Raw genomic sequence first — 60133 nt, 5'->3', positions numbered from 1 at the left:
CAGAAGTATTTGCAGAGATGTGCAAGATCCTTGGAATTGAGAAAACCCGAACAGTGGCCTACAACCCGAAATCCGACGGGCTCGTGGAGCGATTTAATCGGACCTTACTAAACACTGTTTCAATGATGATAGACCCTACCAAGCACCAAAAGGATTGGGATAAACAGTTGGCGTTTCCTACATGTGCGTACCGGTCTGTTCCCCAGGAGTCCACAGGAGAGACTCCTAATATGCTCATGCTTGGAAGAGAAGTCAGGCTGCCAGTTGACCTTACCACGCAAACGATTGCAGTGGAGGGCAGGGGTCCCAATACGGACTATGGGGAAAACCTACGCAATCAAATGCAAACTGCCCACGACCGGGCGAGGCAGAAGCTTGGGACCAGTGCGAGACATCAGAAGAAGACATACGATAAGAGAACGGCAGGGACTGGTCTCGAGGAAGGCCAATTTGCATGGTTATACGTCCATGCTAAGAAGAAGGGAGTTTCCCCCAAGCTAACATCTCGTTGGGAAGGCCCATATCTGATACTCACGAAGTTGTCGGACGTTACTTACAGGATCCAGAAGAAGCCTAGGGGAAAGATGCAAGTAGTGCACTTTGATCGACTGAAACCCTACCAGGGTCCACAACTACAACCTTGGGAGCACCGCCCAAGGAAGGAGGTAGCACATGAAGGCGTGACCCATGAGGACCAGGCAGTACCGTTGCATGAGGCAAATAATCGAGATAAACCAGAGGTGACTCCAGTTCAGGATTCCATTGGGGGTGGAAACTTAGAAGGAAGCTCCGAAGCTTCCAACAACTTGGCCCCTGAACCACCAGTGATGGAGGAGAGTGACCAGAACAACGGCACAGCGCTTCCGAGACGTAACCCGGCTAGGATAAGGAAGTTACCTTGCCGTTTCCGATAGGATTGCCAAGAGAAAGAGAGAAAAAGAATACGGGGGAGAAAAAGAATAAGGACTGTAAATAGCTGCATGGAGAAAGCAGAACTATAATGTTTATAATTATTTGATTGCAACTTATTTTGTGTTTTGTGTGTTTTCCCCATTGCAGTCGAACAATGGAGAAGCCCAGACGGCAGGAGAAGAGAACCTTTGCCTGTGAGGAGTGTGAGGAGAAGTTCAACCAGAGGAGGAGCCTCTACCGACACATGCAGATAGCGCATGGTCCAAAGTTGTATTGCTGGTGTTTGCAATGCGACTTCTATTGCAACAGGAAAGATAACATGAGGAGGCACTACCGTCAGGAACATCCAAATCAACTTACTGAAGTGGAATCGATCTTGCTGGAGACGGAAACAGAAAGGAAGGACCGCAAACGCAAAGATACAACATCAGGAGGGACAACACATCACCGTAACCCACCAAAGAGGGTTAGCAGCGCACAGACCGAACGAGATCTTGGAGATGCCACCAGTTGGGAAGAGGTGGGAGAGGTGCTGCGAAATGAGAAACGGGCGAGAGCACCGGCGGCTTGCAGCAAGTGCCCAGAGGAGCAACCGCACACGGAGGTGAAGCGAAGGAGAGTGGCTGACACGCCAGTGGAATCTCCTTGCACCGTCGAGGACTTTAGGCACGTCCAGGAGGAACCCTTGAATCTGACATGCCCCCAATCGTCCAGTGCACCTGCTTCTTTGTCGCTGGTGATAGAGGAAACAGCGACTCCTCGTGGGCCACCTAGGACAAGTGGCAAACCCCTGGCATTGTTAGAGAGGATGCGCCAGGAAAAAGCAGAGGATGAAGCCAGCAGCCATCCCGAGGACTCGTCGGAAACCGAGTCACGCCCCAACGCGGAACCGAGGTCACGTCACCAGAGTTACAGAAATTAGCACTCAGACAACCTTCCAGGATGGGACCAAAGTCAGCGAAACCCGGGTAGAGCGAATCTACGAAGTCAACTTTGACCAGCTATTCGAGAAGAAATAGTCTTCAAGGCCAACCCTACCAGATGTTGCAGATCTCCGATTTCCACTTGTTTTGTTGAAGTTACTAGTTAAAAGAAAAGAAATGTTTTTGTAGAATAGATTGTTCCCTAAAATTTGTTAGTCAGAGACTTGCCTCGTTTATATAACGTTTTGATAAACTAAATTTATGAGGAAACAGTGTCCTAAGTTATGAGACACTATGAGGCGACATGGGGCACTTGATGTTAGTCCACTTAAATTATTGATGGCGGAAAAGTGAGATAATTTAGAGACGTCGCCATGTTGTAGTTAGAAGCCGATCATTTTGAATAAATAAGTTTTTAAGTGTTACTAATTTTGCCTGCTAATTTTCCTTGTGCATAATTAAGTAGCAATTGCTAATGTTTGTAGTGATTTGTGTCAGCTGATTCTGAACGGGACGTTCAGGCTTAGAAGGAAGCTGTGTAACATTTGAGCAATTGACATAATTTGTTTTGACTTGGCGCGCCATAGAAAGCGATAGACGCGCAATTAGTTTGTCGCCGCCAGCGGGCTAGTCAGTTGGTGAATGCTACTCGTGCGGGAAGGACCAACCAAGCTACCGCAGCGTCAATCCAAGGAGGCGAAAGGGCGTACTGCAGTAAGTATATGTGCCTACCTACCTTTAGCGTGGGGCATATAGCGGAGCCATAGGCGCGACTGTTGGCCGGACGCCTCGAGGGACGACGTACGCTAGCGAGCGTACATCTACTGAGGCGTCGGTCCGAGCACTGAGGCGCAGGGCTGCTGTAGGTAACGGTGGAGGCGTTAGGACTCATCGAGGAGTTACACGCTCCATATAAACCAGGCTCACGAGGAGCTTACCCCTTTGAGGCCCGAGGAGACGAGAGGCGTTGCCGAGGGAACAACTGTGCGCGACATTTAGAAGTGCATAAATGCGGCACTTGCGTGTTGGATAAGTGCAAACTAGTGGCGGGAGGCGCTATACACTCACTAGAGGCGCTATATAACACCCACTAGAGGCGCCATAACACTCCATTGAGGCGCTATTTAGGGCGTATTGAAGTAAATCACTCTAATCATAATAATTGATCTAATTAAATAAATCAGTGAAACCTTCGTCCTTTTGTCATTGCGTCACAGTCATTTTTACATGTTTGTCAGTCTGTATTGTCTGTCTGGAAGTCAGCGATCAGTGAGTAGACTGAGTATACGTGGTGGTATATTTCCAACCGAACGGACCTGCACCTCGGCGCTGTTAGGGTTACTCGCCTTACCCGCGAGTGTTCGCCGAGGACAACCGACCTGGCAATAGTAAAATCCGCCACAGTATTCTTTTTTCAATGGTGAACAGCTAATTGTCTGACATGCAGTGTGACCTATCAGATCTAAACTGAGCATGTACATGTATTACCGTGTTTTGCCTGTGAGAATGGTCCTTAGGATTGAAACATAAGACAGTCTAAGTTTGTTGATTTTCTTGTAAATTTCATTTCCTTTTATAGGGAAGTTATTATTTTGATATGTTTATGCCTAGTACATGTAATTCTAGAGTGGGCTTGGCAAGGGAGAATTAAAATGTAACCCTAAGTGATGGGAAGAGGTACTGTAACTCATCCCATCCATACAATGCCCAGTTGCCACCAAGATGCAAGTCAGTCAGTCTGGGCATGTTACCTACAGCCGAGGCAATGTGTGGAATGTCTGACCGTGCCAAATTGCAATAGCTCAGGTTCAGCTTATTTAAGTGCATCATATTGGGCAATTCCTTGGCCCACACTGCAGCACATTTACCCAATGACGTGTTGAAACGAAGATTCAAGTCAGTCAGTTTGGGCATGTTACCTACAGCCGAGGCAATGTGTGGAATGTCTGACTGTGTCAAATCACAATTGCCCAGGTCCAGCTTATTTAATTGCTTCATTTTGGGCAATTCCTTGGCCCACAAGTCATTGGATTCGCCCAATGTCTTGTTGCCATGAAGGCTCAAGCCAGTCAGTTTGGGCATGTCATGTACAGCTGAGGCAATGTGTGGAATGTCTGTTCTCTCAAGTTTGCACAAGCTTACTCGAAGTTTCTCAAGGCTTGTCAAGTGTTTGATATGAGGGGCCCATTCTACAGCTCTACCTCCCACTGTATTGCAATCATATATGTCAAGACTGGTCAAGAGATAGTTGCATTTCAGTGATGACAGGATTTTCTCAAGCTCACCCTTCACTAAAGGACAACTCCAGAGTATCAGATGACTGAGGTTTTCCATGTAACCCAGGGCAAAGGTTAAAACACTGACTGAAGACACATCAGAAACCCAAATGGTTTCAATGCGTGACAGTTGTAGTGTCTGGACTTCTGACCTACAGATGATTTCAAGAAGGTGTATGAGAATGCGGAAATCGTTATTGTTATCCACCTTGATATCTGATGGGATGAGTGAGTTGCTGGTGAGACACACTGGGACCTTTTGGCATTGGCTTTCAAAAAAACATTGTCTACTAATCGCTAGTGTAACAGCTTTTCGGTACATGTACCCGGGCTTATCTCGCTTCTTGAACTTACCAACAAGCAATTTTACGATGTCAGTCATACACTTTTCATTGTCACCACAACAAAAACGCAAAAGGAAATCATTTGAAACGACACCCTCAATTGTCTGACATAGTTGCCTTAAATTGTTTTGAAATTCTCCAAATGGAACAACTTTGTACACCGTACGCTTTACAAATCCTGGGTTTGACATATGTACACTTTGCAAGTATTTACCAGCACAGTATTCCTGAATAGTCTTGTGCCTGAATTGTATGTTGTTGTGGCATTTGAGGTTTTTGATGACTCTCTGCTGGGTTAGGATGCCTGCTTTCAGTGCCAGGTCCAGCTCATTTGGTTCAAACTCATCTTTTTGAAATGAGAAATTCTGTTCGGCACTTATGAATCCACTCAGTGCAGTTTTTCCTATAGCAATCACTGTTTTTGATGCATCTTCGGAGCTATATCCTTTTCTTATGAACATGTAATCAACTGCCTCAGTGAAGAGGCGTGAAGTTGTTTCTGGGAGTTGTTTATTCTCCTTCCACAACAAACACATGAGAAGGAGCATCATTGGACTTGTTGCATAATCACATAGTGTGTTGGACTTTGCAATCTTTTGGATCAGTGCATTGCTACTATCAGGATCTTCGTAATAGAATTTGCGGATGTATTCATCAACATCATCCTTGGTAAACCCCAGAACCTCTATGTGTGTGCAAGGATTTTGGACAAGTGATTTTGACATCAGTGTCTCAAGATGAGAGGGGCGCGTTGACACAATAATGAAACAATCCCTGTATTCTGTTCTACTAAGCGCTTTTAGGGTAGACCCGAATGAGGCTGCATCAAGTGTTTTGGTCCTCATTTCATCAAAACCATCCAAAAGAATCAAGACCTTATCCGAGTTGTCCTGAATAAATTGATCAAGTTCATCTTTGGCTACTCCTGACTTAGCGCCTAAAAGTTGATCAATTATGGAATCAACAAGATCAGATTCTTGAAACAAGGCATACATCTTTAAAAGAAAGACAAGTTTGAATCTTTTCAGGATTTCACATGCCTCATCGGCCCAGTCATAGGCAATCTTGTCAAAAATGGTTGACTTCCCGACACCACCAATGCCAAATAAAATAGCACGATTGAACTCAGTGTCAGGCCAATCTTTAAATATTTTCTCATACTCTGTGGAATATACAATTTCGTCAGAGTATTCTTTGTGTACAATTCCTTCCTTTGTTCTAACCCGCAATTTAGTGTAAATTCCAGCAATGTGTCTCTGATCATCACAAACCCCAGGGTTCAACTGAACGTAACTACCCGTTGTCTTGTAACATTTCCTCAAAATGTCCCTGGTCTTGTTACCGACTTCTTGGTTTAGATCCCCCACTCTTGGTTCTTGGTCTGGTCTCTGACTCTGGGGAGGTACTCCTATTGAGGTAAAAAATAACAACATGTACATGAACTAATAAGCAGAAGGTCATTGGTTCGAGTCCCACATGAGTGATATTTTCTCATTATCACTCGGGAAAATACTGGTGACTTGGGATTTACAGTTCGTGAGTAAGACAGTGTACAAAATAAATTTGCCCCCGCCCCCACACCCCCCCCCCCAAAAAAAAAAAGAATTAATCAAATGAATATTTGGCTTTTGTACTTCTGTCGGACACAAAGTTTTCAGATGTCGGTTAATAGTGTTTACACATTGTTTTTTACTCTTGACAACAATAAATTCAGACAAAAAACTGGTAACTGCATGTGCGGGCCTCCAAAACTTGATTCCATTTTTTCCCACTTTCTTTTTTTCCAAATGTGTCACGCAATACGGGGTGCCATTTGGTGTGGGTTGATAAAGAACACATTACAAGACTCCTAATGTCGTCACCATATCTTATTACAAACTGGTCTATATTGTAGCAACAAAAAATGTAGACTCTTTCGTGGAATTGGCAATCCGTCTTTTGTGTCCACGTTTGTGTAGTATATCATCTCCATCCCCCCTCCCCTACAAAATATACAATAATATCTGATCCAAGATATCAAGTAGTGTAACAAACAAGATCATATTTACCTGCTCCATCCGACTGCAAGTTGTAAGTGACACTAACTTCACCTGAACCAGTAATGATAGGATTGTTTCTACCGCTGACTGTGCCCATGTTTCCGGTGGCTCCAGTTCGTTGTGGGGAATCTAAAATCAGAAGAATTCAAACATCCTTTAAAGAATACCGACAAAATGATTCATGTACTTTAGTACATCTCCAGTTGTCCGTTTTTGGAAGGTAGAGTAGATCATTTGTCATATTTGCATTTATTTCTTTTGAAGCAACAAAAGTCCTCAAAATCTAAAGATGGGTGCTCAACAACTAACCTGCTGAACTTTCAGCTCAGTGAATGCTGTATATTCCGAGAAAATCATTTTCCAGGATCTTAATTTCAAATCACAGTTGCAGAGTCTTGTTTTGAATTGATTGCAGCCGATTGCAGTGACGCTACACATGTATGTCACGCACTGAATTTAAACAAATAATAGCAACCACGCACGCATGTGCATCGTGTCAATGCTCACACGCACCCATTCACGGATTCACCCAATTACAAACCAACTACTAATGGAAATTTCCAAAATTGTTCAATTCCCAGTCTTTGGTAATGACCTTCTTTTATTGTCTTCTTCAAAATGACAGCATGCCAGAAGGAATCATTTTACAGGGAGTTTAGTCCAATTACTATCTTTAAAGAGGTTGTGGAATGCTCGAAGACATTTCCGTCATTTTTCGGGTATATGTAGCCTAAGGTGTGATGAAATAAAAACCACTATTGTTTCTGTCACGAAATGAGTACAAAAGGTACTTTTGAGAGCTGTTTTTCAGGTCCAGTTTCGACCCGAACGTGCAACTGTGTAAAAGTCGTCGTTGCGGGCAGCAAACAAAACACAGTAAATCGTGACGTAATAAACAGGACTCCCGATGCACAGTAGCGTTTGCCCCCCCCCCAGATTTTCCCAAGTGCCCCTTTTGCGACCATAAATGTGCCCCCTCGAACATGAAAGTGTCCCCTCGAGATAAAACAAAAATGCCCTTAAAGTATCTTACTATTTCTTAGAAGTAACCATTTCCCAATAATGGTATAGATATTTTTGATATAAACGAGGAATATGAAAACCAAGTCCCTGTCTACCTTTAAAGAAGATATATAGAGAAATCTGATTGTCCAAAGTTGAAACCTGACGACTTTAATAAAAATCTTGGGGTGTGTGTGAGTGTGTGAGTTGAGTGGGCAGGGGGAGTTATTGCCCGTCCCTCCCTCATTGATCCCATGCAAATAGTCTAGCTACTAAATGTCCTCACCTGTTGCAGCTGAGGGGGTGGGTACCTGTGCCTCCTGTTGTATCGTGGTAGGGACATCAGTCTGGCAGGCTGCTTCAGATTGTGCATCCATGGTACTTTGGATCACCCAGCCACAAATGGAGGCACTGTTTGTCAATGAAAATGAAAAGCTGTAACACACTGGTCTTCATTCCAGCTTCAATCTCATTCTTCAGCATGAAAACTTGTACTTACAATGTCGTTTAACTTTGGAACAAAGACTAGACTTGTACGTAATTCAGCTTGCAAATGAATAAAGCCGTACGTAGATCTAAGTGGTACATTTTGTTGTGGTCTCAAAGGGTCTTGAGGGTACAACCAGGCCTGGATTATCCAATACAAATAGTCACAGTAGGCACTGTGCCCAGGTGCTATGAAAAATTGGTCTCAAAAAAAAAAGTGGTCTTGAGTCACTGGTAGAAACTGCGCGAGACTGCACAGTTGATCGTCAGTGAGTGAGATGTTGATTCAGAGACATCCAAGATGACACTAAAGCACTGCAGCTGCTACACCCACCGATCTCATGACCACTCGACGGAACTACATTATGCAAATTAATCTCGATAAATGTCCATATATGGCATTGACTCAAACTTTACAAGTTAATGATTCACAAATGACTTTGATATTCTGTCACATGCAAGCAGGTTGCACCCAATAAAACAAAACATGCACTTTCAATATTTATATCTTGTCCTAAGGAGTCTATTTTTGCACCTAATATATCTTAGTACAAAAATATAACTAGGCTGTTTTAAACCCTGGCAAATCACGTATCGATATTATATTAACCTACATTTGTCCCAGTAGGCCTACAGAAATACATCTGGGTTTTCCCAAATTGTTTTAAGTCAACACTGAAGTCCACGCTGAAGTGTTTTGTTTGGTCTGTTGTCATGGAAAGATCTACAAAGTTGACGAGTCAATGGGTGACTTTCCTTATCAAATGGCGTGATTTCATCATGTGTTCAGAAGTGTTATTCTAAGCTCAGCATCAATTCAATGCAAATTAATTCACCTTTGAGCCTTTAGTCAACACATGTATAGGCCTGCATAGCTTGGAATGATATGAACAATTAAACATACATGATACAGCAAATACATCTACTGACATATTGTAAAATTGGCATTAAGATAAATTATAATAAAAAATGCAACTAAAAACTGCTGGAATGATTATTTGGAAGTAGGCCTACATTTTAAAACTGGCACTAATGTCTGGACCAACTCTACAAAGGCTCTATCAAGCCTTTCACTTATTAGGAGCCATTTTATTTAATAGCCAATGTAACGGTCCAATAAAATTGTTACAAATACCAGTATGTTGAAAAAAGTACGTACCTGAAATTTAATCTTCAACCTGTCACTTCCCTGTACAAAGCCCTGATGCTTTCACCAACAAATCCAGCCGCAAATTAAAGAAAAAAACATTTTAAAACATAGATTTCAAAGCCTCAAGTTGGATAATCCAGCGGTTGAATAGCAGGAGGTCGTGGGTTCGAGTCCCACTCTAATAATCGTTCTTGTCAAAATAATTCCGGCGTTAACTGGTCAAATATCATTAGAGGGTGATTGCTGATGTCTATCAGCAAAGCTAAATTGCACGGCACCTAAACCGAGTACAATAATCGTAAACCGCGTACAAAAATAGTTATTACTACCCAAAGAAACTGTTCAAAATTACAAAAAAAGTATCATTAGAATTGAGAGAACTGAGAAGTCTGCTTGAGGTTGAAAATGTCATTTTTAAATGATAAAAAACACTCTTGACTCTAATTTGATCGTAACTAAAAGACAGGCCCGTACAGCGTCAGTACAAGATTGCCGCCGTAACGATCCACTGCAGTGAAAAAAGTGTCTACTCAGCATGGATGCTACAAGGGCACCATCGCTTCTCTTCTGGGGGGGGGGGGGGGGGGGGGGGGGAAGAGACATACGTTGATCTAAAGTAATGCGAGCGCAAAGGGCAAAGCCCTAAAGACGTGGGGTATGGGGCCCGATAATGGCCCAGGAACATTTAGGGGTTCTAGACGCTCTGTGGTCCCATCAGAGGCAATTTCTGACCACTTTTACCAATTTTTTTTGGAGCAAAATACTTTCAGTGCAACAGTTCCAGATGACTGTTTATATACCGCTTTACACCCGCCCATGTTTGGAGTTTCCGTGTCCAAGTGACATCATTGGTGGTACAATTCCTCCTCTTCAAGTTAAAACCAAATATTTTCACGCACACTCAACTTAAAGGGAAATCAATCATGGCTTTTGTACAGGACTGAACCCGACAGTTGCGGATCACTCTCGACAGCTCCGGATCACGCACGCTGCGCTACCTAGCTGGTACATGTACCGGTATAAAGTCATCATTCACAGCACACTCAGCGCGCGTCGTGTGTTACGCCTTCATCATCTAAACTGCACACAAAACTGCATCATGTGCATGGGTGATGCGCAACAGTCGCACGCGGGGATAACGGCAAAATAATTCAAATGTCAAAATCGTTATTACCCAGTGATACTTGAGATTATTTCCTTACAAGAAAACCTATTACTGAAAAGAAAACAGAAATGATGAATGTTGGCTACCTTCCAAAGGAGAACAGAATTGTGCCTTTATGCACCTCTTTTCACAGGCCAGTTACAAAACAAGCGGATATTTTGCCGAACTGGATCATGGGTAATGTTTTTTAAGAAGTTCCCCGCCAATTGCTAAATAAAAGACCTTCAAATTGGTAAAAAAAAATCTCCCAAAAAAAAGTTGGTTACAATTTAATAAATTTTTATTTAAAATCAAACGATCTGGAACTGTCGATGATCTTGAAGTGTACAGGGTGAGTCAGAATGATCTGGATCCAAGTTCACCATTTTTTGTAGCAAATAGAGTATATTGAGAAAAAAAAATGAGCGTGTTATAGAAAAGGTCATCACCTTGTCTTCCACAGGAATTTTTAATTTTTCATATTAGTGGCGCGGTGCGGAGTTTTCATTGAAGTGGCTCACACGGAATTGATTTTGCCTGTTTTTAAACGTGTCAATAACTTCAAGTGAGTCAGTCACCATGACAAGGTTTTTATTTGTTATTACACTGCTTCACATCAGTAGGCCTGCACCATGGAACCGTGGTCAGAGTGTTTTTTCGGGGATAAAAAAAGTGGGACTCGTCCACCACTCCCCCATCCCCAACCAATTGACACCCATGGACGCTACAGAGATTGAGCACCATCACTGTAGCATCCAAGACTGCCCCCCCCCCCCCCAGCATCAGACAGACCAATCACAGGGTGCTTCGATTGGTCACCTCGATTAGAGGCCTCAATGGGCAAATCACATGGCGTCTCGATTGAGCGTCTCCACGGTGACCAATCAAAGTGCCCTGTGATTACTCCTACCGTAGAACTATGATGCTCCGCGTGAGCGGAGCCTCATAGACACAGAACCCCGCAAAATTGTTTGCAGCACAAAACACCAATTAAGTACAAAACCGTCCATCAAAACAGAGACATTTCCCACAGAACTGCTGAACAGTTTGCCCCTAAACTCCGTACAATACCTCATGACATACTCACGGTATGTGCGCCTAACAAACATCGCTGGATTCTGTCGGTTTTTAGGCCAAAATGATGAAAAATATGCCCTTTCTGCACTGAGCCAATCTGACACTTTTATAATTAAAACGTGCACGCAGAGATTATGATCAATCGATGATTTTCGGTTTGCTCGGAGCACGCCGCGGAGGGTACGGTACATGTGAAATGATAGTATGCGCATGCGTACAAGTGCAAGTACTGTACCCCCAACGGCGTGCTCTGATCGAGCGAACCGAAAATCATCGATCGATCATAATCTCTGCGAGATTGGCTCAATGCCCCACATTTATGGGGCTACGTAGAAGTAAGATTGCGTAGTTTTGAAGGGTCTACCAATGTAGCATCATACTCCCCCCCCCCCCACAATGGACGTGTGTGTAGATTAAAATATGTATCAATTTTTGTGTTTGCTTGCTATATGCTGCTGGCATTGCCATTTGCTGGCGCTGCGTGCACTCGACTCCCACTGTTGATTAGGCCAAAAAAAGAATAGTTCTGCTTCCGGTTACCCGACCGACCCTATTTTTAGGCTGCGACCCTAAAAATTCCCCCCCCCCCAAAAAAAATTAAATAAATAAATAAAAATAAAATTTGTCTTTTCTGTCTTCACAAAATACCTCTCAAACAACCCTTTTGCATCCAAAAATGCTTGTATTTATCTGTTTTCTTACTTACATTCGCTTTTTTCAAAAGAAACCTCCGTTATTACAAATTCGCTTCGCGATATAACTACTTCGCAATTCGATGTCACGCACGGTGACTATAATCAAATGGCGACGACTGGTTCCCGCCGCGCCGCGCAGGGACCAATTTAGAAGACATAATGAAAATGCGGTAACCAGTCCATAGCTAGCTATGCGACCGATAGCGCGCTATCAGTACAGTGCAGGCCACTGTCAACTGGTCGGATTCGACATCGTAAAAATGCCAAGAAAACAACGATGGAGAGAGAACATTTTTGAAAGTTAATTTACAGAATTGATCTAGCTTGTCTGTGTATGTATTTTCTGTGTTCAAGAGTTCATTTTGAGATCACACTACTCGTATTTGGAGTGATACATGCCGCGTGTTTTTCGAAATTGTTGACCGAAAAAACAGGTCTGTCGGCCCATGGTGGGCCGCTCGCCACACACGCACGCATCACACACCTCAGAGTTTTGGCCAGCTCCCCGCGTCTTGACTAGCGTTGTGCATATGGTGCGAACGGCCTGAATTTTCCATTATTTTTTGAAATTATCGAACGTAAATATATTGACAATAATTAAAGGTAGGTTTTACTCACTTTTTGTTGCCATTTCGTGTATAGCTTTCGTAGTGCAATAGAAATAGTTCAGGCTAAAACTTCGCATATAATTGAATACCCCATTCAATCTGCATAAAAAAAAAATTGGCCAAAAAAAAAAAATTTCCGACCGACCGACCCTATTTTGAAAGGCATGTAATCGGAAGCAGAACTATTTTTTTTTTGGCCTTATCAAGAACACCAATGTTCCTCTCACTTTTTACAAGAAAATTGGTAGAGAGGTCGATCATTCGTCAGTTCAGTCAGAAATTTGAGTTTCATTCAATGGTAGCCCCATAAATGTGGCCAATTTACTGGACTACCTCCGTAAATAAAGGCCACACTTCCACCATGTACAAAAACATGTCGAACTTTGTCAAATTTTGATTTTCACATTTAGGCTGTAGGTTTTTTGGCTTTCATGGCTTTAGAAGCATTTTCGCCTCCTTTATAGGCTAATCAGAAAGTGCTGCCTTTTTCAGATGTTTATTTTTCGCTTAAAATTTCCAGATTCGTTTGCACCCGTTTGTGTATTGAAATTTCAATATGAAATTTCACAAAAATTAGAAAAAGGCAGCACTTTCTGATTTAATAGCCTATAAGTGATTAGATTAGCTTATAAAGAGATGATTATAGATTAGCCTATAAAGAGGGTGAGCATGCTTGTCAAGCGCAATTTGATTCCCCTGCGCAAGTTTAAACCTGCGCACACCCAAGTTTAAACTTGAGCGTGCACTAATTCCTTGCTACAAATTGCGTGCCACATAGATTTTCCCCATGCATGCAAAGCCACTGAACTAATTGTTTACCTGGTAAACTCAGGCAGATATGTAACATCATTTTTAAAGCATATTTTTCTCCGATTAATAGCACCACTGTGCTTCGTGAGACAATGCCTAAATTAATGCCTTTTTTTAAACAATCTTATGCTAATGAGATTGACTGTGTAGAGGTTCAGAGATAAGGGGTGGTAATGCAAACAATTTATGCACTTTGCATCATGATGTGTATTATTGTTTACGGCTCATTAGGATTTTGTTTATTAATAAACAACATCGAGCATGGAAGTTCGTTTCCTGTCCCATTATTATATCAATTAAATAAAAGATACCTTTTTGGGACTTTGATCACAAGAACTCATATCAGGAGCTTGCGACACCATCACGGTGTCTTTGTCAACTGGTGTTGATGAGGCCCTCACGTGACCCGTCACGTGACCAAGCGTGGTCGCGCGACAGGAGGCCACCCTAAAATCCATAAAAATGGTGCCCCCCTCCGCCCCATTGTGTCATGCATCGGCAGCATCACATACAATGCAGCCAAGGTCCTTGTAAACGTCTTGACTCCGTCGCATCACATCAAGAACAGTGCTGATTTTGTGAACAAGATCGCGGACCTCGAAGTTCCACCAGGCCGCAAGATTGTGTCGTACGACGTGTCTGTATTGTTCACAAGCATCCCTGTTAAAGACGCAGTCAGGGTGGTCAGACACACACTCGAAACTGACGACTCTCCCCATACCTGCACCCAAATGTCAGTTGAGCAGATCATTGAGATGCTGTTCTTCTGTTTGGACACTACATATTTTGTGTATGACGCCACTTATTACCAGCAAACTCATGGGACTGCAATGGGTTCCCCTGTATCCCCACTGGTTGCCAACCTTTACATGGAGGATTTTGAACGTCGAGCGTTGTCTACTGCTCCTACCCCTCCAAACCGATGGTACCGCTATGTAGACGATACCTTTGTGGAGATACAGGAGTTAGCCATCCAAGGTTTCACTCAACATATCAATAGCATCGATCCCAACATCAGGTTTACTATGGAACCAGAGACAGATTTCAAACTTCCATTCCTAGACACTTGCGTTCACATCAAAAGTGACGGATCCACCAAAGTACCGGTAACCATCTACAGGAAGCCGACTCACACCGATCAATAATGAACTTTGGGTCCAATCACCACCTGGCACACAAGAGGTCCGTGGTTTGCACTCTTTGCCAGCGGATCGACCAAGTCATCACAGAAGAGGAGGACCGCGAGACTGAACTTCACCACATCAAAAATGCTCTCACTGCCAACGGGTACCAACCGTGGGCATTCAAGATCCCTAAAAAGAAACAGAACAACTGGAGCTGCCTCCAAGGCGACCACCAATACGAAGCAACAGCCTATGGCCATACTTCCATATATCCGAGGTTTATCTGAACAGCTGGAGTGTGTGCTTCGTGAACACGGTGTCACAGTAGCACATAAACTGTTGAACACTCTTCGCTCCCAATTGATCAGCCTGAAAGATAAGACTCCAGACCTCAAGCAATGTGGCCTCGTATACCAGACGTCGTGTGATGGCTGTGAAGACACTTACATGTAGATTGGGGAAACAGCTCGCACTCTGCAGACCCGATACAGAGAACACACCAGTAGGTCAGCCCCCTGACAGCAGTTGGTGAACATATCTCCACCCCAGGACATAGCATCTCCATGGACAATGTCAAGATCATCGCCAGGGAGGACGACCTCTGGAAACGCAAAATCCGCGAGGCCATGGAAATCCGCAGACACCACCCCCATATGAACAGAGATGGAGAGTACGAGCTGGCCCACGTGTACGACCGCCTCCTGTCACGCGACCACGCTTGGTCACGTGACGTGAGGGCCTCAACAACACCAGTTGACAAAGACACCGTGATGGTGTCGCAAGCTCCTGATATGAGGTTTTGTGATCAAAGTCCCAAAAAGGTATCTTTTATTTAATTAATAAACAAAATATTTATTCATTAAGTTGAATTAATTAATTAAATTAATAAATTTAATTATTTAATTAGATCATTAATAAATTTATTTACTTTTTAAAATAATGACCATTTTATATGCATAGCGTTTTTAAGTTAAAACATGTAGGCCTAAACATTAAATATTAATTATTGAGCCTGCAAATAAAATAATTGTTAAAGAAACAAATTAAATTAATTAATTAAATTAGTAATGAGTTCATTAATTTTTTTCAATTTATGCATTTTTGAAGCGTACACAGCTCTCGAAATGTTATGCAAAGTATTTTTAAAAACAAAATGAATTATTGTACCATCCAATTAATTAATTGCTAGATTAATTAAATGAGTATTTTTTAAGAATATGTACTTATTTAATTGAGTACATGTCAGAGTTGTAATGACTCGAGTCAATGACTCGACTCGAGTCCGACTCGAGTCACAACTTTTGGTGACTTGTCTCGACTCGAGTCCCTAAGGGCAAATGACTCGACTTGACTCAAGTCACTGCGAGCAAATGACTCGACTCGACTCGAGTCCCTCATCAGAATGACTCGACTCGACGAAAAATATTTGCAATGACTTATGCCGGTGCCAGTTTTTGTTCACGTCACGTTAGAATGTTCGCGAATATTATGTATACATATATACATACGTGGTTTGATCAGTGTCCCCATTAGTTGAATGGCGAGCAGCTGGCACCCCTTTTTATTTTCATTAAGAGGCAAATGTGGTGTCACCACATGCAGTAGCCTTAAGTCAGGTGTGTTTACAAACACAAATGCCCCGCAACCGTGACTGTTCCCATGACATACACTGTAACACCACTCTTTTAACATCAACTTATGTACCTTGGTCACATGGAATGTTCATTGACAGCATTAGTGTCTTCTGTAGGTTTTATATGAATTAATCCCTAATCCCTATGATCTCAGAATAAATACAAGATTTCTATTGTTTTACCCACTGTGACCTTGACCCTTGACCTTTCGACCCCCCAATGCGATAGGCCTATTTGGATTACCAAGAACGATCCACAAACCAAATTTGAAGTTCACATGTAAAGTATTTCTCAAGTTATCACGCTGACAAAATTTCTTTTGTTTTAGCCACTGTGACCTTGACCCTTGACCTTACGGCCCCAAATGCAATAGGCTTCTTAGGATTACCAAGAACAATACACAAACCAAATTTAAAGTTCATATGTAAAGCATTTCTCAAGTTATTGCGCTGACAAAATTTCTTTTGTTTTAGTCACTGTGACCTTGACCTTTCGGCTCCAAATGCAATAGGTTTCTTAAGATTACCAAGAACAATACACAAACCAAATTTGAAGTTTATATGTTAAGTATTTCTTAAGTTATCGCGCTGACCAGATTTGTCCAGACACACACACACACCCACCCAAGTTTACGTTACATACCAAGTGTGGACTTTCCATTGCTTTCGTGTAGTTAAGAAAAACCAGTGAAAAAAAATCATTTTTCTGAAACTGTGAAAACTCTTTCAACCCAATTTTTTTTCTATGATTCACTTTAGTGTTTCTCTTCATTCTGCTACGGATAAACCTAACCCAAAAATGCCTCTAAAACTGTTTTCCAGAAATGGGGAAACACTGTGTGGACTTGCCCAAGTCCGCACAGTGTCTCCTCTACCTGGTTTATGTGGACATCTTTTGTTCGAAAGTCCACACACCCACACACACACCCACGGAAGGACAAGGCAGAAACAGTATGCCCCTTCGGCTTTGCCGCGGGGCATAAAAAGCCAAAAAATGACTTTCTCTCTTGTGTTTATTTATTGTTTGAGCTCAAATATTTGTGACTCGAATTGACTGAGCTAAATACTTGACTCGACTCGACTACACACTGTGACTCGACTCGACTCGACTTGACCGTCTTGACCTAATGACTCGACTCAACTCGAGTCACTTCCTTAAAATGACTCGACTCGAGTCACAAAAATCAGTGACTCGTTACAACTCTGGTACATGTAATGTAATTTAAAGCATTTAAAAATAATGTAAATGATTACTATAACGTCAAAACTTGAACAATAAATTGAAGGGATCATAATCATTCTTTTGACGTTAACAACGCGATACTCCCAGTAAATTGTGATTTATTTACATTTAAGAATATAAATAAAATGCTAATGAGTTTAACAAGGCAAAAAACTTGAAGCTGGTCTCCATTACTAAAAAGAACAACTTCAGTACACTTTCGAAGCAATCGCCGCTAGTGTGCTTATTGATTGCTTGCCAGGTCCCCTCCCTGCCCCCGCCCCCTAAAAAACTTCTCTGATAAGCATTGCTAAATCTGAATGTTTCTTTTCATTGACGCTAATTGAATTCCCCTTTTAATTTATGTCTTTGTTCATTGATTTATGATATGATTTATTTCATTATTTATAATAATTTATTTCTCCATGTAACAACTAACATTGCTTTTCATCAATGAAAATCCCGCCCGCAAGGTTCTCAAATTGCGATCGCCTTTGCACAAGTTGTAACGTGCGCACGCAAATTAAAATGGCGCAGTGTAATTTGCGTGCTTCGGGAGTCCCTCGCGCAAGTTTAAACTTGCGCGGAGGACTGAAATTGCGCTCGACTAGTCCGAGTAACTTGGACCCAACTTATCGCCTTTGTAACATTCGGACATGTTAAAAAGGCGATGAGTTATTGGGTCCAAGTTACTCGGACTAGCGCTCGACATGCTTCTTAGCCTTAGCTTGAGTAACTCCAGCTGACATGCTCCATTTGAAAATGGAGCATGTCAGCTGGAGTTACTCAACTTAGGACTAGCCTAATTCGCCTAAATGTGAAAATCAAATTTGACAAAGTTCGACAGGTTTTTGTACATGGTGGATTTACGGAGGTAGTCCAGTTAATTGGCCACATTTATGGGGCTAATTCAATGGTTATTCTTCCAGAAATACTTACGGGGGAAAGATTTCCATATACGAAGTTCACTCAACACCCTGTGTACAAACCCTATGAGATTGGACTGAAAAATTCTAATGTTTTTTAAGAAAATGCTTGTATTTTCTCACTGCTCAAATTGACTTTGATGGCATGAAATTGCTATCTGGAGGCTTGTTAGTCAATACAGAGGAAAATTAGTGAACTTCGTATATGGTAATCTTGCCCTTACGGGAATATCAAAAGAGCAGTTTTCCTACCTCCAAAGTCCATGAAGTCCAGGGTACTTCATCAGTTCATGGCATTATGTATTGCAATTGCAAATGAATTGAGCACATGTATGTGTTTTTGTTTTTACCATTTGGCGCAAGAGGGCGCTGCTAATAAGAAAACTGAGCGATGGGTAGCGAACGTCACGTGCAAAATAGCAGACAGCAGTTTAAAAGTTTTTGAAGGTTCAATTTTTTAGCTTTTTGGTTTTCTTTTACCAGAGATACAGGTTATGTTTTTCTGTAATGGCTGGGCAGACCAAAAGTGGATATCCGCTTTTCCTTTGTCAGAGCAGCAGAAAATTAGATCCAAACAATTAATTTGCGTCTGGGTGATGTAAATTCAATATTAGATCCAAACAAGGCAATTATTGCCATCAAACACGTACTGCAAATCCACCGGTTCACACAAACAGCAATACGTACGCCAATTTATTCGTCCCCGAAGAGAGACTGGAATTTAAGAACAAAATTGGGAAACTTCACCCTTTGCATGCCAACAAATCAATACTACTCTCATCACGGTGGAGGTTTTGGTTTTCTGGAAGATAAAGTAGCTACAAGTAGGCCTACTCCTCCCAAAAATCGAGGATTTCAACAAAATGGGGAATGTTGAAATATATTTTCAGGTTTCAGAAAACAGAAAGGTAGAAGACTACATTTAATTCGTATTACGTTTGGTCTTAACAGCCAAAAACAAACGAAACGATCATTTACCTGAATTGCTAAAAAGAATATATTGACCTTATTTAAATGCAATAAGCCATAATTGTATAAATAATAGTACCCCTCAACCAACAATAGTGGGTATGATGATGAGACGAAATATTAAAAGGGAGCGAAAGTTCATTAAACAATTAACAGGTGGAGAGTCCCACATCTGATCTGCTTACATTAATGGTTGCATAAATTGGAGGTAAACAAGCTCTTGAAAATGAGTTTGATAAAAGTCAAATACAAGCCCAAGAAGTGAAAGACGCCGTCTCGATCTGATTGGACAGTGCTAGAATCATTCATAAGATGGATTTTTGAGTCGGGGTGATGTAAATCAATATTAGGTTTTGCCCTTCACGGACGTATAAACACTGTTTACTCAGTGTGTTACCTCCCGAGTGAAAGTTGGAAAAAAATCACTCGGGTGGGACTCGAACCCACGACCACCTGCTTTCTAGTGCAGATGTCTTACCACTACACTGTACATAGCAGCAGGCACCGCAATAACTATTCAGTGCTAGAATCCTTGCATTTTGGGGACTGTTTTCTTATTATATCACCAAATTTTGCGATTTGATGCCGGCCTTTTAGCACCCGGCAATAAATCGGGGGTTCAACATTTAAAAACTTCGATAGGTGTAGCCATACTTTTGTAAAAAACAAAAACAAAAAAAAACAAAAAAGGGGGAGAAAAATAGACTAGCAGAACTCGCAGGAGAAACAAAGACATTTTATCACGATTTGAAATGTAGATTTGTAAAGATTCGCCCGTATCGTTTTCTTCATCGTAGAATTTTAACCCTAAAAAATGTTTTGAAATGTTCTCCGACATTTACTTAAAATTAAAGACATCATAGGATCGTATATAGGAGCGTTTAGTTTTTGCCCTTAGTTTGTTCGTTTCCAATAATAACTCCCAAACTCCAAAGAATAAAGTTCAAAACCTAACCTGTTGAAGTTTCAGCTCAGTGGACATTTAGGCCCATATACTTTTCGAGAAAACACTGGGGAGAAATGCATAACTGGAACCTTTTGATCACGAAAGACGATTTCAATAGAAATCTTTATTCCCAAACCCTTACGGCGTGAGGTAGTGGAATCTAGATGCTCTGTGTGCGATCTGAGGCAATTTCTTACCACTTTAACCATTTTTGTTATTAAGCAAAAGATCACCCTTTAAACATCCTTTTCGAGTGTGGAGTCGTTGAATCAATATTTCTGAGCTATAGAATCATAATTATGTAGGCTACATTTCGGGGACCGGACAAACGATATGATATCCCCACTTTAAAAAGTGGGGGGGGGGGGGCATCGATTGACGCCCGTGATCCAAATAAGCTTTTCGATAGCAATTCGTACTTTGGGATAAATGCAAATGATGCCTTTGTATCTCAAGAGGAAAAAAACATGAAAAAAAGGAAAACATGCATCTCGTTTCGTCCCAAGGATTGGCGGCCGAGGCATGATCACCGTGCAGCTGACAGTGAAAAAAACATTAGAGTTCCTCACACAGGAGCAACGAAGTTCACCCAAGACTGACAAAAATAGAGCTGCCTTTACCACTGTATCAGTTTATTCAGTTACATTAACTGTATACATTTGTTTAAACCCAAGCGGTCCTTTTCAGGGACAACACATTTTCCTAAAAGATAAAGAATCTTCTGGATCCCCCCTCACAGCTGCCTACATATTCTTTTTTTCTCTCAAGGGTTTTTGACGTCTTTCTTCACGTAAGGATTCCCTTCCACAATTTAGTGAAAGTTCTTTGGCAAATAATAGTTTCCCTCTAGTGCCAAGTATTGGTTTTCATGTGCCTCTTGATCTGCTTGCGACTGTGCATGACACTATAACTTCAATAAAATAGAGGAAATTGTAGATATGATTATACTTCCAATTGTTACTACTTCAGAGGCACAAGATCAACATAAAAAAAACAGACAAAATTAATATTATTATTATTTATTCAACCCAAACAACATAAAGTTACAAAGTGAAATTACATGAGAAAACACAAAAACGTAAACACTCAGGATTAATAAATATTTAGATACCTTTCTGGATTCAAAAATATTGCAGGATTAACTAAATAGAACCACTGAAAACAAAACAAGCGTACAAATGAACACAAATTCAAACATAATAGGCAATCAAATAAAGAACTCTAATAACTAACTCATTAATAAGATGCAATTAATTAAGAATTAGTAATAATTGATAATCAATCAGACTGAAATGAAAGCACATTAGTAATTACTGGTTAAGATAAAAAATCCTGAGTGTACGACATTCGTATTTTAATATAGGTTTTCCCGGCTATTTTAAAACAGCATTTACACAAATTCACCAACTTTATCATTCAATTTCGTCCGAGAAAAATTTCACACGCTTTAAACAAAACCAATTAAGTCATTTACCATTCAATTTCAAAGTTTGGTCACCCTCTTTAGTCACCGGGTCGAGAATATTCGTCATTACAGATCAAATTCGCATAAGCTGTTGCCGAATGGCAGCATTCAGAGATCGAATTCGTCTGATATAAATCAATTAGACGAATTTGAATTCTGAATAACAAGATTTGGCGTGAACGAGACGAGATCAAACGTGTGCTCTTGTTTGAATTTGTTTGAACTAAATTTAAAATTGTCTAACAAAAGACGAAATTAAACACTGGAAGTGCACTAAATCGATGTTGATTGACGAATTTGAATATTAGAAACGGTGAATTTGAATGATAAACATTTTAAAATAGCCCGGAAAACCTATAGACAAATTTGCCAATTTTTTAAATAAATATGAGATTCAAGTGTAATTAATGTCTTTATTCAAATAAAAAGAAAAACCCAGAAGTTTTCTCTATCTTATCAACTATTGCCGTTGATTTTGAATAATGACCAATTTTAACATTTTAAGCGTAGATTGGCTAAAGAATGCCATGGTCCAGTGGTTACGGTGTTTGAACCCAGCCAGGAACATGGTGTTTGTGTCCTTGGGCAGGACACTTTACTACAATTGCCTCTCTCCACCCAGGAGTACAAATCAGTATACTGTGAGGGTAGAAGACCGAATGTGTGCTGATATACTGGCTGCCGGGTGGTCTCGCGGCCTGATGAATGGGGCACTTTCAGATTGTTGATACGATGGACAGCACTATATAAGCATTACAATCTATCTATCTATGTGCATGTCTGTCCAACTTGAAAAGATGGACAGTTTTAGCAGACTGGATGCAAGGCTGTGAAAAGAGTTTACAGAAAAACCTATGACAAGATTTGAAACATGTTACAGACCAGTACTAATAGACCTTATGCATTAGGGCGGAGTTAGAGGGCAATGGTTGGTATTGCTTGGCTAGGCATGAGTCTACCTTTTGTGTATTCATATTACTAGATTAAAATAACAACGAACAGCCTCTGAGATGCCTGTGATGCATGAGGTCTATTGTGTTGGACTTCAAGCAAAAGTCTGTTTTCTTGTGCTGCGTGGTTGCACTATGTTAAGATTTGGGTTTCTCAGTACACGGTATTCGAGAGTGTAAAGTCACAGTAAAGTGGCTTGCTCAAGAACACAAGCGCCATGCAAACACTCCCTTACAGAAATGTCCCATGAGCATCCCATGGGATTCCCATGGGGTCCCATGGGATTCCCATGGGACCCCATGGGAAACCCATGGGGTCATCAAGAACACCATGTAAGTTAAAATGATCATCATGGGAAACCCATGGGAACACCATGGAGATTGCATGGACAACATGGGAACACCATGGGGATTTTACGAGCTCCATGGGAACACCATGGGGATTTTATGAGCTCCATGGGAACACCATGGGGATTTTACGGACACCATGGGAACACCATGGGGATTTTATGGACATCATGGGAACACCATGTGGAATTAATGAACACCATGGGAACATCATGGGAATTTATGGACACCATGGGAACACCATGGGAACCCCATGGGGATTTTATGGACACCATGGGAACACCATTGGGATTGTATGTCACCATGGGAACACCATGGGGATTTACTGGACACCATGGGAACATCATGGGGATTTTAGACACATGGGTACACCATGAGGATATGGGGATTTTAGACACATGGGTATACACCATGAGGATTCGGACGCCATGGGAACACCGTAATGTGGGTGATATAAAATATGGATACAATGGGAACACCATGGAGATTTAAAAGGCAGCACGGGGACACTGCCGGGTTATACTGGAGAACATGCATGTGCCATGAAAAACCATCATAGACCCAATTGCACTCCCAAGTTATAGGCAAACCTTTCTTTGATTTAATTACTTATTCGCCTAGCTGTAAATTTGAATTCAATTAAAAATATTTCCCTTGTGGCCATAGAGGTTATCAAGAATTCTATTTGTTAAGCTGACCATGGGAAACTCCTGTGGATGTTCACCAATTGAACACAATGGGATAAACACCATGGGACACCATGGGAACACCATGGGAACACCATGGGACACCATGGGACCACCATGGGACATTTTTGTGAGAATCTCTTACAATAACGAGTGTTGTAATTGCACATTTTTGAATTTTTCTGTTGATAAGTGAAGTTAAATGATGCATACAGTATTTTTTTATGTGGACAATGTGTCATTCAAACTTTGGATAATATTGATTCATTTATTATTATGGTTGAAAACATTTATGAGAAAATAAATTGGGAACACTGTGATAACATGGTACAACTTGACAAGTGGTATGGGAGCAATAATATGGACTTTAGTTATAGAGTGCACAAGCCACTCCTATTACGTGGAACAACCCCCATCGGAGTTCTGTGATGTGCTTTACCTATTTGGTGAATAGTACTTAAAGGGAATATACATCATTTGCTTTTGCTGTAATTTTCAGAAATGGATGGAATTGGGGGGTTGGAAATATAAAGCAAATATAGTTACACTGACTGTTTGGAGGGTTTGGGTTCGAAAATGCTATAAAAACCAAGAAAAACGATCATTTTCCTGTAGTCTGGTTCCCTGACTCCATATAAGAAGAAACAGAGCAGTTTACATACATTGGGGAATTGTAAGGTCACGGAACCAGTCTAGCTGGCTCGTACCCGTTCATAGGTTTGTAATCGATTGCAAACAAGTGCAATGGTCAATTGGGGCCAGTATTTGAAAAAAAAGCCAGTTGTTTCCAACGCTGATCGGCCGATCAGCGTTGGAAATTGATACAAAAATACCACTTTTCTTGAAAATGACAGTATACCAGGTGCCATAATTTTACAGGATGCTTTAGACTGTCATTTACCAACATCCTATTAAGGTATTTCGCAAAAACTTGGTAGTTTTATTTTTCGATGTTTGCAAATGTTGTATATTCCCTTTAACACACAGGGTTAAAATGTATAGGAAGTTGTTATGGAAAAATACCAGGGAGCAATAATTTTTTTGAGAAATGAAAGGAAACCATACATGGGAAAAAGCCCATACAAAATTTCCCATGGGAAAAAGCCCATGGGAAAACTCCCATGGGAAAAATCCCATGCTGCATGGTGTCCAATTCACCATGCAATTCCCATGGGGTCCCATGGGAAAATTTCCCATGGGAATTACATGGGACATTTCTGTAAGGGCTAGGCTGGGTTAAGAATACCAATCAGAAATTTGGCAACATTGTAAGCCTGCATATGAGCAAAGTGACGTGTCCATGTTTCAAGTCTCATTCAAAGCCCCTTTGACTATCACTGCTAGACTTCAATCTGCAATGGCTAATGTTGTAATATTAATGTGGAACTACATATTCATATTGTGCGCACAGCGCATGAACACAGTGTGTGTAATGTGGCAAGGGCGGATCCAGGGGGGGGGGGCCAAAGGGGGCCATGGCCCCCCCAAAAAACAAAAATCAATTTTTTTTTTTTTTTATGTGACATCGCAATAACGGCAGGCAATGAGTACACCACCATCTTTTCCTCAAAAAAAACCCATTGGTTAAAGTGGTCAGAAATTGCCTCAGATCGCACCACAGAGCATCTAGAATCCCAAAAAAATTTCGGGGCCCTTAAGTGGGCCCCGAACCCCACGCCGTAATTTTTTTGACCCACTTTTTGACATCGCAATAAAGGCAGGCAATGAGTACACCACCATCTTTTCCTCAAAAAAAACATTGGTTAAAGTGGTCAGAAATTGCCTCAGATCGCACCACAGAGCATCTAGAATCCAAAAAAAATTTCGGGGCCCTTAAGCGGGCCCCGAACCCCACGCCGTAATTTTTTTGACCCACTTTTTGACATCGCAATAAAGGCAGGCAATGAGTACACCACCATCTTTTCCTCAAAAAAACCATTGGTTAAAGTGGTCAGAAATCGCCTCAGATCACACCACAGAGCATCTAGAATCCAAATTTTTTTCGGGGCCCTTAAGCGGGCCCCGAACCCCACGCCGTAATTTTTTTGACCCACTTTTTGGGAGGAACCAAATTTTTTTTTGGCCCCCCCCAAAATTGTGTTCTGGATCCGCCCTTGTAATGTGGCTACACTCTTGTTGTACCATGGCAGAATAAACGCACTACGTCCAAGTGCCTGGGAACCTAAACAACCTTTGTCATGCTATCACTACATGGTGGCAGCGGTAGTGGACACTGAAATGTGGCACATACGCCGCGACCAGGCATCGTGCTAGCTAAACGCCAAACGCCTGCGAAAGACCGCCACGGACAGAGCACGGATCGATGTCCAGCAGCCGACATCGACAGCGATCGGACTGAGCCGACACTGCACGCGAAGAGCCCCGTTCACCAGCGGCCAACGTGACGCGTGATAGCCTATACGCGCCAGCCCACACTGTACTCGCAACGACCACAGACTGGCCGGAAGCGACCCAGTTTTCCCGTTTAGTTTATCAGGGGAAATTTGCCGCATAGCACATATCCTGGAGCGAAAGGGCACTGGTCCAAGTGTTGCAGAAAGACGAGAGCTAAAAGCAGACAACGCAGAGGATCCAAGTCACCACGGAGAAGACGCAGTCCCTCCAGGAAGAGGACGACGCAGTCCCTCCAGGGATAGAAGGCCCCAACAACGAAAGCCCAAGGGCCGAAAAAAGGATGAATCATCGACACCAAACACTACTGAGCAGGAGACAGATGTCCATCAGTTAGAATACACGGACAATGTGTACGAGGAAGTGTTCCACGTTGTCACTGTCCCAGACTTCCACAAGAAGAACGATAACACGGGTAACGAAGCCTACAGGATGCTTGATGTGGTTTGCCCTGACCTTGAAGGCAAGCACCGCCTTAAAGTCAAGATAGACACCGGAGCTGGAGGTAACACACTTCCACTCAGAACCATACGACAGATGTATGGAGACACTTGGAGATCCCAAGTCAAACCGGTGACAACCAAGTTAACCGCATATAATGGAACACCGATACCCTGTCTGGGCAGCATCGATTTGCTCTGCAGATACCAAGATCCTACATGGTCAGAGAACAGATTCTACGTCGTCGACGTCACAGGCCCAGTGATTGCAGGTCTGCCCATGTGCCGTGACATGGGAGTCGTGACGATACATGCTGCCAGACTGACGTCAGTACAATCAATTGAGCAGCTGATGGAGGCGTATCCAGATCAGTTTGACACCATTGGAAGTTTCTAACGAAGGGCAACATTGTACCTCAAAGAAGATGCGGTACCCCATATTGACCCACCCAGAAAATACAGTGTGCACCTCAAACCAAAGTTGAAAGTGGAAATTGACAAGATGGAGGCGCTGGGGGTAATCAGGAGAGTGGCGTATCACACAGACTGGTGTAGTTCGATCACCACGAGCCTCAAGCAAGATGGTTCCATTCGTGTTTGCCTTGACCCCAAGCGTCTCAACCAAAGCCTGCGCAGGTGCCCCCACAAAATCCCTACGCTAGAGGAACTCAACCCAGAGTTTTCCCAAGCCAGAGTCTTCTCTAAACTTGATGCAAAGGCCGGTTACTGGGCCGTTCACCTTGACGAGAAGTCCCAGGAGCTCACCACCTTCCGGACGCCGTTCGGACGGTATTGCTTCCAGCGTCTACCATTTGGCCTCGCCATCAGCCAGGATATATTCCAGCAGTGCATGGACGAGATAGTTGACCAAGTTCCTGGATGTGTCTGTATAGCTGACGACATAGTCGTTTACGGCCGTACTGACGAGGAACACGACGCCAACCTTAGGAACCTGTTCGAGGTTGCCAGACGTGAGGTTCTTGTATTCAACAGCACCAAATGCAGGATTAAGACAAAGAAGATCAGTTTCTTCGGGTCCATATACTCTGACGTCGGGGTACAGCCAGACCCAGGGCGGGTTGAGGACATACACAACCTCCCCACCCCCCAGGACAAGGAAGACCTCCAAAAATTCCTTGGTCTCATCACATATGTGTCTGCGTATATTCCCAACCTCGCAGACAAGGCAGCGATCCTCCGAGATCTTCTCAAGAAAAACATCCCTTTTGTGTGGCAGGAGGACCATCAAGCAGCGTTTGAGGCACTGAAGCTGTTGATCACAGCGGACGCATGCCTTCAGTACTACAACCCTGAGATGCCAACGGTACTTGAGGTTGACGCTTCACAGAAAGGGCTGGGAGCGTGCCTCACTCAACATGGCAAGCCTATTGCCTTTGCATCCAAAAGTCTCTTACCGGCGCAGAAAAATTACTCCAATATAGAGAGGGAAACGCTGGCACTGGTGTTTGGCATAGCCCGTTTCCACAACTACCTCTTCGGGAAGGACTTTGTGGTATACTCAGATCACAAGCCGTTAGAAATGATCTGGAGGAAGCCCCTATCTAGTGCACCACCAAGGTTACAACGCCTACTTATCAAAGTGCAAGGCTATAACTTCACCGTGCACTACAAGCCAGGACCGACAATGATCTTGTCCGACGCCTTGAGCAGACTGCCAAACCCGAAGAAGAACGAAGACATACACCTTGACCAACTGGTCGGTGGCATAGATGTCATTGAAGGACCAGAGCTCAAGCACATCGATCTCCTTCACTTCGGCCAGACTAAGCAGACTCAACTGCAGGTGCAGACTGCGCGTGACCCAACCCTGTGTTCCCTTACCCAAGTTATCTATGCCGGCTGGCCTGACGAAATCAAGGAGCTACCCAGAGATCCAAGGCCATACTGGCCCTACAGAGATGAACTGGGAATATCCTGGGGTGTCATCTTCAAAGGGAAACAGGTAGTAATCCCTGATGATCTATGACAAGACATCCTGGCCCAGCTCCACACGGGACACATGGGAATCGAAAAAACACGACGTTTGGCTCGAGAAACCGTGTACTGGCCAAACATCAGCCGTGACATCGACATTGCTGTAAGGGCATGTGAATACTGCCAAGAAAACCAACCAAAGCAGAAGAAGGAACCCCTCCATCCCCATGAGATCCCATCCACCCCATGGACCAAGTTAGGCACTGACCTGTTTGAAATAGGTGGAGATGACTTTCTTCTGATCATCGACTATACCTCGAAGTTCCCAGTCATCCACAGGCTGCGTGATACCAAGAGCGGAACGGTAGCTGGTGTGACATCCCGCACACTTGGCATGTTCGGAGCGCCAGCAGAAATAATATCGGACAATGGCCCACAGGTCGTTGGAGCCCTGTACCAGGACATGTGTGATTCGTGGGGCATAAGTCACATCACATCTTCAACCCGATACCCCCAATCCAACGGTTTCGTGGAACGTGCAGTGCGGACGGTCAAGACACTCATAAAGAGATGCCAAAAGTCGAAGAAGAATGTTGACAAAGCACTTCTGAACTTGCGAGCTACTCCCATTGACTCCAAACTGCCGTCTCCTGCCGAGATTCTGTATGGCAGGCCACCTTGCACAAGCTTGCCAAGCCGCCGCCCATACACTGAGGCACGACACGAGGAAATGAACGATGCCCACGACAAGAGGCGTGACCGAATGAAAGCAGATTACGACAGGAGATACTCAGCCAATGAGCTCCCACCTCTCCATGTTGGGCAGAAGGTCCGGATTCTTGATCAGGATTCTCGGGCATGGCTGCCAGGCGAGGTGACAACCGTGTGTAGAGAGCCGAGGTCGTATAAAGTCGCCACCCCAAACGGTAGCATATTGAGACGTACTCGATCCCACCTCAGAGAGATGACAGATACACGACGCTTTATCACTCCCAAGCGTGTCAGATTTGCAGACACTGAGAAAATCAACGACCTCAGTAAGACGGAGCACAAACTCCCAAATCATAGCGACAACGCAGCTAGGGCAACCGGAGATACTCCACAGGCTACAAGGTCAGGCCAAGTAATTCGCAGACCAGTGCGATACATCCAGCAATAAGGCCATCTTACCCAATATACCCCAAGCCAATGACAATATCATACTTGCAGAGTGTTCATTGTTTAAACGTTTTTCAAGTTGTTTTATCTAAACTTTTGATTACTTAAACGACTGAGGGTAGTTAACCTCAAGAATTTGATGACGATGAAAGTTTGACTAGCATGTAACCCTTCGATATAACGTTAAATCATAGACCTGTTACTTGGAGTTACAGTTGAAGAGTTTTAACAGTTACATGTTAACAGTTTTTGATGTTTAGAGCCGTTTTTAGAAGTTCAAGTTCCAGCCCACCAGAAACATGTGAAGACATTAGAAATTAGAGACGCAACACAATTATTTGTTATTTACCCATCATTTTTATTCAGTAACTTACTACATTAACACATTAACTTTTAACCTGTGCGGAAAGTTGTCTAGTAAATGTTAGAATCCAACATTGTACTTTCAAAGGGGGGAGGATGTTGTAATATTAATGTGGAACTACATATTCATATTGTGCGCACAGCGCATGAACACAGTGTGTGTAATGTGGCTACACTCTTGTTGTACCATGGCAGAATAAACGCACTATGTCCAAGTGCCTGGGAACCTAAACAACCTTTGTCATGCTATCACTACAGCTAACATTTCTTAGAACAAATGTACCATCAATTCTGATTCACATTTTGTAAAACAGCGAAAATTGTAAGTATAAAAAAATACATTTTTAAGATTAACAAAGTCATTATTTTTGTTCAAAGGCATTTTGGCAGGATGTAAGATGAATAAAACACTGCTGTCATGCTTCAGTCAAATTACAAAACACATGATGGATTTTCTACATTGTATCTGCTATACACTTCGAAAAGACTTGTAGACACCTCAGAAAATTGTGTTGTTTTTTAAACTTGTGCAACTTAAAGTAAATCGCGTTTAAAAATTTCACCTAATATCTACAAGCCTACATTTTGTGCAAGTTCACAATTCTACAACAAAAAATTCTTAATTAACTTTTCTTTTGAACTTGCAACAATTGGAATATTGCAACAATTGGATCGTATGGAAGATCGCAACAATTGAATCTTACGGAAGATCGCAACATTTAGATTTTATGGAAGATCACAACAATTGGATCGTATGGGAGATCGCAACAATTGGATCTTATGGAAGATCGCAACAATTGGATCTTATGGAAGATCGCAACAATTGGATCTTATGGAAGATCGCAACAATTGGATCTTATGGAAGATCGCAACAATTGGATCTTATGGAAGATCGCAACAATTGGATCTTATGGAAGATCGCAACAATTGGATCTTATGGAAGATCGCAACGATTGGATCTTATGGAAGATCGCAACAATTGGATCTTATGGAAGATCGCAACAATTGGATCTTATGAAAGATCGCAACAATTGGATCTTATGAAAGATCGCCACAACTGGATCTTATGGAAGATCGCAACAATTGGATCTTATGGAAGAATATTAAAAGTAAAATCGGAGATGGTGACCATCCAACCCATGGAATGACCTAACTTCTTGTGACCTCAAAACCCTCATCATGAAGTCGTTTTCAGGTTTTTTACACCTGACAAACTGAAAGAGATGTAAGTAATCATTAATTGCTGTTTTGTGCCCCATTTACATTATTTTGAATCTTTCCAGTCACTTTCTTTATGCTAATTTCCAAATTTTTCTGTGAGCAAAACAGTGATGATATCTCCAACATAGAGCTTTAGCGTTACAGCATGAAAGTTTAATTTCTGATAATACGACATAAGGAAGACCATTTGCCTTTGTTGTTAACATTCGCGGATGTCGGCAGAAAACAGTCAGTCCCACTTGTGCAAACACTGCCAATGTTGGTATTAAACATATATAAGCAATTGTTTACATATTACCCCTGGTCTTACTGCCTATAGGAAGAACAGCCGGTCAGCCAACTCAATCCGCGGCTCTTTGTGCAGGCTTTGGCCAACAAGGAAAGACAGCTTGTGAGCGTAGAGGCAGGGGGCCGGTACACGAATGGTTCCCTGCAAAACAACAGAAGAAACAGACAAGATGAGTATGGAACTAGACCACTGAACTCTATAATTACTGTACTGTCTTATGACATGAGCATACTGAAGCAGTCGTCTGCCATCTTTGTTCCCTCATGACGTGTCTTATGACATTGCACATACTGAAGCAGCCATCTGCCATCTTTGTTCCCTCATGAAGTGTCTTATGACATGCACATACTGAAGCAGCCATCTGCCATCTTTGTTCCCTCATGAAGTGTCTTATGACATGCACATACTGAAGCAGCCATCTGCCATCTTTGTTCCCTCATGACGTGTCATATGACACGCACATACTGAAGCAGCCGTCTGCTATCTTTGTTCCCTCATGACGTGTCTTATGACATGCACATACAGGGGTGCGTTTTGGCGGTCATAACCAAGAATTGGTTCGGTGGTTTCTCTGTGGTTAATTGTTTTGGGAATTTGAGTACTACATGATCATGCGTAATTCTAACCCAATTAAAATTGCTGAAGAAATTCACCGACACGAAACTACCGAACCAATTCTTGGTTATGACCGCCAAAACGCACCCCTGAAGCAGCCGTCTGCCGTCTTTGTTCCCTCATGACGTGTCATATGACATGGCCCATACTGAAGCAGCCGTCTGCCATCTTTGTTCCCTCATGACATGTCTTATGACATGCACGTACTGAAGCAGCAGTCTGCCATCTTTGTTCCCTCATGACATGTCTAATGACATGCGCATACTGAAGCAGCCGTCTGCCATCTTTGTTCCCTCATGACATGTCTTATGACATGCACATACTGAAGCAGCCGTCTGCCATCTTTGTTCCCTCATGACATGTCTAATGACATGCGCATACTGAAGCAGCCGTCTGCCATCTTTGTTCCCTCATGACATGTCTTATGACATTGCACATACTGAAGCAGTCGTCTGCCATCTTTGTTCCCTCATGACGTGTCTTATGACATTGCACGTACTGAAGCAGCAGTCTGCCATCTTTGTTCCCTCATGACATGTCTTATGACATTGCACATACTGAAGCAGCCGTCTGCCATCTTTTTTCCATAAGGACCTCCAGTTTTCCTCCCTCCGCAAAAATCAACACATTGGATCTCTTGCTGTGCTCCGTGGTCAGACATGGGTCATACGGCGGCTGCGTATAAGGTGCCTTTACATGCCTTTGGCTAGACCACATTGTAGCTACGTCCTTTGCAATTCAGCTCATGCTGCGAGTAAGGACGATTAGCCCCCCATATATACAGGATAGTCACAGTGCTTTGGAATGCCATTCATAACTTGCCCCGCTCCTTACCGGCCAATTGAAGTACAGATGGGTGAGCTTGTAGGTCAGGCTTTGCATGCTGTCTGGTGCCAGACCCGAGTTGTCCCAATCCACATTGTAACTGGTTGGAGTGACCGTGCCCTGGCGTACAGACTGACTGACAAGGAAGAAGTCGTATCTGTGGACACAAAATGGAGACCGGTCAGAGTGATAGAAATGGCGCGCTGTTCTACCGAAGGCCAAGCAATTTGCCCGTTCCAAACAGGCACATTTTGAACGGGCACTGCACTAGCAGTCTATAATAACAGAACAAACTTATGATTTTCAGAAGTTTTTAAGTTTTTGTTAGTTACAGTGTACAGGGATAATAATTTGTTTTCTGTTTTGATGTTTTTCCAGTGAGTTGTTTACTTACAAGTCTGGTTTGGTGACCACCGAGTCGATCACCGTTCCTGGGGATGGGTTCACGAGATTTCCTTGGTTCAAGGAGCAAAATCTATTGTTGATTCGCTTCTTAACGACGACCACAGCGCACTTAGGGCTGTACACAAACAATAAAAGACAACATTTATTGCCACAGTCTTGTCTATCATGACTTGAGACACTAGTAAATGGCACTTCTATGTCAAAAAGCAAAATGTGAAAGATTCAAAACTTATAATTTGAGGCAACAACACAGATATACCATGTAACATATTTTTTTGGCAGAGTTGTATCGAGTCCTAATTTTGTGACTTGAATTGAGTCAAGTAATTTTAAAGAAGTGACTCGAGTCGCGTAGAGTCGAGTCATTAGGTTGAAAATTTCAAAATAAAACTTGAAACGAAGAATAATAATGTGAATTCTTTTAAGGTGTAGTCTACGTGGATCAAAGAGAATAAAAAACACAGAAAGTAAAAGACGACAAGATCGTCGCATCATGACAAACCATTTCCACATTAGAAAAAATGTGCATGATTGATTTTCCTTGAAATCAGTTAAATTTGTTTTTGATATGCCTTATTTGAACACAAATCATTTCAAAACTTTTTTGAAAATCAAACCAATACTTGCCAGGGATAAACTTAAGATTCCATGCTTAAAAATTATATACAAATTATTGCAGTACATGCTCCAAAGTGACGCTAGAGCCTCGCAAAAATATGTTGCGGCATTTGGGGACACGCTGTAGTTTAGTCCATCACAAACAACGTCACAAGCAACGTCACAAGCTATTCAAACGAACTCTACAAAAAACATTCCAATATCACTATTTATGCTGTTACCTACGACTGGGCTTGTGTGATGGACTGGCGATGGACTCAACTACAACACCAGTGAGAGTGCTCAACCTACCTATAGTCTGTTCCTATCATTCTGAAGGTATCAATCACTTGTGGTAGTTCATACTCCACCACAGCCGGCAGTTGCCCATCGCCGACGCCATCGCGATAGATGATGACTCTCTCGGGCAACTTACCGTTGATTTCTTTAAACTTCCTCAATGCACCTAAACGAAAAAATATACATGCAGGGAAAGTCATGACCAGCAGCATAACCAGGGGAGGGGCAGACTGGCAGATTGCAGTGGACCTTTATCAAGCTGCCACCATTTCGGTCATGTTCCCTGTATCCAATAACAGTACTGAATGATAATGTTTTTTGTGCAAGAAGGAACCAGACTATTTTTTCCTCCAGCCTCGCTTTGGTTGTGTTGATTTGAATGGGGGAAAAATCAAGATAACCGCAACGTGATAATGGTCTATAGCATGGAGATTTGAAGCAAAATTGAGACGCTGATAGAAGCAAAGTCGGGACGGAAAAATTAAGCTATTTCACACTAACTGTCCCTCCAAGCATGTGTGCTCCATCATATACTTACTTGTCATGCAGACTTTGAGACCATCAATGAGCTCCTGTCCTGTGTGCTGGAATGTACATCGTGAAAAGTACCTGTAAACACAATAACATGGCGAGCGACAGTGGATATTTTAAAAGGTCCATAAGATCATTTTTGTGTGCAATTTTTTCCGTTTGAAGAACAAAAAAATTGCTCAAAATCTTAAAGAAAGGTGCATAACAACTAAACTCGTTGAAGCTTCAGCTCAGTGGATACGATACATTTTGAGAAAACAAAGAAAATGCATGCACAATTTGTTGGTTTCTAGTAACTGGATTCCGTAATGAAATGCACTTTAAAACACTTTTTTAAATCCCCTTCAAAAACTTTTTTTTTAAGAGTGACAAAATTTCATGCGGAATTATTTCACAGGGTTTTTGGTACGAGTCCGATCTCCACATTGAACAAGGATTTTGTCAGTAGAAGGTAGAGTAGATCATTTGCAGCTATCCAAAAAGTAACTGATGAAATTATTGTTGAAAAGCTCACATTGTTTAAAAGAGATAGTAATGGCACTAGACTCCCTGTGAAATGATTCTTTCTGGCATGCTGTCATTTGGAAGAAAACAATAAAAGAAGGCCATTTCCAAAGATGCGTCAAGTGACGCATTTTGGGAAATTTCCGTTAGTAGTTGGTTTGTAATTTGGCGAATCCATGAATGGGTTCGCGCAAGCGTTGACATGACGCACAGGCGTGCAAGGTTGCTATTATTAGTCGGTTCAGCGCATGGCATCTGTGATGTGATATTGGATTGTATCAAGCTTATCCAAGAATGATACCAATAGTGGGTGTTTACAAAGCGCACGTACCTTCCAGGTACCAGTGCTCATGGTGCTACATCATTATTACCCCTGCTCATTGGGCCCATGAAACATTCCAAATACCATCTCAGCTCCCTGGGAAGTATACAGCTCCATGCAACCTGTTAGGTGCAAGGAAGCTTATTCAACCACAATAACCATCTCTGCCCTCACAGGTACCCATTTACACCTGGGTGGGGAGAAACAATGTGTGACAAAGTGCCTTGCCCAAGGGCACACGCACACCATAACCCCAGGCTGGACTCGAACCCACAACCTGCAGAATTACCCGCAGACTATGAATGTAATGCCTGTAACCACGAGGCCACAGCACGGAATTGGGACGTGATTCAGAACAACTCCTGCAGATATTTACTTTCTGCTAGCGACACTGTCCATGCTATAAGTGATGTTGTCTGCTCCTCGTGTGTACAGCTACAGTAACCACGAGGCTCAAGTTCCTAAAGCTGTGCAGCTGAATTGGCTTACGACTGCATGAAAAGTAACACTGTGAAACAATGACCAAATAGTGTACTCACCTACTAAGGTCATGATTCATGGAAGCGACAAAGCCACCGACAGAGCGCCCTCTAGTGGCGGAGTCGTGATAAGAGTCGATTCCTACCACCATCATCAACATTTTGGACTGAAAGTAATAAATGGGAAGACAAACGGAGACAGAATGAGCTAAAGACAAGCTATTTAACTTTTGTAGAACACCAATTCATTGTATTGCAATTAAGCATGCATCGATACATGAATTCACTGGAAAAACTTGTGTAAAAACTCAAAAACTGTACCGGTAATTGCACAAAGCAACTAACTTGCAAAAAAAGTGAAACATTTACATCAAATGTAAAGGAATCTCCAGCTCTTTATTTGGCTGTGTCGATTGACAAATTTTCACAATGAGATAAAGATTTATGGTAGCACTATGTGACAGGGAGAAACTCAACGTTTTGGACAGTATGCTCTGCCCGTCGTTAGGGGACAGAGCATACTATATACAGGATATCTTCACAACTCGGAAAATGTTGCTAACAATGAAGCAGTTTCTCACAAATGGCCAACACAGAGGAATTTGGGAGCACTTTTTAAAATTGTCTTTGCAAGTTTCTACTTGAATTAATGGTCATGTTTTAAAGGTTTCTCTGAAGCCCCTTTAAAAATTGGAACATGTTTTGGTGACTCAGTTACACATACCCTAGTGTCAGTAGTGTGTCCCAGAAATTAGACTGGTCACTGATTATCTTTTTATGCAATGATAGTAAGGCCGCAGTCTGGGAACCAGACACCAAATTCATCTACTGCACTTTAAGTAATAAATACATAACATTGTAATACACTTATTTTTGCCTGTAATACACTGTATTTACTGCAAAGTGCTGGGGTGCTTTGGGGCGGTACTGGGACTAACAGGTTAAGACGGCATTGACTCATGTCAAAGCCTGCCGTTAACAATGAAAATGTTTGCCAAAAATTTCTCATTTGGATACAAACATAAAATAACTGCCAACATTGACGTATTTGGGAAAAAACCTTGTTTTGAATTTCGCGTTAAAACTGTCAATATTTTTGACATGATTACAAAAAATGAATAAAGAACATTACGCTCATACATATTCACGAGATTGAATACCATTGTATGACTTACTGGAATTAAAACTGTCCACAACTCTCCCCCCATCTTGCAGTTGATTTGCATAGCAATCTTGGTAGCTACGGACATGACGGTCTGTTTCTTGTTGATAGTGCGACCCACAATGCACTGGCTGGGTACCGGTGCCTCTAGACAGCAGAACTTCTTGATGGCGTCGTAGCGATCCTTACGAATAGTTGGTAGGATACACACAACCTGGGTAACGATGGAACAAAACAGTAAACAAAATTCTGAATACTGCTGGTAAAAGTGCTTATTAGGCTTTGTGAAAATAAGGCGATGAGGCGACTGAGCATGCAAGTTCACTTCAAAAAACAGCTTCCAATGACATTTGATGGGAATACTAGCTTTTGATCATGACCAAGTCTGTCTTCTTGTTCCCGTAGCAAGCGGCCGCTACCGTACAGCATATATTAGCCTGATTTGCGTACCCATTGTACTGTACTTGTAAATTGCCACAACACTGCGCCGTGCATAGTAGCCTCAACGATCCCCTTGCTTATCTGCTTGCTTAATTACGCCCCACACACACATATCTAACTTTTCCCCAACAGTCGAGGCAAAAGACAGCCTTGACGAAAAATATATGCTCACTATTATAAGTAGTTCAGGCTATGGTAAACAGTCTCTCTCAGGGAACAAGTAGACAGACTTGGTCAAGGCTATGGGAGTACAGGCTTTCAAGTCATAATTGAGAAGGCAGCCTTTAATCACACTCACCATCTGTGTCTGGGGACTCAAGTTCTGTCGGATGGCACGGATAAAGCTTTCAGTGCGGTCATCACGTAGCTCACATCTAAAGAACACCAAACAAATAATGAAAGAGAGAAAAAGGATAGCAATCAATTGTGCACTTTAAAGCCCTTCAAGATTGGCAAAGCCACTTTAGCCAATCGAGTTGGCATCCACACTTCAAAATATTTTGAGGCAATCTTCTGTGGAGTACGGAAACACTTCAAATCCCTGCACAATGTTTTGGTGTGGTTAAGCTCATGGCAAGCAGGCAGATTCAGTCATGCTTCACTGCTCTCCACAGTGCAGTTTTTTGCAACTTGAGACTCAGACTCAGACTCGACCCAATTGCTTCCAAACTTCATGGACTCAGACTCGTTCCAATTGCTTCCAAACTTGGACTCAGACTTGACCCACTTGCTTCCAAACCTGGACTCAGTCTTGACCCAATTGCTTCCAAACTTGGACTCAGACTCGACCCAACTGCTTCCAAACCTTGACTCAGACTCGACCCAATTGCTTCCAAACCTTGACTCAGACTCGACCCAACTGCTTCCAAACCTTGACTCAGACTCGACCCAATTGCTTCCAGCTTGGACTCCAGACTCGACCCCATCACTTCAAAACTTGGATTCAGACTAACTGCTTCCAAATTTGGACTCAGACTTGACCCAATTGCTTCCAAACTTGGACTCAGACTCGACCCAATTGCCTCAACACCTGGAGTTGGACTCGACTCAAATAACTCGACTAACAATCTTGTAAACAGCCTTACATTAAGGGTGGTCTGGTTTCCATTCCCAAACGTGGCGCCACAGTGTTGAAGGCATTTAGGAACTCCATGGCGTTCTTGCTATCACGCGCTGTGTAGATCAGCAGCCAGTTGTGCAGACCAATACAGCTCAGCAGATCCTTCCGCAGATCTCTGCTCCACTCTGCATTCTCACCCAAGGAAATCTCCTGTTGGTGTTTATAGGCATATAGGATTATTTTCTTTTTATGCATTTTGTTCAAAATCCAAAGAAGATTGTCCAAAATTAAAGCTGTTGAAGTTTCAGCTGTAGATATTTCACTTTGCGAGAAAACAGTGAAAAACCATGCACAACCTTTTGATAATCAAACACTATTTCGTCAACAGATCTCTTTATTTTCCGAAAAATCAGTCAATCGACTGATCGTTGGAAACCACCTACATTTCTTGATTTCTTCTGAATGACGGCAAGCCAGACACAACAATTTTACAGATTGTTTAGTACCAGTACAATCTTTAATCCAAGTAAGCATTTCAATGATAATTCAGAAGGTTACTTTTGAGACAAATGCAAATAATCCTCTATGCCTTTAAGAAGCGCTGACAACGATCATTTATAAGCAAACGAAACATAGTACTGATTTCACAAATCTCATTATTCCAATGCCTGTTCTTTTTCTTTTCAAATACTTTGAGGATTGTTATCAATTACCCAGAAAAAAGTTTCTACTGATTTAATGTCAGTATAAACCTTGCTCAAAGTGAAGAAAGGACTGGTATCAAATATCCTGAGAAATTATTCCAACTGAAATGCTAAGCTGAAACTTCAAAAGGTTAGTTTTTAGGCACCCTTCTTTATTATGAACAATTTTGTTGCTCCAAAGAAAAAAAAAGGAAATAGAAAGTATCCAATAAACCTTTCTAGCCAATTTCACGACAAATGTTTCGTGTTGTCAAATTCACTTCGCATTCACAAAAACTACATGTAAATTATAAACTGGTCTTCAGCTCAACGTCCCAATCTCTTTGTTAGACTCACATTCTTTCCCTGGTGCCCGGTGAGGATTTTCTCCCGATCCATGATGCGAGCGTTGATCCTGACTAGCTGAGCTTCAAAGCTCACCTGCCACTTTTGCAGGTAAGTACTCGCCTCTTGATTCCTGAAAGAAGGTTAAGAACATAGGTCACAAATCATTATTTTTCTAGGTCAGCCTGGGCCCGAATCAAATATTTTGTGATTGTGGCATTCATGTTTACCATTGGCAAGCTATGTTTTCAATTACCAGCAAAGGTCAAGTCTATGCACTGAGCATAAAGTGTTTATACATCGGTGAAGGGCAAAACCTAATATTAAAAGTCCACTCTGTAAAGCATACACATTATTATGTTTCATGTCACCAGTGTTGTGGTTGAGTCACTTCAGGGTCGAGTCCGCGCGTATGATGTGTGCGGCAGGAAAATGCAGCGTGGCATTGGAGAGGAGCACGTGTTAATTTGTCCACATTATATTTCATGTCTCTAGTGTTGTGGTTGAGTCACTTGAGGGTCGAGTCCGAGTCCGAGTCTCAAGTCAATTGGGTCGTGGCTGAGTCCAAATCCAAGTCCAAGCGACGAGTCATTTGATTCTAGTTCGAGTCTGAGTAACATTTATATAAAATGGATGAAATTTCTATGGATCAATGGATTTGAAGAAAGCGATTGGGTCAAGTAGACATGATCACCATGGAGTCCAACCCTCTAGTTGGGGGGGGGACTATAAACAGATGGATGATGGATGGATGTGAATGGACACAATTAAAGTGATATGTAATATATGAGATGTTGCAGGACATAGGGAGGGGTGCATTAAATGACAAACTTTCATCATTTGCAACACCACCTGGAGTGAGGTGTGGTACATTTCATGTGCTTAACATTCTTTAGTGTTACTGAAATGTTACTTTGGGGGGGGGAAGAAATATGCTTAAATGGTTTGTTTTTGGTGAAAATAAATATATGATTCTCTGCTCACGAGTCACAAGTCATTAGTGTCAAATCGGAGTCATGATGAGTCTGAATCCAAGCCCAAGTCTTTTGCCTATATGACTCGGATGTAAGGAGAAATAAACCTTACTGACCTGGGAAAGCTGCCGATGAAGTTGGTCAGCTCTTTCATGCGGACGTTGGGCGTGATGCGAGTGTACACAGACAGGTCCTTCATGACGTGGAAATCACTGCGCATAGCTTCGCTGAGCCCCGTCAGGGTACACAGCTCAGGGATCAGGTGGATGTGATCAATCATTCCCCGGCGCTGATCCTATTACAATAAAAAAAACACAAATAAATCTGCCTGTGATTATGGACTGGCTCCTGGTCCTTACTTTGTGGTTGACGGGCGAGTGTTGTGTGAAATTTGGACTATGAAATACAGATACATTAGTTGTATTACGCATGCCTTATAGTGAAGATAATTAGGACAGTGACAGATTTAATGTTCTATTCAACGAGGCGAAGCCGAGTTGAATGAAACACTCCATCTTTCAACGAATGAAAATATTCTCACAATTGCACGAATGCAAGACATTCATTATTTGTTTTGCATAACAACCAATTAGATCTTTGTCATTCGATTGGAGGATAAGACTTGAAGAACAAACAAAACTCACAAAAGTGCACCATATCCACTACTTTTTCCAGCTTGGTCAAGGCTAACAGAGGTTGAAAAGTCAAATCATTGACCATAATGAAAATCAATATTGTAATTTCTTAATCCAATTTAAAAAAAAACCCATCTATGCAACTGCATCAACTTCAAAGGCAAGTTTTGTACTGCCTTTATGCATGATAATGGTTTAAATAGTGCGAAGATTGTATAGTGTCGGGCCGCTGCGCGTCGTAGAGTGCGCGCGGCGTGCAATAGATCAAAAGAGATGGGACAAAAATGCAGGGTGAATGGAACCAAAAATGAATGGTTATGACATAGGCCGTGCAATGGTTCGTTTATTGAATGCCCCTTGACCTACAATCCTCTAATCAAATGACAAGGATTTACTTGGATGTTATATAATGCCCTTTCAATAAGATCTGAAATAACTCACCCTTTTCTTTGGATTGCTGACCAGCAGTGGCTGTCCTAGATCACTGATATTTAGCCCGTACGCGTCCCGGTAGTACTGGGCGTAGGTTATTTTAGTGCCATCCAACTTGTCGAATGTGTTCATGGGATTGATATTAAAGTCGATGTCGTCCACTCGGTAGGTCTTGTTGTTGTACCTGAATGACAGCCATCCAGAATTTATTTGGTTACTTTTTATATCCAAACCTCTCTCGGTCCACTGATCTTATCAACCAGGCATGCAACTGGGAAGTCACAAAAAAAAGAGAGGAAATTGAAATCTTTCCAAGACTTTGTACAGTGTTTTTCTAGTAAAAAAAAAAGAGGAAATCAGCTGATCCGAGGAAAAGTTGCATGCCTGATCAACTGATCTCAACCCAACTGATCTCAACCCAACTGATCTCAATTGAACGATCACAACCCAACTGATCTCAATCCCCAACTTATCTCAATCCACTAATATCCAATGCCGTAGCCAGGGTTTTCATCAAAGGTAGACAAGGTTTTTCACTGGACACCCGCCCTCTGTACAACCAAATAGGGGGGGGGGGGGGAGGCTTGACACTATCTTCCCATCGGGGGGGGCATTCAAAATGTATATCATGGCTACATGTACATTAGACAATAACTACCGCCACTCGCTTCTAAGGGACGTTACAATGAACAGCCACTAGCAAAAAAAAAAGTTTTGCAAAAAAATATGCACAAAATCGCAGAAAAAAAGGGACTTAATTTTTTTCCAGCTAATCATGGTAACAAATATGGCTGTGCATTTCTCCGGATGCCAAATTTTCAGTGGGGGTTGGGGGATTTTTATGGGGTGCCCCCATGCCCCCCACGCGCCCTCATGGCCCCCTGTAGCTAACCCGCTAATTATATCACCCAAACTGATCTAAACCCAACTACCATCAATTCATTGATAATCTCAACCCAACTGATCTCAACCTAGGCCAACCCAACCCTACCAAACCAAATCAAGCCAAAGCCAATTCAACTAAACTGAATCAAACCGAAAAGATCTGAACTCAACCAGGTCACACTCAAACAAACGAAACTGACCTGAATCGATGCAAACCAAATCAAACACAACTGAGTTGATGCAAACTGAATCGAACCAAACCATTGTGATCTCAACCATACCAAACTGATTAGAACGGAACCGAACAGAACCGAATACATCGGACTCAAAAGAACCAAACTCAAGTGAACTGAACTGATATACAAGGTGAGTCAAAAGAAAAAGAAACCCAAATGTCGGGATCATTTTTTTAGTGAAGTTCTGCATATAGCACTTTCAAAATCTAGGATATGAAAGCCCAATTCATATAAAACTTTCTTTTGAGTACAAGAATCATTCAAATCACTCATGCAATTTTCAAGTTAGGGAAATTTAAACACAACCACTGTTTTAAACTTCTGTCCATGGATCACAAAAAGGTAAGTGTTCTTTCAGCAAAACGAAACTGAATCACATATAGGGATGTGAAAGAACGCACACCTTGTTTGTGATCAGTGGACAGAACTTTAAAGCGTTGGTTGTGTTTAAAAATCTGCAACTTGAAAAGTATGAGAGCGATTTGAATGATTCTTGTACTAAAAGAAAGCTTATGAATTAGGCTTTGACATCCTAGATTTAGAAAGTACCACATGCAGAACTTCATGAAAACAATAGTCCTGACATTTGGGTGTTTACTTTTTTTTGACTCACCCTGTATGTACCAAACTTAACCCAATGGAACTGATGGATCTGAACTTGACCACACCTAACTAACTCAATCCAACCAAACAGACCTGATCTGAAACAAACTTAACCAAACAATGCTGTTCTCTTACTTGGTCAGGACAATTTCTCCCGCCAGTACTCTCTTGGCCGCATCCCTCCAGCCTGCTCCCTTGGTCTGCTCAATCTCAGCCAGCATGTCCAAGACTGTCTCCGTTCTCAGGATCTTGTGAGAGACGTCCGCCATCAGGAGAACCTCCTGCTCATACTGCAAGATGGAGGTGATGAAACCGGGCAGGAGCTGGATCCTAAAGGGATGAGGGGAGAAATGACAGAGAGAAAGGAGCATCAAGGAAAGTGGAACAATCAACACAATAAACAACAGTCTAAGAAACTTTGTAAGCAGAATTTAATTTGTTTCTGCCATTGTCAACATTTGATCTGCCAAATGTGACCTACTGTGGCAAAATGAGGAATGTCCCCCACAACAACGCCTGAAGTTGGATACACTAAAAAATCATATCAAAATCAATGGTTTTTTAAGTTATCCAAGATTCACACTATGCCTTTTTGTTGGGAAACAAATATCCCTAAAAGTTGGAAACTGAAGAACGTTTTCCACTGCCGTTTGCAGCGCAATGTGCATTTCTTTCTACAAAGCCGTTTTTCTCGAAATGAGGTTGGTAAAGTTCGGTGGGACACTGTTGAAGTTCCTGCGACATATCTTTGGAGTACATTAAGCTACAGAAATAAATTTGGTATCATTTGAACGCTAATGATTTACGCTTTAACATGATGTACGTTACTTGAAAGTCAAAGGTGGGGGTTATTCCTCATTATGATATGGCAGGTTACATATAGCAAGTTTACATGGGCCAACATGTGCAGTACTGTGTCAAATTTCCTCACTTTACTACCAATCCTGCAAAAATTAAAGATGTTTTGCAAAATCCACACAAAAGGCTCTCACATTTAACGGCCATTCATATTGCTGCTAATGGCTCTGTCTATTGATATACAATCTCAGCCACTTCAAACAATTTTTAATGAAACTCAAAGCCAAGCAGACCTACTGCTACAGATATTTCACATCTACGTTCAACTTAAGACATGAGCCAAATCGTTTCACTTACTTGTGTTGCTGGATTTCCCTTTTGGCGTTGGGGTTGAAATAGTTCCGGCCAATCTGCTCAAAGCCAACCAATCCAAGGATCCTAAAACAGAGAAAGTAACAATGTGATAAAAAATTGCAAGCATAGATTACGCTTCATTGAATTCCTTAAAAAATATATACAAATAAGCAAAATTGTATCTTTGTTTTTAAGAGGCCATGAAATGAAAATAACACTTGAACATTTTGTGCAAATAGCTTAGAAGGCATTGTAAAGGTGCATCTTTGTCACTGTTAACAACTTGTTGATAATTTTCAAAATAAAGTATTATTTCCATAAAACAGAAATAAAATGACAGCAAACTAATTACTTTCCTACTTTTCCACACAGACTCAACTTTCTTCAAAGTTTTGGAGATTTGTCAATCAAATTTGTCATTTTTCACAAAGGAGAATACAAATAATCATTTCTGATTGATTTCTAAGTCATTTCTGACTGATTGTTTCAGCTTTTCACGGCTGGTCATTATTTAGTATGCCATTAAATAAAAACCCTGGGTCTCATGTGTTCTTTAACCCTAATCCTCCAAAATCCTCTGAATGGTTTTTGGAGGATTGAGGATGAATGGTGGAATTTTTGCGTCAGGGTGATAAATTAAATTATAGGTTTTGCCCTTCACCGACGTTTAAACACTGTATACTCAGTGTGTTACCTCCCGAGTGAAAGTTGGAAAAAATCACTCGGGTGGGACTCAAACCCACGACCTCAGACGTCTGCACTAGAAAGCAGGAGATCGTGGGTTCGAGTCCCACCCGAGTGATTTTTCCAACTTTCACTCGGGAGGTAACACACCGAGTATACAGTGTTTAAACGTCGGTGAAGGGCTAAACCTATAATTTGAGGATGAATGGTGTTTGAGAAACATGAGGATTTGGGAGGATTGAGAATGAATGGTGTTTTAGCACATGATTTTGGAGGATTGAGGATGAATGCATTTTTTGTCTGACAATTTAGAAGGATTGAGGTGCAGGGTAACCTACATTTGAACATAAGTGCAACATTTTGGAGGATTGAGGATGGTTCCCAGCAAAAAGACCCTCGGGGGTTTAGGGTTAATTTCAGCAACGATGAAAAAAAGCCAACATACTTGCGGAAGATGATGTTGTAAACCTGCATGCAGGTTGGTGAAGTAGGAGGCAGCGCATTCTTGAGAGCAACAGTAATGGTGATGATGTCATCAGAGTCACGGCGTTTGGTTTGAAACCTGGTCACCTAGAGTTTGCAAAACAGACAAAAATAAGTATGGAAAATATATATGCATCTCATGAAAACATCTTTACAACTTTGCATCTTGTGTTGAGAGTGATCGTTTCCAAAAAATATGTGAAATGTATGTATGTAACTCGACAGTGTGAGTACAAAAAATGAAACCCAAATGTCAGGACTATTGTTTCAGTGAAGTTCTGCTTGTTGCACTTTCAAAATCTAGGGTATAAAAGGCAAATTAAGAAGCTTTCTTTTAGTACAAGAATCATTCAAATCGCTCATGTACATGTTACAGAATTTTAAACCCAACCACCGTTTTAAAGTTCTGTCCACGGATCACAAAAAAGTGTGCGTTCTTTCAGTAAAAACGAAAACAATTCACACACATCCCTATCTGATTTGTTTTCGTTTTACTAAAAGAACACTTACCTTTTTATGATCCGTGAACAGAACGTTTAACGATGGTTGTGTAAAAAATTCTGTAACTTGAAAAGTACATGAGTAATTTGAATGATTCTTTTACTAAAAGAAAGCTTATGAATTGGGCTTTAATATGCTAGATTTTAAAGTGCTACATGCAGAACTTCACTAAAACAATAGTCCCGACATTTTGGTTTCTTTTTTTTTTTACTACCCTGTAGTGAAAGCCCTGTCACTCTCAGATCCTCAGATCCTTAGTTTTGAGGAAGGTATACAGCCCAGCTAAAATCACATAACATGGGGCAGGAACAAAGAATGCAACTTTGATTTCCTATACAGCTGAGGATTTTAGAAGATTGAGGGAGGTTCCTAGAAATATGGCATTTATCTCATGTTAAGAATATTTCTTTTCGAAATCAGTGACATACTTTTGCCATATAGCCTTGCAAAATCCTCCATTTTTTGCAGAGAGGATTTGAAAGATTTGGGAAGGTTAGGGTTAAAAACACATTTTACATCTACTCACCGGCTCATCAAGCCTTCGAAGCAGGAACAACATCATCCCATCAAAGGCCATGGGGGTGCCTAGGATCTCAGAGTGAGCCCGTAGCAGGGCATGACGTGCCCTAGGGTTGTCCACAACGGGGCTGAAGTCCACGCTGTACTGGTGCAGAAGCCACTGATCCGCGGCCTTCATGCGGAAACAGTTGGTCAAGACCTCCACCGGCTTTCCTTTCTTGCCTGGAGGATTATGAGAAAAATGCATGTTTTTTTTTAATGTACAATGGAGTTTGTGCGCGTGTTCTCACTCAATTGTGACAGAGAGATATGACTTCAAACTTAAATGCTGTTGTTGCTGTGAGGTAGGTGCCTGTGCAAAGCCAATACTGGTTTATGATTCTCTTGACCCAAATGCTGATTTAGGGCACATTTTAAAACATGACTAGCCAAATTTTGAATTGAAAACGAGATCCTAGAATAGTGTTTTTCTCGGAATGCACAATATTAACTGAGCTAAAACTTCATCAGGTTTAATAGTTGATAAGCAACATCCATCCATTTTGAGCACTTTTGTTGCAACCCACGACTGATAATGCGTTAACACAGGTTACGGCACCTCGAGAGTTTAAACAAGAACCGTGCGTGCGCCCACGTGCACAACGAACCATCTTTGTCATAACTCGAAAATAATGAAATATACGATACATGGGGTATCTTATAGCAACTGTGAAAGATTTTATACATAGCAGGTTACATAACCCATTGCTCTTTTAAACATGTACTACTTAGATCAATACTTGACACTGATCTGACAATAAACGTTTTCTGAGCTACTGTTCACGAAGACAAAGGAATGTCCGCAGTACATACGTCAGAAAATACATAGAAACCTTCAACTGTACCACTATTTTTGTTGGTAGCATCCAATGATTTTTAAAAAATGGCTGCAACAAAAAAAAGCCTTAGCCATTGTTTTGACCTTCCAATCAATGCAGTCATAGAAATGTTGGACAACTGGACGAGTCACATTTCACCATTTATGCTCAAAAATATGTTGTGAAACTAAGGAAAACAATCCTGTTTATTACTTCTAGTGATAATATACATGGTGCTGTCATATAGTCCATAAACTAGAGTAATTGTACCTTATTTTGAAATTTGTCACTGGATGTGGTGTGAACATGAAATCACAGCTTTCACGACAAACCGCACAACTGAGCCGTACAAACGCGAATTTTGCAATGCAATGTGGCGTGATCTAATATGCAAATTAGACGTATGCGCATCAGTGTCATTGAAACGGATATTTCAAAGAAGGTCACTTGCAAAGCTGAGATACACGCCTGGCATGGAAACAGTATAATACCGCCAGATAGAATGGGCCGAGTAAACTGTCCACCAAGCAACCAACCCACCCATGCAAGTGTGTATTTGCCTGCAATCAGGGACCCCCTATTGTCCCTCTTTTGTTGGTACTTCAACTTTTAATATGTTGTGAAACTAGGGAAAACAATCCTGTTTATTACTTCTAGTGATAATATACATGGTGATGTCCTATAGTCCATAAACTAGAGTAATTGTACCTTGTTTTGAAATTTGTCACGGGATACAAGCGACTGTTGAAGCATATCAAGAAGAGAATGTCCTTGACAATGTTAGACATGAAGGCGTATGACAACAGCTTTGATATCCCAGATATAGCCTTTGAGAGCCAATCCGAACAATCCACAGTTTTCTACCACATAATAGAGGCCAGGTACCAGGTTTTCATTTCACGTAAATCCATCCTCCTTCCATTCTTTGGGGATGACCGGCTTGCTACGATGAAGCCACAGCCTTCTGTTTCTTCTGCTGCTGCTCATGGAACTCTTGCATCCTTCTCTCCAGCTCCGGACGGTAGTGACGGATGAGTCCCTGCAGGGGCAATCAACAAGTCACTGTTAAAGGTCTGGAGACCGTGAAGCCAAATGACGCATCCAGGCACAGAGTTAAACCCAACAGAGCCTGGCTTTCTCCATATCACAGCCAGGAGATCCTAAGATCTCAGCCGTTCCATGTTTGATCTTTTTTCGAAACTTGGGATGCACGAAGACAAATTCACACAATGAGCTCATTCCAAAAAAGTTTCATAATAATTCTTAAAGGTTTTGCTATTATGGCCATTTATATTAAGCCTCAGTGCATTGAGGACTTCAACGGAGAAGTCAACCTTTCAGGCTGACTTGAATAGGAAAAGAGCATCATAGCCAATTTTTTTTTTTAGAAAACATGCCAAATTTGCTGTTTCAGTTTGTGGTACAAAGCGCAAACTCTTTTTTTTAATGAATACTTTAAGATTCTTGCCCCTGATGAAAATGGACATTAACTCGATGAAAATGTAATGAAAGTGCTGCCGATTTTCACACATACCTGTACAGGCCATGCAGCTCCATCACCTAGCGCACAAATGGTGTGCCCTTCAAGCTGCTTGCTCAGCTCATACAGCATGTCAATCTCATCGGGCTTGGCATTGCCAGTCACTGCCAATATACAAAAAAGAAAGCAGCTGACAGCCCAAGTTGGTGGACCGTTTGTGACAATGTCTCCCATTCGTGTCTCCAGTTTTCTTTCCTGTATTTCTCCCAGTTTGAGCTCTGCATCAGGGTCGTGTCTCAAGTCAAGTCACAAGTCTTTGGAAAGTGTGCATGATGAAGTGCCTTAAAATGACCGTTATTACCACTTGCAGCACCATTCCTTCAACAGTAGATGGTTTCAGTAAGACCTTATTGACAAGGGCGGATCAAGAACACAATTTGGGGGGGGGGCCCAAAAAAAAATTTGGGTCCCCCCAAAAAGTGGGGAAAAAAAATATGGCGTGTTTCAAATTTTATGCATAAGCTCAATTTGAAGGAAGTTGGCAGAGAGCCAAATAGAGAAAACACAACTCACAAAGAAAATGCAATCCAAATGTTGATTTTGTTGGACTCGATTCATTTTTGGATTCTAGATGCTCTGTGGTGCGATCTGAGGCAATTTCTGACCACTTTAACCAATGTTTTTTTGAGGAAAAGATGGTGGTGTACTCATTGCCTGCCTTTATTGCGATGTCACATAAAAACAAAAACAAAAATTGGTTTCGTTTTGAGGGGGGCCATAACCCCCTTTGGCCCCCCCTGGATCCGCCCTTGCTTATTGACAAATGGAATATGTACAGAATATATGTCATATGCGATGTGATCGCTTCAATGGACACCTCAGTGGATAATCCCAGTGGATGTTACTAATTTGAAGAAACAGATTTCCACATGTGAATTTCACAGTTTCTTCAACCGGCTTTGCGGATCATGAAGCAGTCAGTTGGGAACATTTTGTTGAGGAATTTAAGGACAAACTCATTCCATCAATTAGTTGGATCTTACCAAATCGATCCATGACTTTCTCCATCCAGCCTGTTCCCTCCCTGCACGGTGTGCACTGTACTCAAAAGAAAACGTAGAATCACACAAACCCAATTTTAATATTTGAGTCAAAGCAATTTTAGATGCTACAGTATTTTGTATCATACTGTTCATGTTCAATAAGACTAATTCCAGGATATTTGCTAGATTATTTTAGACAAATTAACTTGAAGACAAACAGTTTAAAGGATTTTTACAAACACAAAAGTGATACTTGAAAAGGTACTTGAAATAATATTCTGAAGACATCTTGTGGTGGCTTTCACTTTCTGAATGCAACTTTCCCCATAAATGGATTTCCTAGCCAAGCAGAAACAAGCACCCCATAAATGGAAGATATGGAGAATACTCTGAATAAGGTTATGTAATTGCTATGAGCAGATTGTATGCAGCAAAACTTTCCATTAAAATGCAGATATCTTCAAGATATTCTTAAGGCTTGATACACTAGCCAAAATACAGAATATTCTCCAACTAGCCAACAGCTAATGTTTGAGGTACCTGTCCACAGCTCTCATGCTTGTAAAAGGTGATTAGCCTGGCGATGCATTTGACTATGTCGGCTGATTTGTCCATGACAATGACAGCCGCTGTGCCAAGACCAGTCTGGGCAGCAACCAGAGCATCGAAATCCATCATGACATCACTACATACGCTGGTGAAGAAAGTAGACAGTTGAATTTAGGGATTGAACACTATGAAATAAAACCAAACGTAATTTTTGCTAACTGCAGGTTTTTAAGGCTTGCTTTTTCAGGATTCTCAAAGAAGTGGTTGGCGCGTGTAATTTGGGGTTCCAAAGGGAAATTCCTACTAGACTAAGTCTGAATTAAGGGGATGTCCATGAACGCAAAGGACTTCTCCCTCAAACGATGTTGCATGTTTGCTCATGAATATGAAAATCTGCATTTTTTGGCATAAAAAGGAAGAAGGCATAAAAACATCTTGTTTTCTAAATTGAAACTTTGCTGAAACAAATATGCATTGATAAGGGTCGTGGTAAAAAGTGCACTGCAACGGAGCATTCAACCAAATCATAACGACAAATTTGTCCTGTCTGCACTCCATACCTTTTGGGAATGACAGGTGTCGAAGCCCCCCCCCCTGGGATGACCCCAAGGAGATTGTCCCATCCCCCGATCACGCCTCCAGCATGGCGTTCAATCAGCTCCCGGAGCAGGATGGACATCTCCTCCTCCACCGTGCAAGGGGTTTACCACGCTGCCCGAGATGTTGAAGAGCTTGGTGCCTGAGTTGCACTCCCGGCCGAAGGAGGCAAACCAGCTGCCGCCCCGGCAACAAATGCTCTGAAAAATGAACGAAAGAGTTGAGTAGTTGACACTCATCACATGCTTCTATGCATGACCAGCTGTGAGTGCTGTCTGGCTGAACAGCGAAAGTCGCAGGAGCAGACACTGAATTTGGGCAGTCAAATTCTGTAGCCCATACCAGGTACCATCAATACTCGTGCCAATGCTTGAGTAATGCCCAATGGTAAGATTCCTACACAGAGACTTGAACTGGTCCATGGGAGGTGAAAGATGTGTGTTAGGCCTTGAATTGCCACGGCTTGGTAACGTAGCAATATATACACGGCTGCATTATCTCAGTGGTTTTTTTTTAAAAGACTGGGGTAAGGAATGTTGCTAAAAACTTGGTATAATTTCCACCGTAGCTCAGCATTTGTAAAGTCCAATTTCAAATATGACTGTGGTTCGGGTATCTTTTTGTTTTCAAGTTGGCATTTTTGGCCCAAAAAACATCAAACTGGGACAAATCCAGAATGGAAAAATATCATCAGCAAACTAAAAAGTGGTTCTGTTGACTTTATTCTGATGGGCTGCTGACAAATTTACATTCATGTCTCTACCGAGCACGAGGGCCTGTAATTTGGGTTTGCATCGGTGATATCTCACCGGGGCTACAGCCACTGGCACCACATTAGCTACCGTCGTCGGACAGCCAAAGACGCCAACGTCGGCAGGGAATGGGGGCTTGAGACAAGGCTTGCCCTACTTGCCTTCCAAACTCTCGATCAATGCCTGTGAAAAAACAAACAAACATTAAAAGATGAATCTTCTGGAGAAATATGGTAATGCCTTACTCAAAAGCAGGGCTTTTGATAAAATTTGTAACTGATTAGGTAAGAAATCCATGTTCTATTTTTTCAAATTGTTATGTTTTCCCCTATTTCTGGAAAAGAAAGGCTATTACAATGAGTTGAAATATGAGCCGAATAATACTGATGTTGTCAGCACTGATGTTTAAGTTCCAACATGCCAGAAATACCTACATGCCTACACGTTTGCCTACATGATGTACACAGGGTTCGAAATTAGCGGCAGCCCGCTAGCCAAATGCTAGTTAAAACAGCAGCGGGCTATATAGTCAAACTATTCCTTAAGTAGCCCGGCTGGTGAGTCAAACAAATTATTGGGATATGGCAAAGGTGAAGGACAGAAAGACTGAAATAAATCATGAAATTCAGAACGCAACCCTGTATCAATTTGTGTATAATTTATCAACTGTTTTAAATGGCTAAATTTTGAGATTGGTTTAAAAGTATTAAAAACACTGACAAAGTTGCCTCAGAATAGATGAGAAATCAGTTGAGAAGTCAATTTTTGACAAGATATTTCTCTTTCACGTCATGCGATTTTTCCGTAAAATTTCGTGATTTTTTTAAAAGAAATCAATGTACTAAAAATAATTTCAAAAACTCGCCACCAGGGGTCAACTTTCAGGCTATATACGTTTTACATGTATGAACATTGTCACTGTTTATGAGACACTCTATAAAAGACAAAAACATATGCAGGCTTAGCCTAGTGAAAATGCCCGCGGGCTAGTTAAGAGTCTGTTTCAGTAGCCCGGCTGGCTAGTGAAAATGAAAGTTAAGGTCGAACCTTGTGTACATTGCACAAGCGTCAGTTGGTTAAATCGAAAATTCAGAGGGAGACCCTAAAACTTTTTAACAGCTTTTTAAAACTTTCTCTGCAGATGTCAGTGTGTGTGTGTGGTGGACCTACATGTGTTTTATGGCACACTGTGGTATTTTTGTAGGTCCCAAATTGTTTGTAGGCCCCCAATTTTTTTGTAGGCCAGGCACACTACTGTGCCTATCGGGCCGGGCTTTACATGTATGTGGCTTGTCTATTCATTTAAGTCACGTATCATCTATAGTGTAATTCGATTAACAAAATTAGAAGCTATTTCTGAGGTGGTGCAAACCTCCCATTCATTGTTCATGTCCACCATGCAAACCTTCAAATCTCATTTTCAATCCAACAACAAAGAGAGTATGTTTTCCACTCTGTGAATTTTGCCCGCTTAGCTTTACTGCAGGCTTGCCTATTGCCCTGTTGCAAAATACCAGCACCCACCTTGTCCCAACTCGGTCAGCACTCTCCTGAATCCCTGCAATGTATATAAAAATTAAGAACTTGTTTCCCCTTTACCTTGGTTGCAGATTTTGGTTTTGGTTTACCTTGATTGCATTTTCATGTTTCGTGATCAAAAGGTTGTGCATGGTTTTCGACATTTTTCTCAAAAAACTGTAATATATGCACTTAGCTGGAACTTCAACAGGTTTGGTTTTGATCATTCTTCTAAGTTCTTTGGATTTTGAGTGGTGTTATTATTGGAAACAGACAAAATGCATGAAAAGCAAATGATCCTAAATCCCTATACACACATACAAGCTGGCACATACCTTTTGCTGTCTGACCCTATTGACAGCATTTCCACCTTTCTTGGTCTCCTCACTGACCACAATGCACCTCATGTCTGGATCCACCACGCTGGGGCCGTAAGGATCCGTGATGGGCACGATGGAGTCTGACTGTAAGATGCGTGGTTTGATATCGTGGATGAAGTCACGGATAGACGCGATGCACGCATCCATTGGCTGGATCAACTCTGGTAGTGTTTTTTCCTGCAATCAGATGAGGGGGATATATTCAGGTGTTGTATTAATATGAAATACTGAACACTTATACATTTATGACCTACTCTCAGCCAATGAAGAGAAAGAATGTAATAAAGGTTGTTTTATACTTGATTTGATGCGTTCTTACGTTGCAGCATGGATATGTCTGTCACACCAACTGTAATCTTCTCTTCTGCTCTGATAGCCGACTCACTCAGCAGGACTTTATGTCTAGCTTGGATGCGATCGAATGTTTCCCCTAGTGCCATGCTTCTGTAACTCTAATAACCAGCGAACAGTCTACTTCGTTAGCATCAGCATCAACTGGTGGAGAACTGTTAACGTTCAACCAAACAGACTCTGGTATGATTTTCACAGCAGGATTTGTTGGGAATACAAACCACGACTTGAGTAACGCTTGGAGTTTGTTTGGAGCGGAGCAGTCAGTAGGACCAGACCCACTTCTCCTTTGAGAATTCTAGTGGTAGGAAAGGTGCCAGACCGGTTACTTATATTGTTTATGAGAACTCTGACATCGTGCCCTTGTAGCTGCGCTGACTTGACGTAGATAGCAGTGATGATTGCGCAGACATCTTGCGTAACAGGAATCGGTCTCTGTCTGTACACTTCCAGTTCGTGGTCAAGGCCAGGATGCAGCTGTACGTAGAGTGTTTCCAATTTGCGACTGGTGGCATATATGGCACAGTATCGGACTGATTCGTTTGATGAGTTGGTTTATCGGTGAGGTTAAGATGAGAAGCCCTGTTTTGCAGCTGGGGAGCATTTTGGTTCACTGGAAAGCACAGCTCAAACCTGTACTGAATAAAAATGAAAAAAACAAAACAAATCAGATATTCAATAAACTGTTGTTTGCCATGAAGGAATAAGCAGGGATGAATACCGGTGGCTCTCTTTGAATCATTTGCAAATTAAAACAAGAGAAGTTGTTTAAAATTTCTCTTCTGGGGTTCCGTTTTGTGGGATACCGTTGTTCACCGGCGGGGCAGAAAAATACAGACCTGTACCGTACCCATAATGAAAAGTTGATATAGGCAAACGGACAAAAGCTCAAATACGCGGGGTGCTGCATACACTCACAACAGAACACACATTACACAATAGGCACGTGCATTTATATACAATGTATATAATACGCGCGCGCGCGTGTGTGGGTGGCTAAACTGTGGGCTAACCATGGGCTAACTAATCAAAACACTGACGGGCTATATTTTTTCAAGCCAAAATAGTCGTCGGAATTTATTGTCCAATTAGCTTGTTTCTTATATCAGCATTTAGAGAATTTTATCAACTTTATGAATGTTGTCACCCCAAGGTTGTTGAACTTTTTGTTTTGACGCTGTGGTAAAAAAACACAAGGACATGCGTGCTAAAAAACTAGTTTACGCTTCGTGATGTGCACTGTTGAATAGGAGCACAAAGCGTGGATGTGTCTTTTCAAACTAAAATGGTCGTTATGTGCCAAGCATTGTCATTGACAAATTTCATCCCTATAGAAAGCTGAAGATGTCTTCTTTCATGTTCTGATCACCCCAGATTTGTACGTTGCCCAGTTTTAAAGATATGCCTGTTTTGGTGTCTCAACAACGCACGCGCACCCATACTGAGTGTGTACACGCAGTGTTGCGATGAGCAAATGTCCAAAACTTTTCATTATGCATAAAAGTTGTAATAAAGGTACTAGCAATGTAAAGCAGTTCCCCTCTGTGTACATCAACGCCACACTGAACACTCCACACAGTCTTGTTCCATAATTGTGGGGATGCATACACCTGTTGAGCGATAGTTATTATGGGGATTGAAGACATTATGGGGGCAGCAGGAAGTCCCCATAAACTCTGTCCTAATGTCCTTAACAATAGGATACTTCCCATAACTATGTGCCGTTTATTGCAAAACACTCAGCTGAGTAAAGTGTACTTTAGGGCCCAGTCCTTAGTGAGTACGTAAGTTGTACAGGGTGAGTCAAAAAGATCAGTACCTTGTAAAAAGGCAAGACAAGTATATAAAAGTATAAAGCATTTTAAAGACAGAAACAAAAACTACAAGATTTTAGTAATCACCTCATTTTTGTTTCATCCATTTTGGTTTGTGGTTCGGGAGATACAGAGGTTTTCTCAACATTTACGAAAATCAATTTTGTCCACAGATCATTAAAGGGAATATACAACATTTGCAAACATCGAAAAATAAAACTACCAAGTTTTTACGAAATACCTTACTAGGATGTTGGTAAATGACAGTCTTAAGCATCTTGTAAAATTATGGCACCTGGTGTGAATTCATTTTCGAGAAAATGGTATTGTTGTATACATTTCCAACGCTGGTCGGCCGACCAGCATTGGAAAAACCTAACTATTTCTCAACTACTGCTCCAAATTTACCATTTTTTAGTCCAAATTTTGTTTGCTATTGGTTACATGTTCATGAACGGGTGCAGGCCAGCTAGACTGGTTCCCTTGCCTTACAATTTTCCATCATCTATAAATTGATCCATTTTATCTTTTGTGGAGTCAGGGAACCAGACTACTTGAACATTTTTGTTTTTCTTGGTTTTTCCAACCTTTTCGAACACAAAACTTCACAATATTTGATCTATTATACTAACCCCTTGAATAGTTCATTTCCGACAATTACAGCAAAAGCCAATAATGAACATTCCCTTTAAATCAGGCTAAAACACATCTGTGCACTTCACACCTATTGCACACGATTGAGTCAATCCTTGCGGTATGTTTCTGATTATTGCAGAGCTGATAGATTACAAACGTTTCACATGAATACAGTTTTCCGTCTCATTTTGGTATTCCTTTCACATAAATGAGAATGATTAAAGGGAATGTACATCATTGGCTTTTGCTGTAATTGTCGGGGTTAGTATAATAGATCAAATATTGTTACACTGACATTTTTGAAGTTTTGTGTTCGAAAAGTTGGAAAAACCAAGAAAAACAAAAATGTTCAAGTAGTCTGGTTCCCTGACTCCACAAAAGATAAAAAGGATCAATTTATAGATGATGGAAAATTGTAAGGCAGGGGAACCAGTCTTAGCTGGCCTGCACCCGTTCATGAACATGTAACCAATAGCAAACAAAATTTGGACTGAAAAAATGGTAAATTTGGAGCAATAGTTGAAAAATGGTTAGGTTTTTCCAACGCTGGTCGGCCAACTACCGTTGGAAATGTATACAACAATACCATTTTCTAAAAAATGACTTCACACCAGGTACCATAATTTTACAAGATGCTTGAGACTGTCATTTACCAACATCCTAGTAAGGTATTTTGTAAAAACTTGGTAGTTTTATTTTTCGATGTTTGCAAATGTTGTATATTCCATTCATGTGTGTATGTCATTCACTACTAGCCTGTAAACCAACATCTTTGCATATTGGGTATTCCGTGGATATAACATTGTTTTCCACTATTTTTTTCGGAAATATTGTAACTTTCAGAAACTTTGTCATATCATGTTGCCCATTTCACCAGATGACAGCAATAAATACAGTGGTTTCCAGAAATGTAATATTTTCAACCCCCTGTCTTCAAAAAATATCTTTAATATTTTTTTTCAAAATAGGGTGGCCATCCTTCTGACTTACCCTGTAGAAGTAATAGCTGGTAATGTTGAAAAAAAAAATACAGGAACGTTTTGTGAAGAGAGCAAGGTTTTGATAATTTGAGGGAAATTTGTGGGTAAAACAAAGACGAAATGCAACTAGTGCTAGATCAACGCACTGCACCATAAATGCCCTGAATGTATTGTGTAGGTTTTACATGTCACCAACTGCACATCCAGGGCCATGCAATGTATTTTTTAAATGTAACTCTTAAAAGTGCACCTTTGTGTTCCATTTAACCCTATTTTCCATTTTGTTGGATGTAGCATCTGGGGGGAGGGGAGACTGTGAGGACGATTTTAATTAAGGAGGGGCCAACCTCGTGCCCCGTGGGTACGATATTGCAGCGCCATGTTGTTTCCCATCATGCCTTGCGCGATCGTAAACCCCTGGAATTGTGTAATTTAAATGTGCCAAAATATGGCACATTATAATTAGGGCTGCAGTTTATCCGTTTTACGCACGGCGCCATCTTTAAAATGTTAAAAGTTGTGATTTTGAAGAATCAATCCTTTCAAACACAGCGTTTGGACGTTGTGTTAATTAGCAAAGATTTGTATTAAATGTACGTACCTCTTTCGTGCCTTTACAACCGGCAGGGTTTTTTTAGCGAAAAATGCGGCCGACATAATCCATATCGTACAGGCATCGCGACTTTTGAATCATAATTCTTTTTTTTATACGTGACGTTACGTGCAAAGCACGCGAGCGCATTATGGGCGCGCCCGGCGTGCAATCTTCGAAATGTGCGTGCAGTACGCTGTGAATAGCCAATCTGCGTCATTTACGTCATCATCACAGCCAGGGGTTAGTGTAAGGAACGAGCACGTGCCCCTGGAGTCGAGGCTGAGGAGGGGCCGGCAAGTGCGCACCCCCACCCCACACCTTAGCTACACCGGTCGCTGGTCAGGGGCGGCGGAACCGGGGGGGGGGGGGGGGGGGGGGGGGGGATTCTCCCAAGTGCCCCTTTTGCGGGCACATGCCCCCCCAGATTTTCCCAAGTGCCCCTTTTGCGGCCATAAATGTGCCCCCTCGAACAGTAAAGTGCCCCCTCAAGATACAACAAAAATGCCCTTAAAGTATCTATTTCTTAGAAGTAACCATATGCCAATAATGGTATAGGTATTTTTGATATAAACGAGGAATACAAAAAGCAAGTCCCAAAACCCATACAATACGGCCTGAAAATGGGCACATAATGCATATTTATCATATAATCATTGGTTTTGAAGAGCGCCCCTATGTTGGAAGATGGTTACCAGCCCCCCCCCCCCCCCCCCCCATTTTCTTTGAACTACTTTGGTCCCACATGTAAAATCGAAAATGTAAACAGGTTTGTTGAAGGCAACAGCTAACCTAAGACCCACCCCCTCGTTAAAGTATAGGGCTGGGAGTTTACGGATAATAGGGTAATCGGGTATCCGATAAACACATGGGCTGGATTGTGTTTGATTGAATATCCGTAACAGGACAGGGATGATGGTGGGTTTGAACCATTCAATTCTGAGCAAACCAGAAAGTCACACACTATACACTCTTCCTCACATACTCATCTTAAGGTAAAATGCAATACAACAGAATGTGACTGACACAAAATGATCACACCACAAACAATTGTGAGATACTAACATCATGTATTTTAATATGGAACCTGAATGCAATCCATATGCGTACTCCATCAGGCTATTACTGGGCAAGTCCAAGAATTCACACACGCTACGTCCCAGCAAAGTTGAACCCTCTAAAAAGCAAATAGATCAGTGCGTTTCTTGTATTCTGTTGGGCGTCTGAAAGGAAAAACCTGTACCCACACACATTTTTGTTATTCTTTGGGATGAAGAAGACATGGTACGCTACGTATGGGACCACATGGGGACATTTTCTTGGACTTGCCCTACTTGCAAAAAAGGAAATTTTTTCTAGTTATGTTTAAGAGTACTAGGCCTTTTAATATGTGATTACAGATATAAATGCAAAACCAGTCTATTAATTAAAAAGTATGCAAATAAAGAGAAACTTTCAACATTTTCAGCCACTGCAAAGCATAGAAAGTGAATTTGAAAGTGAATTTGAAACCACACTTCATTAACATCCAAACATGTCAGATTATTGGGTTTTTTATTATATAAAAAAAATATGAAAAAAATGACAATGCACCTAGCACGTCAGTTGCTCTTGACTCGTGATTGATCGTGATTGATTTGGGAAAAAAGAAAAGAATA

At 41.6% G+C, this 60133-nt stretch overlaps 2 protein-coding genes, 1 long non-coding RNA gene and 1 pseudogene across 4 annotated transcripts; 1 reads left to right on the top strand and 3 right to left on the bottom strand.

The window, feature by feature from the left end:
• Positions 1-28607: 28607 nt before the first annotated feature.
• On the top strand, positions 28608-29681 carry LOC119719743 (uncharacterized protein K02A2.6-like). The gene has a single exon (XM_038189237.1). The coding sequence runs from the start codon at positions 28608-28610 to the stop codon at positions 29679-29681; it is 1074 nt and encodes a 357-aa protein (XP_038045165.1).
• Positions 29682-30242: 561 nt separating this feature from the next.
• On the bottom strand, positions 30243-48796 carry LOC119719549 (piwi-like protein 1). 2 transcript variants are annotated; one of them, XM_038189016.1, is made up of 17 exons: positions 48669-48796; positions 46934-47148; positions 45869-45993; positions 44743-44823; positions 43723-43917; positions 41873-42047; positions 40913-41091; positions 39835-39955; positions 38820-39004; positions 38033-38108; positions 37307-37507; positions 36192-36298; positions 34834-34904; positions 34308-34461; positions 33388-33513; positions 33003-33150; positions 30243-31694 (listed from the first exon to the last, which is right to left on the bottom strand). In XM_038189016.1, exons 2-17 carry the CDS (start codon positions 47102-47104, stop codon positions 31578-31580), a joined length of 2232 nt encoding a protein of 743 aa, XP_038044944.1. In that variant the 5' UTR covers positions 47105-47148; positions 48669-48796; the 3' UTR covers positions 30243-31577. The 2 variants fall into 2 exon arrangements, with proteins under 2 accessions (XP_038044944.1, XP_038044943.1); XM_038189015.1 differs by lacking the exon at positions 48669-48796 and adding an exon at positions 48492-48603.
• Positions 48695-52207, bottom strand: LOC119719741 (annotated as a pseudogene).
• Positions 52208-53729: 1522 nt separating this feature from the next.
• Positions 53730-55087, bottom strand: LOC119719556. The gene is made up of 3 exons (XR_005269983.1): positions 54422-55087; positions 54058-54279; positions 53730-53762 (listed from the first exon to the last, which is right to left on the bottom strand). It is a non-coding gene; the product is annotated as an uncharacterized LOC119719556 (long non-coding RNA).
• Positions 55088-60133: the final 5046 nt, after the last annotated feature.

Source organism: Patiria miniata, unplaced genomic scaffold, assembly GCF_015706575.1.
Source record: "Patiria miniata isolate m_02_andy unplaced genomic scaffold, ASM1570657v1 HiC_scaffold_8, whole genome shotgun sequence".
Taxonomy (NCBI): domain Eukaryota; kingdom Metazoa; phylum Echinodermata; class Asteroidea; order Valvatida; family Asterinidae; genus Patiria; species Patiria miniata.
This window is presented reverse-complemented; position numbering and strand designations above follow the sequence as displayed.

Excerpts from the sequence above, each read along its gene's own strand:
- LOC119719743 (XM_038189237.1), top strand. The coding sequence starts at position 28,608 with ATGGGAATCGAAAAAACACGACGTTTGGCTCGAGAAACCGTGTACTGG.
- LOC119719549 (XM_038189016.1), bottom strand. The coding sequence starts at position 47,104 with ATGAAGGCCGCGGATCAGTGGCTTCTGCACCAGTACAGCGTGGACTTC. Across the intron at positions 39,005-39,834 it reads CCGGGCACCAGGGAAAGAAT|GAGATTTCCTTGGGTGAGAA; the intron begins GTGAGTCTAACA and ends AAACACCAACAG. Across the intron at positions 33,151-33,387 it reads GTGGTCACCAAACCAGACTT|ATACGACTTCTTCCTTGTCA; the intron begins GTAAGTAAACAA and ends TTGTGTCCACAG.